A 72,089-nucleotide genomic window follows, 5' to 3' on the forward strand; every position below is an offset into this window, starting at 1 on the left:
ACAGTTCGGCCTCTTGAGCTGACATATAAGATGGCAGTGGTCCAGCAGAAACAACCGTTGGTGGGTACACCACCGCATAGCCGGTGTGGTAAGTTCCATATTCATTTGCGTATCTGGACCCATCAGTATACAGTATCAGATCCACTTCAGGCAGTGGCTGTTCAGCGACAGTAGGTAGGTGAGAGGTTTCTGCCTTCATGACCTCAAGGCAATCATAGTCACTCGAATCAGGGTATTCATGGTCTTCTGAGGTCCCCCCTAAGTCTTCAGAGCAGTCCCCCCTTGTCAAAGGAAGCAGAGTGGAGGGTTTCAAGACAGTACATTGCCGAAGAGCTATATTTTCTGGTAAAAGGAGCTCACATTGGATTCGGACACGACGTTGCATAGATAGATGGTTGTGCTGGGTTTGTGCAAGGATAGCTTTCAAATCATGAGGGGCCAGTATAGTTGTAGGATGGCCAAGTACAACATCTGCTGTTCTGTGGAGGAGTTCTGTAGCTGCCAGCACTGCTTTGAGACATGTTGGAGCTGTCTGCGCCACTGGATCCAATTTACTGGAATAATATCTGATGGGTCTCATGTGGCCTCCATGTTTTTGTGCCAGAACTCCTGAGGCATAGCCACACGCTTCAGAGACAAATAGAAAGAATGGAAATTCATAGTTGGGAATTCCCAGTGCAGGGGCTGAAATGATGAGTTCTTTCAACTGGTCTATTGCATCCTCAGCTTCTTGGTCAAAATGCAGGTCAAGCTCAGAAGAGTGGACCCGATCATATAGAGGTTGCATGAGAACTGATGCATTAGGGATCCACTGCCTGCAGTATGAGACCATTCCCAGGAAAGCTTGGAGTTGTTTGACAGTTCTCGGGTACGGGATGTCACGGATGGCAGTTTTCCGCTCTTTAGTGAGATGCTTGGTACCTTGGGATATGCAATGACCCAAAAACACAACTTTGGTACAACACGATTGTAGCTTTCGCAGAGTAACTTTGCATCCGAAATCGGAGCAAAGAATAGCTGAACCTGTGGCAAGCTTGGTCATCGGGACAACAGAGGAGTAGATCATCGACATATTGTATCAATGTGACTTCAGGGTTCTCACTCTTCCAGGGTTGGAGACAGGTAGTTTAGGCCAGTGTGAAGTGATGAGGGGAGTTCTGAGCTCCTTGAGGCATAACAGTCCAGGTGTACTGTACTTCTCTGTGTGTAAAAGCAAAAAGTACTGACAGTCTGGATGCAGAGGCACACTGAAGAAGGCGTTTGCCAAGTCGATTACTGTAAAATGCGTTGCCTCAGGGGGAATTTCACTGAGTAATGTATGTGGATTTGGCACCACTGGGGTCTCCAGGATTGTAACTGCATTCACAGCTCTCAGATCTTGCACCATTCTAAATTTATCCGGTTTTCCTCTTGCAGTTTTCTTCTTCACTGGAAACAATGGAGTATTAACAGGAGAAACACAGGGAATTAATGCTCCTTTCTTGAGTAATTCTTGGATCTGGGCATCTAATGACACTTCTTAGGCTGCTTTCAGAGGGTACTGTGGGAGTCTGGAAATCCGTGCACCTTCTTTCAGGAAAACTTGGACTGGTGGGACAGGCAGCCGGCTTATATCATCAGGACCTTGAGACCAGAGTTCAGGTGGTATGCAGTCAAGATAATGCTGTGGTATGGCGGTTATTGCAAATTGGATGACACACAATGGGAGGGCATGTACCTTTGTTTTTTCCTCTAATGATAACGGAGTAGAGACATCTAGATGTATTCCATTCTCACCATATGATATCTGAGTATTTAACTTCTTGAGTAGATCTGCTCCCAACAAATTAAGCGGGCAGGTGTCTAAAACGAGCAATCTGGCCAGTAGCTTCTGTTCTTTTCCAATAGGCAATGGAAATGTTAGCAATGATGAGTGTGGTTTTCCATCCACTCCCACAAATGAAAGAAAATCATCAGATATAACGATTCATATGGTAAATCTCTTGACCGTATTACTGATCTGGCTGCACCCGTGTCTACTAGGAAAGGTAAAGCTCTGTCCCCTACATCTATTTTGACAGTAGAAATCAGTCCAGATTTAGTGGGGACGTTTTCAACTGAGGTCAAGGTGAGCACGGGTTTGCCACTGTCCTGCGGGGTAATTCTGGTCTTCCCCCACAAAGCGTCATGGTGGGTCCCTGTTATTTTGGTACATGTGTTGCGGTGGCTGGTCTCTGTAATTCTGCACAGGTTCTCTTGGCATTGTCTCATACTCTCTCTGTGGTGGCTGCCGTGATGGCTGTCTATACTGTTGGCGGGAGTACCTTGGATTCCCTTGGTAGAGTGGAGAATCTCTTCTTTCAAATGTAGGAGAGTGAAAGGATCCCCTCTATTCTCTGGACATCCTCTTCTGAAATGACCTGGTTGGTTACAACGGTGACAGAAACTCAGTCCTCTGTACATTTGTGGAGGACCCATCCATTGTGGGGGTGAACGGTATAGTTGTGGGTATCCTGGGGGATATGGCAACTGTTCTTGTTGATTATCTGCAGGTTGATAGACTGCTAGAGTAGCTGGAGAAGGAGCAGGAACAGGAGTCGGTGTAGGTGCTGGAGTAGGCTCTGGAGCAGGCCTTGGAGCAGGCCTTGGTACAGCATTCAATTGTTTCTCTATAGCTTTAGCAATGAGGAGTACCTTTCGCGGGGACATGTCCACATATTCTGGTCTGGCGTCTGTAAGCTTTGCTGAGATTTCCTCTCTGAGTCCCCTAACAAATGAAGTGACTAGCAGATTCTGTTGGATCCTCTGACATTCATCCAACCCTTGATCCTTGAACAGAGTATGGATTCTGGTGTAAAATTTTTCGACATTCTCCCCTGATTCTTGAGTACAGTCTGATACACAGGTAGATGAGTCTGTGAGCCGCTCCTTGGCCCATTGTTGAAGTTGTTGACAAAAAGCTCCTCCTGATTGGTAAGTCTCCTTGTCTGTCACTTGGCTGTCATTCAGAGCTACTTGAATTATTAGCCTGAAGGCATCTCCCGCTTTAATGCTAGTGATTTCATGAAGATCTTTCCAAGTGGCTGAATAAGTTTGTTGAATTTGTCTGATTCTTCTGCAGAACGCCATAGGGTGTCTGTCTGGGTCAGGTAGTTGACTAATCACTTGAATAACTTGTGAGGGTGTGAATGCCACATATCTATTATGGTGATCTGGCACTGGAGATTCTGACTGAGAAGATGTTGAGGGAGATAAAGGCAACACAGCAACAGGAGGTGGGTTTGTTTGTCTAGGAAATAGTTCATTTGGGTTATCTTCTGAGGTCATCTGGCGGCTGAGTGGGTCTGATCTAGCTGTGGCACTTTCAACAGCTCGGGTGAGAATTTGAGATTTATGATAGTCATTGCTGATTAGTCTTATCTCCTCCAACGTAGTTAGTCCTCTATACTCCCGTATAGCTTGGACTATTGCTTGGGCACAGGCTTGCATAGGAAATCCATACATTCCAGAATTTATAGCAGGAAGAGCAATAGAAGTAAGGTTCCTTGTTCCAGCATAGTTCAGAATATTGTTGAATGTAGCTCTAAGTTGTGTCACACACTGATCATGATGATCTTCATCATACATTGGACTTACTGCATGAATGATAAGCCTGCATGGTAATCTCCCTGGTCTGGTGACTACCAGGTCTGTTGCCTCGACTGGTCCTGAAGAATGTACAATGCTGTTAGTCTTCCTGAATAGCATTACCTCCGGCTTGCACAATAGTCTTAGCCACTCCTCCCCTATGTTGTAATCTAGGGTTTGCTGCATTAACTATAGTATCCACCCGCTGTGTTACCGGATCCCCCAGACCTGTTGTTTGTATCGTTGATGACTTCCAAATCATTCTTTCTGTCCATGGTTTCCACACCTGTGGGTATTCTTCATCTGAAAGGGTGGCGCGGGAATCCTCCCGATCCGAAGAGAATTCTGATAATGGTGTACAAAATGTCAAACGAGCCGGTTTACCTTCTGGATCGCTTATTGGTGTGGACCCTGATGGTGGTGGTGCTGCCGCCTCTTCATCCCACGGCTCAATAGTATTTCTCCTTCAGTTAAGGGCCTGCTGAAACTCCGGACTATTAAATAGAGTTTTGGCACTAGGCAAATGAGGATAGAGAGGGACATAGTCTTTTGGGACATAGTACGCACCATCCGGAGTGACAACCGGACACACTGGTATAGGAGTAAATGTTGCGGTTGATGTTCCGGGTGTAGTGTGTATTGCAGCCTGTATTACGGGTGTGCCAAGATGGCCGCCACCGGAAGGAAGCACACTACAGGAAGGGTGCGTGCCACTGGGAAGGAGCACACCCACTGACATCTGGTCAGAGGACAGAGGTGATGCAATGGGTGTAGTAACATGGCCGCTGCAGGAAGGGTTAGAACTTTGGGTGGACATAGGTATAACGGATGAGGATGGGGCACTAGGAGTGGCTTGGGTAGTAGCGAGGGGTGGGCCTCCTGGACGGGGCGCATGACATGCAACAGAATAATCTGCTGACAATGGATTCTGCTGGCCACAATTACAACACACCCAACAATTCATTGCGCCGCCATTATTGTTATCCCTATCCTCAATTTCTACAAACCCTTTTTTCGATAAACTCAGCGCAACCTTTTCCCACATGTATGTGACGCACCCCCTGGGCCATATTCTTTTAGGGGGAATATCCGGAGCCGGATCAGATGGGGGTTGTAGTCTTCCGAGCGGCTGTGACCCGGTCCGTGCCCAGGGTGTCAAACTCAGTTGTATGTGGCAGTCCTACAGATGTTATTAAGTTCTTAATGTCGACTACGCCACCCGTTGTATTGCGGTCACTATGGCCGCCGCTGCAGCAGGGTCCGCTGAGGCTGATGGTGTAGGTGCAGCTTGTGATGGTATAACCCCCAACGGGTGGGGTATAGCCTCAGGGGGTCAGGTGCAGAGGATGGGGGTTGTGGTGGTGCAGCATAGGTGTTAAATGAAGACAGAGTTGGGTTGTGCAGTTTAGGGTGTTTACTCACTGCTGATGTTCCGGTCACTCCAGCTTCAAGTGACCTCCCGAGCCGTGCTGCATCCACCAGGTCCTGGATCCAGCCAACCCCCAAGCGAGTCCGGAGCGTGACCCTGAGCTCTCCTTCTGTCCTTTCTCTGGCCGTCCCCACTATTGATCCACCCAGGTCCAGCTCCCTCGGGCCTTCTGTTGGGAGACCCTTGGCCTTGGGTTCCCTGACCCTCCACGTGGTATGCCTTCGGGGTGGATGTGGTGGGTGGCCGTGGCAGACGCTGCCCACGGCCTCCGGTCTCTGGCTAGGGTGTGTTTTTGCCCCCACCAGCTTGGGTTCCGGTACCCTAATGCCAACTCTTCACCCGCTGATGGACTTTGGGTTCTCAGAGTTCCTTTTCTGTTTCCCCCTCTGGGTCTTTCTTGCTTTCTCCTCTCTCTCTCTCTGGGGCTGCTCTGCTCCTCTTCCTCTTACTCTGACAGACTGACTGCTCTGCAAAGACTGACTGACCCTGTTCTTTGATGGTGCCCACCTTATATACACCCTCTATGTGTGAGCTCAGGTGACCAGCACCCAATGAGCTCCTATCTTTACCCAGGCTGCTCCCCCTATCTGCCCCTACACTACTTGGGATGTTCCACCCCCCTCCCACTCCAGCCAGGAACAGACTCAATCGTACCTGCACATTTCTAAGTGGGAGTACCGTCGGTCTGCTCCTCGGAAATGGGATGTGTATAGTGCATGCAGCCTACCGAGCTCAGGTCCACACTCCATCCTTACCCGGGAGTGGAATATCACACCTCTGGGTTGAGGTGCAATACCCCTGTAGCAGCTGAATCCTCAGGGTGCTACATTCCCCCCTGGTAAATCACAGCACGTCCTCGGGCTGTAAGACATAAACAACACCAAAACATACAAAATTTTTTTCATATCAACAACATCGTATAAACATATAAAATAACATACATTAGCAGCAAAACATTCTTATAAAACATTCTCGTCGCCTCTGGCTCCTCCTCCGGTCACTGTGCAACGTGTGACCGGGTAAAGTGCGACAGTCTTTGGAACTCGTGGCTTTCCTATAAAGCCAGTAGGGGGCGCTTTAGGACGCGCAACTATTTACAAGGGGTATGGCCGCTCTCAGTCCTCGGCCAGGTATTAGGGAGGAATGACCGCTCTCAGTCCTCGGTCAGTGGGATTTAGGGAAATACGGGTAACAGTTCACACTTGCTGGTCCCAACGGGGACTATATTAGCAACAGTAACAATTTCAGTTCACAGTGCCCCGACGGGCAACTATATACAGCTTCTACTTCGCTGTACTTAACGACGGCGTCCTCCTGCTCTTTCTTTGTGGTTACCTCTAACTCTAGTTTCAGACCCGTCCGGGTCCTCTTGTTCTTCCTCCTCACACCGCAGCTCTTCCTCCGTCAGGCGATGCACATGGAGGGCGTAGGGACCTTTGGCACACTTGTGCCGGGTGAAGGTGACCTCGTCCCCGATGTAAAGGTCACGACCTCTGTGTCCCTCCGGTAGGTGGGACTCAACGTCTCTCCTGGTTACGAAGACGTCGCCTAGGGTGTGGTGGTCTCGGATGAAGCCCCACCCATGCTGCATGTTAAACTTTATCACAGTCCCGGTGGTGCGGGGACTATGCGCTGCACGGGGGTCTCTCCTGGCCCGGCTCTTCTGCTCCGCGCTCCTTACTTGAGCTTGCTGTTCCCGGACCCGCCTCTCTCTCCGCTCCCTCTCGAAGTCCTCGAGCTGTTGGCGGCAGCACTCAGCACGCTCCGCTGCAGCTGCCCGAGTTTCTTGAGTGAACCCCATAAGATCTTCTCCGGTGGGGTCCCACTCAAACTGCGCTTCTGCTAGCGGGGGCGAGATCCTCTTTACGGGCTTTGGAGCCGGGATCAGGGGTTCATCCAGGGGTCTCTCTCTCCGGAGTCGGGGATGGTGAAACTCCGGTGGCCATATAAATGGCTGCCCATCCGGGCACGTATGCTGGGCGTACAGGTCCTCTCCCAGATGCGGCACTCTTGGTCTTATGGGCGCGGTGGTGTTAGCGCCCGGGTTGCCCGGGCCTTGCGGCCAGGCCTGGGGTATCTGGAAGGTGAAGGGCACCGTAAGGACGGCGGCGCCCTGGGCTACTTGGCCCTGCGACCAGGCCGGGGGCTCCGCGGAGGTAGGGGGCGCTGTTGGTATTGCGGCGCCCGGGGGTACTAGGCCTTGCGACCAGGCTGGTGGTACTTCCTGCTTGGTCACGCTCGGGGTCGAGGCGTGTGACGTCACAGGGGTCGCGGCTCCCGTTTGAGGCCTAGTCTGCGGCGGTGACGTTGCAGCGACGGGCACGGCAGGATAGACTTCGGGCTCTGCGACGGGGAGCTGGGGCAGGTACGCGGTTTCCCGGTTTGGGGTATAGACGTCCCCTTTACCTGCCTCCACTCGTTCGGCTCCCTTCTCGGCGCCGTCTCCGGCCTTCAATCCTCCCGCGCCATCCTCAGAGGCGGTCTGTTTCCTCGTCTCGGGTGGCGTGCTCCGCTGACAGGTCTCGGTCTGCTGGGCCATCTCACGGCTCCACTCCGCCAATGTCTCTCGCTGCACCCGGGCCATCCTCCTTGCGAGGCCCTCCAGAGCGGTCTGTGCACACTCCCGGTCTCGGGGGAGCTGTGCTAGGACCTCCACTAGGCCTAGTGGGGTCGTTGTTTCCAGCAGGCTCCTGACCAACGGGTCGGTGCTGCTCTGCTCTCCTACAGTCGTCTCCAGCAGGCTCCTGGCCAGCGGGCCGGTGCTGCTCTGCTCTCCCTCCTCGGTTTCTAGCAGGCTCCTGGCCAACGGGCCGGTGCTGCTCTGCTTTCTCGCCATCTCCGGGTAAGCTCCTCCGATATTCTTCTCCAGGCTTCTTGCCTCCGGGTGCGCTCGCTCTAGACTGCTCCAAGCGGCACCCATCTTTGTTCTCTCCTTTCGTCTCCTCCCACCTCGAGGGCGGTCCCGGGGCCACTTGGTGACTGTCAGCTCCAGGGGCAGTTCTTTCACGCTGACAGACACCTCTAGCATCACAGTCTCTGTTGGTGGGGGCGGTTTCCACTTTTGGCGCCATTTTCGGTCCTGGCCCACGATGGGAGGTGGCCTCCTGCCACCCTCTGGCACGCCCATAATGGCGTCCGCTCTTCCAAGGCGGGAAACCTTTGGAAATGGCGGGAATCGCTTCCCCTTGGCGGGAAACTCTGCAGATGGCGGGAAAACGCTGTTAATGGCGGACAACCGGCTGGAATCGACTGGTGATGGGGTCCGATGGCGGGACCCTCCGGAACCGGCAGGAGACTTCTTTTTGAGGTAAACTCATTCTTTTCTTCAGGCACGCAGTACCCGGGTGTTGCGGGCACGTAATCCTGCCGACTACGCCAAAGTTGACGCACCCCCTGGGCCATATTCTTTTAGGGGGAATATCCGGAGCCGGATCAGATGGGGGTTGTAGTCTTCCGAGCGGCTGCGACCCGGTCCGTGCCCAGGGTGTCAAACTCAGTTGTATGTGGCAGTCCTACAGATGTTATTAAGTTCTTAATGTCGACTACGCCACCCGTTGTATTGCGGTCACTATGGCCGCCGCTGCAGCAGGGTCCGCTGAGGCTGATGGTGTAGGTGCAGCTTGTGATGGTATAACCCCCAACGGGTGGGGTATAGCCTCAGGGGGTCAGGTGCAGAGGATGGGGGTTGTGGTGGTGCAGCATAGGTGTTAAATGAAGACAGAGTCGGGTTGTGCAGTTTAGGGTGTTTACTCACTGCTGATGTTCCGGTCACTCCAGCTTCAAGTGACCTCCCGAGCCGTGCTGCATCCACCAGGTCCTGGATCCAGCCAACCCCCAAGCGAGTCCGGAGCGTGACCCTGAGCTCTCCTTCTGTCCTTTCTCTGGCCGTCCCCACTATTGATCCACCCAGGTCCAGCTCCCTCGGGCCTTCTGTTGGGAGACCCTTGGCCTTGGGTTCCCTGACCCTCCACGTGGTATGCCTTCGGGGTGGATGTGGTGGGTGGCCGTGGCAGACGCTGCCCACGGCCTCCGGTCTCTGGCTAGGGTGTGTTTTTGCCCCCACCAGCTTGGGTTCCGGTACCCTAATGCCAACTCTTCACCCGCTGATGGACTTTGGGTTCTCAGAGTTCCTTTTCTGTTTCCCCCTCTGGGTCTTTCTTGCTTTCTCCTCTCTCTCTCTCTGGGGCTGCTCTGCTCCTCTTCCTCTTACTCTGACAGACTGACTGCTCTGCAAAGACTGACTGACCCTGTTCTTTGATGGTGCCCACCTTATATACACCCTCTATGTGTGAGCTCAGGTGACCAGCACCCAATGAGCTCCTATCTTTACCCAGGCTGCTCCCCCTATCTGCCCCTACACTACTTGGGATGTTCCACCCCCCTCCCACTCCAGCCAGGAACAGACTCGGTCGTACCTGCACATTTCTAAGTGGGAGTACCGTCGGTCTGCTCCTCGGAAATGGGATGTGTGTAGTGCATGCAGCCTACCGAGCTCAGGTCCACACTCCATCCTTACCCGGGAGTGGAATATCACACCTCTGGGTTGAGGTGCAATACCCCTGTAGCAGCCGAATCCTCAGGGTGCTACATATGCACTTCGCAACAACCCATTATCTTCCAGTTTTCCCCTGTTTTCACAAATTGCTGCATTCAACATCTTGTACTGTAATCTACCCCCCGGGTACAACCCACACAATGACATTACTTTTTTGGTTTTCTCTACATATTTTCTTCCTTCTCTTCTAGCAACTATATCTTTGGGGTCCTGTCGCTCCTGATCGAGCGACCCCTGAGACACAAACAATGTCTTTAGTTTTTCCATGATTTTGGCTCTAGGCGTTCCGTCCCCTTAGACTTATGATCAGACCAGGCAGCTGATACACAAGTTGAATTGTAACAAGTCCCTACACTCCCTACCAAGCACTGAATTGATTCTTTTACGACTTAATGAAGCACTGAACACCCGCGTCCTAGTGACGTCTTAATATGCGGCTAAACGATGCAGTTGGCTCCCCGCGTATTCCACGTCTTAATAGAAGATTGGTTGACCCCGCATGCCCGCGCCCTAATGGCGTCTTAATACACGACTTATCAGCAACTTCACTCCCCGCATGTCCCACGACTTAATACACGACTTAATAGAGGATTGGTTGGCCCCGCGTGCCCACGCCCTAATGGCGTCTTAATACACAACTTATCAGCAACGTCACTCCCTGCATGCCCGCGTTATAAACAAAAAATTTTTCCTAAATTCTCAAGTGTATACTTGTACGCCCCTGCGTACAAAGATCGTTCTAATGGGATGGAACAACTCAGAAACCACAGAGCAGCAGTTAGCCAGGAGCGAGTACACACCAGAGTTCTTGCAATCACACAGCGGGGACCCGCCCAGTCGCACGGGGCTGTCCCTAAGGGCCAATCTAGACACCAAAAACTCACCAGAGACCGCTCAAAATACGAATAAGCACTACGGATCCATTAAATCTGCAGACTTACCGTATTCAGTGATGAGAGTTGATCAGGCTCTCGCTTTGACCAGTCCCAGCTCATCCGTAGGTGGTCCGGTAATGGGCACCCCAAGACCTAGCATCCCCTCGAGTGTGATCCGAGTCACGGCACCATTTGTGGAGGTTTCACCAATTTTAGATACACTAAGTAACTGCTCTCCTCCAAATTAAAGATGTTCGAGTGCATGCAAAGAAGCTAATCAACCAAATTTGCTTATCTGGTCGAAAAACTTCACTCAGAGACTGAACCACGCAAAATGGCATACTTTATTACATAGACATGGGGTTATATAGTATTCTACTCCTAGGTGGGATTAGTAAAATTCATTGCTCTTTCTGATAACTTGACACTGCAATTTGCTCATCCATGTATCTCTTGATCTCAGTAACGCCTTAGGAATTCTGACGGGAGGGGTGAAGTCGTCTCTCAGCGCCATCTTTGCCACCTCGACATGAATCTCTCTATTATCAGCCAATCACATGCATACGTCATTCCCAGGAAATCATTTAGTTGTTCATGCCTACAATAAGAACAGAAACTGTTAGTTATATATTCATTAACTATTAACATAATCCATGTGCATATACAGATTTGCATACATACATACACATAGATTATTCCATCATCTCTATATTAATTCACACTGATTAAGTAATCTGTTAAAAGAAACTAATTGATTTTCTATAATATATATATTTTACCTTGACATAACTACTATAATACTGCTCTGTATGTACAAGAATATAACTACTATAATATTGCTCCTATGTACAAGAATATAACTACTATAATACTGCCTCCTATGTACAACAATATAACTACTATAATACTGCCCCCTATGTACAAGAATATAACTACTATAATACTGCTCCTATGTACAAGAATATAACTACTATAATACTGCCTCCTATGTACAAGAATATAACTTCTATAACACTGCCCCTGTGTACAAAAATATAACTACTATAATACTCCTCCTATGTACAAGAATATAACTATTATAATAGTGCCCCCTATGTACAATATAAATACTATAATACTGCCCCTTATGTACAAGAATATAACTACTATGATACTGCCCCCTATGTACAAGAATATAACTACTATAATACTGCTCCTATGTACAAGAATATAACTACTATAATACTGCCCCTATGTACAGGAATATACCTACTATAATACTGCCCCTATGTACAAGAATATAACTACTATAATACTGCCCTATGTACAAGAATATAACTACTATAATACTGCCTCTATGTACAAGATTATAACTACTATAATACTGCTCCCTATATACAAGAATATAACTACTATAATACTGCTCCTATGTACAAGAATATAACTACTATAATACTGCCTCTATGTACAAGAATATAACTACTATAATACTGCTCCCTATATACAAGAATATAACTACTATAATACTGCCTCTATGTACAAGAATATAACTTCTATAACACTGCTCCTGTGTACAAAAATATAACTACTATAATACTGCCTCCTATGTACAAGAATATAACTACTATAATACTGCTCCCTATGTACAAGAATATAACTACTATAATACTGCTATGTACAAGAATATAACTACTATAATACTGCTCCCTATGTACATGAATATAACTACTATAATACTGCTATGTACAAGAATATAACTACTATAATACTGCTCCTATATACTAGAATATAACTACTATAATACTGCTCCCTATGTACAAGAATATAACTACTATAATACTGCTCCTATGTACAAGAATATAACTACTATAATACTGCCCCTATGTACAAGAATATAACTACTATAATACTTCCTCTATGTACAAGAATATAACTACTATAATACTGCCCCTATGTACAAGAATATAACTACTATGATACTGCCCCCTATGTACAAGAATATAACTACTATAATACTGCTCCTATGTACAAGAATATAACTACTATAATACTGCCCCTATGTACAGGAATATACCTACTATAATACTGCCCCTATGTACAAGAATATAACTACTATAATACTGCCCTATGTACAAGAATATAACTACTATAATACTGCCTCTATGTACAAGAATATAACTAGTATAATACTGCTCCCTATATACAAGAATATAACTACTATAATACTGCTCCTATGTACAAGAATATAACTACTATAATACTGCCTCTATGTACAAGAATATAACTACTATAATACTGCTCCCTATATACAAGAATATAACTACTATAATACTGCCTCTATGTACAAGAATATAACTTCTATAACACTGCTCCTGTGTACAAAAATATAACTACTATAATACTGCCTCCTATGTACAAGAATATAACTACTATAATACTGCTCCCTATGTACAAGAATATAACTACTATAATACTGCTATGTACAAGAATATAACTACTATAATACTGCTCCCTATGTACATGAATATAACTACTATAATACTGCTATGTACAAGAATATAACTACTATAATACTGCTCCTATATACTAGAATATAACTACTATAATACTGCTCCCTATGTACAAGAATATAACTACTATAATACTGCTCCTATGTATAAGAATATAACTACTATGATACTGCCCCTATGTACAAGAATATAACTACTATAATACTGCCTCTATGTACAAGAATATAACTACTATAATACTGCCCCTATGTACATGAATATAACTACTATAATACTGCTCCCTATGTACAAGAATATAACTACTATAATACTGCTATGTACAAGAATATAACTACTATAATACTGCTCCTATGTACAAGAATATAACTACTATAATACTGCCCCCTATGTACGAGAATATAACTACTATAATACTGCTCCTATGTACAAGAATATAACTACTATAATACTGCTCCTATGTACAAGAATAATAACTACTATAATACTGCCCCGTCTACAAGAATATAACTACTATAATACTGCCCCCTATGTACAAGAATATAACTACTATAATACTGCTCCCTATATACAAGAATATAACTACTATAATACTGCGCCCTATGTACAAGAATATAACTACTATAACACTGCTCCTATGTACAAGAATATAACTACTATAATACTGCTCTCTATGTACAAGAATATAACTACTATAATACTGCCCCCTATGTACGAGAATATAACTACTATAATACTGCTCCTATGTACAAGAATATAACTACTATAATACTGCTCCTATGTGCAAAAATATAACTACTATAATACTGCTCCTATGTACAAGAATATAACTACTATAATACTGCCCCTATGTACAAGAATATAACTGCTATAATACTACCCCTATGTACAAGAATATAACTACTATAATACTGCTCCTATGTACAAGAATATAACTACTATAATACTGCCCCTATGTACAAGAACATAACTACTATAATACTGCCCCTATGTACAAGAATATAGCTACTATAATACTGCCCGCTATGTACAAGAATATAACTACTATAATACTGCCTCTATGTACAAGAATATAACTTCTATAACACTGCTCCTGTGTACAAAAATATAACTACTATAATACTGCCTCCTATGTACAAGAATATAACTACTATAATACTGCTCCTATGTACAAGAATATAACTACTATAATACTGCCTCTATGTACATGAATATAACTACTATAATACTGCCCCTATGTACATGAATATAACTACTATAATACTGCTCCCTATGTACAAGAATATAACTACTATAATACTGCTATGTACAAGAATATAACTACTATAATACTGCTCCTATGTACAAGAATATAACTACTATAATACTGCCCCCTATGTACGAGAATATAACTACTATAATACTGCTCCTATGTACAAGAATATAACTACTATAATACTGCTCCTATGTACAAGAATAATAACTACTATAATACTGCCCCGTCTACAAGAATATAACTACTATAATACTGCCCCCTATGTACAAGAATATAACTACTATAATACTGCTCCCTATATACAAGAATATAACTACTATAATACTGCGCCCTATGTACAAGAATATAACTACTATAACACTGCTCCTATGTACAAGAATATAACTACTATAATACTGCTCTCTATGTACAAGAATATAACTACTATAATACTGCCCCCTATGTACGAGAATATAACTACTATAATACTGCTCCTATGTACAAGAATATAACTACTATAATACTGCTCCTATGTGCAAAAATATAACTACTATAATACTGCTCCTATGTACAAGAATATAACTACTATAATACTGCCCCTATGTACAAGAATATAACTGCTATAATACTACCCCTATGTACAAGAATATAACTACTATAATACTGCTCCTATGTACAAGAATATAACTACTATAATACTGCCCCTATGTACAAGAACATAACTACTATAATACTGCCCCTATGTACAAGAATATAGCTACTATAATACTGCCCGCTATGTACAAGAATATAACTACTATAATACTGCCTCTATGTACAAGAATATAACTTCTATAACACTGCTCCTGTGTACAAAAATATAACTACTATAATACTGCCTCCTATGTACAAGAATATAACTACTATAATACTGCTCCTATGTACAAGAATATAACTACTATAATACTGCCTCTATGTACAAGAATATAACTACTATAATACTGCTCCCTATATACAAGAATATAACTACTATAATACTGCCTCTATGTACAAGAATATAACTTCTATAACACTGCTCCTGTGTACAAAAATATAACTACTATAATACTGCCTCCTATGTACAAGAATATAACTACTATAATACTGCTCCCTATGTACAAGAATATAACTACTATAATACTGCTATGTACAAGAATATAACTACTATAATACTGCTCCCTATGTACATGAATATAACTACTATAATACTGCTATGTACAAGAATATAACTACTATAATACTGCTCCTATATACTAGAATATAACTACTATAATACTGCTCCCTATGTACAAGAATATAACTACTATAATACTGCTCTTATGTACAAGAATATAACTACTATAATACTGCCCCTATGTACAAGAATATAACTACTATAATACTTCCTCTATGTACAAGAATATAACTACTATAATACTGCCCCTATGTACAAGAATATAACTACTATGATACTGCCCCCTATGTACAAGAATATAACTACTATAATACTGCTCCTATGTACAAGAATATAACTACTATAATACTGCCCCTATGTACAGGAATATACCTACTATAATACTGCCCCTATGTACAAGAATATAACTACTATAATACTGCCCTATGTACAAGAATATAACTACTATAATACTGCCTCTATGTACAAGAATATAACTACTATAATATTGCTCCCTATATACAAGAATATAACTACTATAATACTGCTCCTATGTACAAGAATATAACTACTATAATACTGCCTCTATGTACAAGAATATAACTACTATAATACTGCTCCCTATATACAAGAATATAACTGCTATAATACTGCCTCTATGTACAAGAATATAACTTCTATAACACTGCTCCTGTGTACAAAAATATAACTACTATAATACTGCCTCCTATGTACAAGACTATAACTATAATACTGCTCCCTATGTACAAGAATATAACTACTATAATACTGCTATGTACAAGAATATAACTACTATAATACTGCTCCCTATGTACATGAATATAACTACTATAATACTGCTATGTACAAGAATATAACTACTATAATACTGCTCCTATATACTAGAATATAACTACTATAATACTGCTCCCTATGTACAAGAATATAACTACTATAATACTGCTCCTATGTATAAGAATATAACTACTATAATACTGCCGCTATGTACAAGAATATAACTACTATAATACTGCCTCTATGTACAAGAATATAACTACTATAATACTGCCCCTATGTACATGAATATAACTACTATAATACTGCTCCCTATGTACAAGAATATAACTACTATAATACTGCTATGTACAAGAATATAACTACTATAATACTGCTCCTATGTACAAGAATATAACTACTATAATACTGCCCCCTATGTACGAGAATATAACTACTATAATACTGCTCCTATGTACAAGAATATAACTACTATAATACTGCTCCTATGTACAAGAATAATAACTACTATAATACTGCCCCGTCTACAAGAATATAACTACTATAATACTGCCCCCTATGTACAAGAATATAACTACTATAATACTGCTCCCTATATACAAGAATATAACTACTATAATACTGCGCCCTATGTACAAGAATATAACTACTATAACACTGCTCCTATGTACAAGAATATAACTACTATAATACTGCTCTCTATGTACAAGAATATAACTACTATAATACTGCCCCCTATGTACGAGAATATAACTACTATAATACTGCTCCTATGTGCAAGAATATAACTACTATAATACTGCTCCTATGTACAAGAATATAACTACTATAATACTGCTCCTAAAAAAAAAAGGACACAACTGTGCCACTGCAACTTTTAGTTGATTCAAAGTCACTTTCAGAACCTCGCCCAGTCCCTTACAGAAAAATGACTCCTAGTGCTGCCCATTAGTGTTCTCATTATGGCACCACTTTCATGGCACCCACAGTGCCCTCCACACAGTATAATGCCCACCTGCACAGTATAATGCCCACCTGCACAGTATAATGTCCTCCACACAGTATAATACCCCCTGCACAGTATAATGCCCCCATTCACAGTATAATGTCCTCCGCACAGTATAATGCCCTCCACACAGTATAATGCCCCCCTGCACAGTATAATGCCCCCTGCACAGTATAATGCCCCCTGCACAGTATAATGTCCTCCGCACAGTATAATGCCCTCCACACAGTATAATACCCCCTGCACAGTATAATGCCCCCATGCACAGTATAATGTCCTCCGCACAGTATAATGCCCTCCACACAGTATAATGCCCACCTGCACAGTATAATGCCCCCTGCACAGTATAATGTCCTCCGCACAGTATAATGCCCTCCACACAGTATAATACCCCCTGCACAGTATAATGCCCCCATGCACAGTATAATGTCCTCCGCACAGTATAATGCCCTCCACACAGTATAATGCCCCCCTGCACAGTATAATGCCCCCTGCACAGTATAATGCCCCCATGCACAGTATAATGTCCTCCGCACAGTATAATGCCCTCCACACAGTATAATGCCCCCCTGCACAGTATAATGCCCCCTGCACAGTATAATGCCCCCTGCACAGTATAATGCCCCCCACACAGTATAATGCCCCCCGCACAGTATAATTTCCCCTGCACAGTATAATGCCCCCTGCACAGTATAATGCCCCCTGCACAGTATAATGCCCCCACATTTTCTCTTTTTCGCATATATTTAGCAGTTTTGGATTCATATTGGGCGCGGTCCTATAATAGGAGCCACCGGTATAACAAGTCCATACATGATATGTCTTGGTCCCTAATCTTTCCCTGTGAGTGATATTATTGAGAAGTGGAAGGAACCGCAGCAAATCCGCCATAAGTGGAGACCCCGAAATGTTACAGAGTGGGGGGCTGAGTGCAAAAAAAGTTACCAAAGTTCTGCTGACCCCATACCTGCAGAGTCCAGAATTTCACTGGTATTAATACCACTAGGAGCTTCATGGCCGAGCAGCTGCATACAGCCTTACTTCACCAAGCACAATGCCGAGCATGGGATGGTGAATCTCAGGAGAACGTTACCCGCCTGACTACATTGTGCCTGCTGTTCAGTTTGGTGTAGGAAAGATAACGTTATGGGCTTGTTCCTCAGGGGTGGGCCTCAGCCTCTTAGTGATGGGAAATCTTATTGACATTGTGGACAATTGTAGCTTCCAGCTTTGTGGTAATATTTTGGTGAAGGCCCTTTTGAGTTCCTCAGGGTCCATAAAGACATAGTTGGGGGAGTCTGGAGGAGATGAACATGTTTAGCCGCGCCTCAACCCTGAGCTCATCTGGTTCCAGGTGTCATCATCTCTGCACTTCTGTTTAGAGAAGTCATCGCCAGTCCCGTTACCATTCTTGAGTTTCTGGGAGATTGCCCTGGTCCCAATCCTCATGGTGAAGGTCACCATCTTCATCCTCCGACTCATATCCCAGCACTTCTTTACATACAGAGCTTTACATTCGTGGGATGCAGGAGCCTTGGTGATCAAACGAACAGCGGCCTGCAGGCAAGAAGACTAGGCTTCATCGGCAGGTCCATCTCTTCCACCTCCCGTTGTGAGCAGTGGGTTTGGGGATCTGACGAAAGCACCTTGTTGAAAACTATTAAATATTTGGTTGAAAAGCTAGATAGTCGGACCTCACAGCCTCCAACTCACTTAAAATCTATCTTTTTCAGTGGGGTTAACTCTATAGCTGCACACATTTCGGACGACATGAAACGGAAGGTATGGGCCAATGGGTCTACAGATGATTGGTCCTTAGTGACAATGGTCCAGTCATCAATGGGAAAGGGAGGGTGGATGGACTAATGGACGGGAAGCTGAAAGTGGCAACGTCTATCGGGAATTGGGTGGGCAGTGTCCCTATATAATATGTCTGACCCTATATAAAGTCTTGTCATGTGACTAAGGAAATCAGCCAAACCTCAGTCTCCTCCATCAGAAGATGATACCCATTTGTAGATATCGGCTGAACTGGAAGAATGCAGCCATGTTCTCCTAATACAAGACAACCCCTTTAAGAACCTAGAATGGGATCTTTATGATCTCGTTATATACTGCGGGTTTCCTTGGTGACCAGATGCTTATTTGTGACATGCGTATTGCGGTGGCTGTTACTCAGATATACGTATGTGCCCATTACCTCTGCTCACCTGCTCTGTCCCTGTAGAAGTTGGACACTTCACAGTCTCATAATAAACACTTCAGTTGCCACCGAAAAAAATACCTCTTAAGACATGAGAATCAAAGGAATGTCTGTGAAGTTTCTATCATTTAATATGTAGTTCACGTCTTTTCCAGCAGGTGGCGGCATTACTCCAGATTTGTTTGAGTCTGGGAGACATGACTTAAATAGAAACTGAGTGCAGATAATGTAGTAGATGTCTCCTGCAGTCCTATGTAACACCACAGATAACACAGTGATATCTCTCTGAGTACAGGTAATGTAGTATATGTCACCTGCAGTCCTATGTAACACCACAGATAACACAGTGATAACTCTCTGAGTACAGATAATGTAGTAGATGTCTCCTGCAGTCCTATGTAACACCACAGATAACACAGTGATAACTCTCTGAGTACAGATAATGTAGTATATGTCACCTGCAGTCCTATGTAACACCACAGATAACACAGTGATATCTCTCTGAGTACAGATAATGTAGTAGATGTCACCTGCAGTCCTATGTAACACCACAGATAACACAGTGATAACTCTCTGAGTACAGATAATGTAGCAGATGTCTCCTACAGTCCTATGTAACACCACAGATAACACAGTGATAACTCTCAGTACAGATAATGTAGTAGATGTCACCTGCAGTCCTATGTAACACCACAGATAACACAGTGATATCTCTCAGTACAGATAATGTAGTAGATGTCACCTGCAGTCCTATGTAACACCACAGATAACACAGTGATAACTCTCTGAGTACAGATAATGTAGTAGATGTCACCTGCAGTCCTATGTAACACCACAGATAACACAGTGATATCTCTCTGAGTACAGATAATGTAGTATATGTCACCTGCAGTCCTATGTAACACCACAGATAACACAGTGATATCTCTCTGAGTACAGATAATGTAGTAGATGTCACCTGCAGTCCTATGTAACACCACAGATAACACAGTGATAACTCTCTGAGTACAGATAATGTAGCAGATGTCTCCTGCAGTCCTATGTAACACCACAGATAACACAGTGATAACTCTCTGAGTACAGATAATGTAGTAGATGTCACCTGCAGTCCTATGTAACACCACAGATAACACAGTGATCACTCTCTGAGGACAGATAATGTAGTAGATGTCACCTGCAGTCCTATGTAACACCACAGATAACACAGTGATATCTCTCTGAGTACAGATAATGTAGTAGATGTCTCCTGCAGTCCTATGTAACACCACAGATAACACAGCAATATCTCTGAGTACAGATAATGTAGTAGATGTCTCCTGCAGTCCTATGTAACACCACAGATAACACAGTGATAACTCTCTGAGTACAGATAATGTAGTAGATGTCACCTGCAGTCCTATGTAACACCACAGATAACACAGTGATCACTCTCTGAGTACAGATAATGTAGTAGATGTCACCTGCAGTCCTATGTAACACCACAGATAACACAGTGATAACTCTCTGAGTACAGATAATGTAGTAGACGTCACCTGCAGTCCTATGTAACACCACAGATAACACAGTGATAACTCTCTGAGTACAGATAATGTAGTAGATGTCTCCTGCAGTCCTATGTAACACCACAGATAACACAGTGATCACTCTCTGAGTACAGATAATGTAGTAGATGTCACCTGCAGTCCTATGTAACACCACAGATAACACAGTGATAACTCTCTGAGTACAGATAATGTAGTAGATGTCACCTGCAGTCCTATGTAACACCACAGATAACACAGTGATAACTCTCTGAGTACAGATAATGTAGTAGATGTCACCTGCAGTCCTATGTAACACCACAGATAACACAGTGATAACTCTCTGAGTACAGATAATGTAGTAGATGTCACCTGCAGTCCTATGTAACACCACAGATAACACAGTGATAACTCTCTGAGTACAGATAATGTAGTAGATGTCACCTGCAGTCCTATGTAACACCACAGATAACACAGTGATAACTCTCTGAGTACAGATAATGTAGTAGACGTCACCTGCAGTCCTATGTAACACCACAGATAACACAGTGATAACTCTCTGAGTACAGATAATGTAGTAGATGTCTCCTGCAGTCCTATGTAACACCACAGATAACACAGTGATCACTCTCTGAGTACAGATAATGTAGTAGATGTCACCTGCAGTCCTATGTAACACCACAGATAACACAGTGATATCTCTGAGTACAGATAATGTAGTAGATGTCACCTGCAGTCCTATGTAACACCACAGATAACACAGTGATAACTCTCTGAGTACAGATAATGTAGTAGATGTCACCTGCAGTCCTATGTAACACCACAGATAACACAGTGATAACTCTCTGAGTACAGATAATGTAGTAGACGTCACCTGCAGTCCTATGTAACACCACAGATAACACAGCGATAACTCTCTGAGTACAGATAATGTAGATGTCACCTGCAGTCCTATGTAACACCACAGATAACACAGTGATAACTCTCTGAGTACAGATAATGTAGTAGACGTCACCTGCAGTCCTATGTAACACCACAGATAACACAGTGATAACTCTCTGAGTACAGATAATGTAGTAGATGTCTCCTGCAGTCCTATGTAACACCACAGATAACACAGTGATAACTCTCTGAGTACAGATAATGTAGTAGACGTCACCTGCAGTCCTATGTAACACCACAGATAACACAGTGATAACTCTCTGAGTACAGATAATGTAGTAGATGTCTCCTGCAGTCCTATGTAACACCACAGATAACACAGTGATAACTCTCTGAGTACAGATAATGTAGTAGACGTCACCTGCAGTCCTATGTAACACCACAGATAACACAGTGATAACTCTCTGAGTACAGATAATGTAGTAGATGTCTCCTGCAGTCCTATGTAACACCACAGATAACACAGTGATAACTCTCTGAGTACAGATAATGTAGTAGACGTCACCTGCAGTCCTATGTAACACCACAGATAACACAGTGATAACTCTCTGAGTACAGATAATGTAGTAGATGTCTCCTGCAGTCCTATGTAACACCACAGATAACACAGTGATAACTCTCTGAGTACAGATAATGTAGTAGATGTCACCTGCAGTCCTATGTAACACCACAGATAACACAGTGATAACTCTCTGAGTACAGATAATGTAGTAGATGTCACCTGCAGTCCTATGTAACACCACAGATAACACAGTGATAACTCTCTGAGTACAGATAATGTAGTAGATGTCTCCTGCAGTCCTATGTAACACCACAGATAACACAGTGATAACTCTCTGAGTACAGATAATGTAGTAGACGTCACCTGCAGTCCTATGTAACACCACAAATAACACAGTGATATCTCTGAGTACAGATAATGTAGTAGATGTCTCCTGCAGTCCTATGTAACACCACAGATAACACAGCGATATCTCTGAGTACAGATAATGTAGTAGATGTCTCCTGCAGTCCTATGTAACACCACAGATAACACAGTGATATCTCTGAGTACAGATAATGTAGTAGATGTCTCCTGCAGTCCTATGTAACACCACAGATAACACAGTGATATCTCTGAGTACAGATAATGTAGTAGATGTCTCCTGCAGTCCTATGTAACACCACAGATAACACAGTGATAACTCTCTGAGTACAGATAATGTAGTAGACGTCACCTGCAGTCCTATGTAACACCACAGATAACACAGTGATAACTCTCTGAGTACAGATAATGTAGTAGATGTCACCTGCAGTCCTATGTAACACCACAGATAACACAGTGATAACTCTCTGAGTACAGATAATGTAGTAGATGTCTCCTGCAGTCCTATGTAACACCACAGATAACACAGTGATAACTCTCTGTGTACAGATAATGTAGTAGACGTCACCTGCAGTCCTATGTAACACCACAGATAACACAGTGATAACTCTCTGAGTGCAGATAATGTAGTAGATCTCACCTGCAGTCCTATGTAACACCACAGATAACACAGTGATAACTCTCAGTACAGATAATGTAGTAGATGTCACCTGCAGTCCTATGTAACACCACAGATAACACAGTGATAACTCTCTGAGTACAGATAATGTAGTAGATGTCACCTGCAGTCCTATGTAACACCACAGATAACACAGTGATAACTCTCTGAGTACAGATAATGTAGTAGATGTCTCCTGCAGTCCTATGTAACACCACAGATAACACAGTGATAACTCTCTGAGTACAGATAATGTAGTAGATGTCACCTGCAGTCCTATGTAACACCACAGATAACACAGTGATAACTCTCTGAGTGCAGATAATGTAGTAGATCTCACCTGCAGTCCTATGTAACACCACAGATAACACAGTGATAACTCTCAGTACAGATAATGTAGTAGATGTCACCTGCAGTCCTATGTAACACCACAGATAACACAGTGATAACTCTCTGAGTACAGATAATGTAGTAGACGTCACCTGCAGTCCTATGTAACACCACAGATAACACAGTGATAACTCTCTGAGTGCAGATAATGTAGTAGATCTCACCTGCAGTCCTATGTAACACCACAGATAACACAGTGATAACTCTCAGTACAGATAATGTAGTAGATGTCACCTGCAGTCCTATGTAACACCACAGATAACACAGTGATAACTCTCTGAGTGCAGATAATGTAGATCTCACCTGCAGTCCTATGTAACACCACAGATAACACAGTGATAACTCTCTGAGTACAGATAATGTAGTAGATGTCACCTGCAGTCCTATGTAACACCACAGATAACACAGTGATAACTCTCTGAGTGCAGATAATGTAGTAGATCTCACCTGCAGTCCTATGTAACACCACAGATAACACAGTGATAACTCTCTGAGTACAGATAATGTAGTAGATGTCACCTGCAGTCCTATGTAACACCACAGATAACACAGTGATCACTCTCTGAGTACAGATAATGTAGTAGATGTCACCTGCAGTCCTATGTAACACCACAGATAACACAGTGATAACTCTCTGAGTACAGATAATGTAGTAGATCTCACCTGCAGTCCTATGTAACACCACAGATAACACAGTGATAACTCTCTGAGTGCAGATAATGTAGCAGATCTCACCTGCAGTCCTATGTAACACCACAGATAACACAGTGATAACTCTCTGAGTACAGATAATGTAGTAGATGTCACCTGCAGTCCTATGTAACACCACAGATAACACAGTGATAACTCTCATAACTCTCTGAGTGCAGATAATGTAGTAGATCTCACCTGCAGTCCTATGTAACACCACAGATAACACAGTGATAACTCTCTGAGTACAGATAATGTAGTAGATGTCACCTGCAGTCCTATGTAACACCACAGATAACACAGTGATCACTCTCTGAGTACAGATAATGTAGTAGATGTCACCTGCAGTCCTATGTAACACCACAGATAACACAGTGATAACTCTCTGAGTACAGATAATGTAGTAGATCTCACCTGCAGTCCTATGTAACACCACAGATAACACAGTGATAACTCTCTGAGTACAGATAATGTAGTAGATGTCTCCTGCAGTCCTATGTAACACCACAGATAACACAGTGATAACTCTCTGAGTGCAGATAATGTAGCAGATCTCACCTGCAGTCCTATGTAACACCACAGATAACACAGTGATCACTCTCTGAGTACAGATAATGTAGTAGATGTCACCTGCAGTCCTATGTAACACCACAGATAACACAGTGATAACTAATAGCTCCCCCTTTGTGCCTCTACATGCTATCCTCTCTCTGTAGTGTCTCCTTTATCCCTGCACATGGTGATGATGTTGCCTCCGCACAGTAGTAGTGCCCCATTTATGCTGCCTGGTGTTAATAGTGCCCCCCGTGTCACCAAGTGTTAATAGTGCCCCCCCTATGCACACGCGTGATAATAGTCCTCTCTCTGCAGCTCTACACAATAGTAGTGGCTTCTCTCTGCCTCCACACTGTAATAGTGCCCCCTGTGATTCCTCATGGTAAGTGTCCACAGTAATAGTTCTCCATCTGTGCCGCCAATTGTTAATAGTGCCCCCCTGTGTCACCATATGGTAATAGTGCCCCCCTGTGTCACCATATGGTAATAGTGCCCCCCTGTGTCACCATATGGTAATAGTGCCCCGTGTCACCATATGGTAATAGTGCCCCCCTGTGTCACCATATGGTAATAGTGCCCCCCTGTGTCACCATATGGTAATAGTGCCCCCGTTTCACCATATGGTAATAGTGCCCCGTGTCACCATGTGGTAATAGTGCCCCCCTGTGTCACCATATGGTAATAGTGCCCCCCTGTGTCACCATATGGTAATGTTGTCTCCTTGTGTCACCACATGGTAATAGTGCCCACCTGTGCCACCATATGGTAATAGTGCCCCCCCTGTGTCACCACATGGTAATAGTGCCCCCTGTGATTCTTCATGGCAAGTGTCCACAGTAATAGCTCCCCATCTGTGCCGCCAATTGTTAATAGTGCCCCCCTGTGTCACCATATGGTAATAGTGCCCCCATGTCACCACATGGTAATAGTGCCCCCCTGTGTCACCATATGGTAATAGTGCCCCCCTGTGTCACCATATGGTAATAGTGCCCCCGTGTCACCATATGGTAATAGTGCCCCCCTGTGTCACCATATGGTAATAGTGCCCCCCTGTGTCACCATATGGTAATAGTGCCCCCCTGTGTCACCATATGGTAATAGTGCCCCCGTGTCACCATATGGTAATAGTGCCCCCCTGTGTCACCATATGGTAATAGTGCCCCTCTGTGTCACCATATGGTAATGTTGTCTCCTCTTTGCCCCACATGGTAATAGTGCCCCCTTGTGTCACCACATGGTAATAGTGCCCACCTGTGTCACCATATGGTAATAGTGCCCCCCTGTTTCACCACATGGTAATAGTGCCCCCTTGTGTCACCATATGGTAATAGTGCCCCCCTGTGTCACCACATGGTAATAGTGCCCCCCTGTGTTACCACATGGTAATGTTGTCTCCTCTTTGCCCCACATGGTAATAGTGCCCCCCTGTGTCACCATATGGTAATAGTGCCCCCGTTTCACCATATGGTAATAGTGCCCCGTGTCACCATGTGGTAATAGTGCCCCCCTGTGTCACCATATGGTAATAGTGCCCCCCTGTGTCACCATATGGTAATGTTGTCTCCTTGTGTCACCACATGGTAATAGTGCCCACCTGTGTCACCATATGGTAATAGTGCCCCCCCTGTGTCACCACATGGTAATAGTGCCCCCTGTGATTCTTCATGGCAAGTGTCCACAGTAATAGCTCCCCATCTGTGCCGCCAATTGTTAATAGTGCCCCCCTGTGTCACCATATGGTAATAGTGCCCCCATGTCACCACATGGTAATAGTGCCCCCCTGTGTCACCATATGGTAATAGTGCCCCCCTGTGTCACCATATGGTAATAGTGCCCCCGTGTCACCATATGGTAATAGTGCCCCCCTGTGTCACCATATGGTAATAGTGCCCCCCTGTGTCACCATATGGTAATAGTGCCCCCCTGTGTCACCATATGGTAATAGTGCCCCCGTGTCACCATATGGTAATAGTGCCCCCCTGTGTCACCATATGGTAATAGTGCCCCCCTGTTTCACCACATGGTAATAGTGCCCCCTTGTGTCACCATATGGTAATAGTGCCCCCCTGTGTCACCACATGGTAATAGTGCCCCCCTGTGTTACCACATGGTAATGTTGTCTCCTCTTTGCCCCACATGGTAATAGTGCCCCCCTGTGTCACCATATGGTAATAGTGCCCCCGTTTCACCATATGGTAATAGTGCCCCGTGTCACCATGTGGTAATAGTGCCCCCCTGTGTCACCATATGGTAATAGTGCCCCCCTGTGTCACCATATGGTAATGTTGTCTCCTTGTGTCACCACATGGTAATAGTGCCCACCTGTGTCACCATATGGTAATAGTGCCCCCCCTGTGTCACCACATGGTAATAGTGCCCCCTGTGATTCTTCATGGAAAGTGTCCACAGTAATAGCTCCCCATCTGTGCCGCCAATTGTTAATAGTGCCCCCCTGTGTCACCATATGGTAATAGTGCCCCCATGTCACCACATGGTAATAGTGCCCCCCTGTGTCACCATATGGTAATAGTGCCCCCCTGTGTCACCATATGGTAATAGTGCCCCCGTGTCACCATATGGTAATAGTGCCCCCCTGTGTCACCATATGGTAATAGTGCCCCCCTGTGTCACCATATGGTAATAGTGCCCCCGTGTCACCATATGGTAATAGTGCCCCCCTGTGTCACCATATGGTAATAGTGCCCCCGTGTCACCATATGGTAATAGTGCCCCCCTGTGTCACCATATGGTAATAGTGCCCCTCTGTGTCACCATATGGTAATGTTGTCTCCTCTTTGCCCCACATGGTAATAGTGCCCCCTTGTGTCACCACATGGTAATAGTGCCCACCTGTGTCACCATATGGTAATAGTGCCCCCCTGTTTCACCACATGGTAATAGTGCCCCCTTGTGTCACCATATGGTAATAGTGCCCCCCTGTGTCACCACATGGTAATAGTGCCCCCCTGTGTTACCACATGGTAATGTTGTCTCCTCTTTGCCCCACATGGTAATAGTGCCCCCCTGTGTCACCACATGGTAATAGTGCCCCCTCTGTGTACCACCTTGTGCTTCCACATGGTAGTAGGGCTCCTCCTCTTCCCCTCCCCCATGCCTCCACACAGTAATAGTGCCCCCTGTGATTCCTCATGGTAGCAGTGTCCACCTATGTGCCCCCACGAGGATGCAGAGCCCCTCTGTGCTTCCAAACAGTAATACGGCCATCACTGTGATTCTCCACCAGAGAGTGGAGAGGCCAGGGGCCGATGGCTCTCTGCTCCCCCATAGTTTCCACCTGCATCCGTAGCTTTAGGATGTGGATACAGTTGAAGACCCTCCATGTACAGAAGCTTTGCCAGTCCTTACAGGAGTCGGGGGGGTGTTTGCCTTATTTTGACATTACAGGATAGCTGTCGAGTATGATTGAAATGTCGCTGTTCATTGACGGCCATCAGAGATCCTCAAACGGGGTAGAATCACAATACACAGTCAATTAGAAGTTGTAGTAGTACTATTCTGGAGAACCCCTTTAAGGACTATTTTTGGCCCCAAAACAGTTAAAAGGTTGTTTTTTTTTTTACTGGTGACACATGAAGGAAACTAGCGTTGCCTCTGACAGAGCCACTGGCCATAGGGGCGAAAGGCGTTTAGTCGGGCCGGTCAGCTGCCGCCGGGGTGACCTCATCCTGTGGTCTGGTCCGGGGTGCGGTGTGAGGTCATCATGGAGCTGATATATGGATTGTGTCTGGGAGGAAGTCTCAGCTCCATGTCATTACATCTCTCAATTGATTCTGCAGCCCTGCGCTAATCCTATCCACTTACACAGAGCCGCCTCCTCCCCCGCACTCACAAGATACGCCGCCATATCCCTTAAAGGAGAATTCCACTTCCCTATGAAGCTCGCACTGTGCCACCTTCACCAGCCAGCAGGTCCAGACTCTGCGGCCTTCAGGCTTATCCAAGCTGTCCAGGAGAAGCTGTGTCTTTGTTGTCCATATCAACCAATCAGAGCTCAGCTTTCATTCCCTTAGTAGCTCTAGTAAAAATGAAAGCTTTACTGTAATTGGAGTGTTCTAAAAGGGGTGTGGTTTAAAGGTGGCAATCATTACACATCTACCTATAATACACCAGAGGGGCCTTCTCCGCCACCCTGCCAGACAATGATTTCAGCGGTACTGTGCATGTGTGACCGCAGCCCCATTCATATGGGGGACACAGGGCCCCCATTTTCTTGAGTGTTGGGAATCCGGGCAGTGGGACCCTTCAGCAATCGTACATCTATCACCCACAAATACTGATAATGATACATTTCAGTTATGGTCTCTAACCCCTTTAAGGGGAACTTAAATGGCAACGGCTGCTCATCAACTCATAACAATTCCCCAAATTATTTCTGAGGGCGTCAGATCCCCCACATCTGATTAACTCTTCTATGTTTAACCCCTACTTTGCCACAATACATTAACACAACGCCCCGATCACTGAATGAATGTGCCACTGGCTCCGATTCCAACACTTCCGACCACTGACAACCATTATTATCAGGCTCTGACAACTCCCAATGGAATTCCCGTTCAGTCGAGCCGGCAGCCGAGTCGCCAGCCATGCAGGCAGCCTCGCCTCATCACAATCTACTGAATGAAGTCAGCAGAGAGGAATCTTCTCTGCTCCAGACAGAGAACTATTCACTTCCCGGCTTGGGTGGATGCGGATTATTATGGCCAGCAGGGGGCAGATTTTTTTCATCATTATTATAAATTTCACAATTTTACTTTTTGATAGCCACTGTATAGAACTTTTTCCATTTTACTACATGTAACAAAAAAAAAAAATGGAGATCTAATTTTCCTTCATTGACTACAGCGAAGCCTCCGACTGTGTTGATCACCAGAAGCTTTGGAACACCATGAAGGATATTGGTGTGCCGAACCATCTGATCATCCTCATGAGGAACCTTTACATCGACCAAGAAGCAACAGTCCGAACGGGACACGGCCTGCATCAGAGTAGATCAGGCGTCAGACAAGGCGGCATCCTGCCACCATTTCTCTTCAGTTTATAAGCGGAAGTTATTTTCAATAACGCTTGACTTGCCGAAAAAGAAGAAGGAATCAGAATTGCTGGACGAATAATCAACAATCTTAAATACGAAGACGATACAACATTGATGGTAACAAGCGTAGATGGAACGAAGGACTTATTACGGAGTGTCAAGATGGAAAGCTGGAACATGGGACTTCTACTCAACACAAAGAAGACAAAGATATTGACTACTGCCAGGTACCACCGGAACACATTTGAGATAGACCGACGAGCTGGAAGTTGTAAAGGACTTCAACCTACTCGGATCAATGATCACTCAAGATGCAGCAACATCGCCGGAAGTCAATAGAAGAATAGATATGGGCAAATCAACAATGAAATCACTGGACAAGGTCTTCAACAGTGATCTTCAGCAATGATCTTTAACAATGAAGTCACTGGACAAGGTCTTCAACAAGGATCTTCAACAGTGACCTTCAACAAGGTGTTCAACAATGAAGTCACTGGACAAGGTCCTCAACAATGGTCTACAACAATGATCTTTAACAATGAAGTCACTGGACAAGGTCTTCAACAATGATCTTTAACAATGAAGTCACTGGACAAGGTCTTCAACAAGGATCTTCAACAGTGATCTTCAACAAGGTGTTCAACAATGAAGTCACTGGACAAGGTCCTCAACAATGGTCTACAACAATGATCTTCAACAAGGTCTTCAACAATGAAGTCACTGGACAAGGTCCTCAACAATGGTCTACAACAATGATCTTCAACAAGGTCTTCAACAATGAAGTCACTGGACAAGGTCTTCAAATCGACGAACATTTCACTGCTGATGAAGACACGGCTCACACATAGTTTGGTCTTTTCTGTGGTAACATACGGATGTGAAACCTGGACAATAAAGAAACAAGACAGAAGAAGAATCAACGCCTCCGAAATGTGATGCTGGAGAAGGATGTTATCAATACCATGGATGGCAAGAAGAACAAACGAATCAATTTTGGAAAAAATCAAACCAGCCATGTCCTGGAAGCAAGGATCACCAAGCTACGACTTGGCAACTTTGGACACATCAGAAGAGAGCAGTCAGTGGAGAAGGACATCATGGTCGGATGAATAGAAGGAATAAGGCGAAGAGTAAGACCAGCAACCCGATGGCTTGATACAATCAAGATAATGGCGGAGAAGACCCCGGTGGACCCATCTGAGCTTACACAAGATTCATCTTCCTACAGAGCGTTCATCCACCAAGTCACCATGGGTCGAGATAGAGCTGAAGGCCGTTATTACTATTATTATTATTATTATTATTATTATTATTATTATTATTATTATTAATAATAATAAAAAAATGTAAAAAAAACTTTCAACATTTGCTTTAGGTGGCCATTTTCTGAGACCCGCAACTTTCCTGGCAATGTGAGGGCTTGTTTTTTGCAGGACAAGCTGTAGTTTTTCTTGGTGACATTTTGAGGCACATACGACTTTTTGATTGTTTTTTTCACTATTTTGTTCTGGAGAGGAGACGTAACCAAAATATTTTGGTGTTTTTATTTCTTTTGCCCGCTCTGAAGCTCACAGTGTTTATTATTATTATTATTAGTTATCGTTTTGTTATTTAAGAGGTCAATAAATTAAAAAAAAAAATCAAATCTTCCCTTTTTTAGTTTTTCTTTTATATTTTTATTTCCACTAGTGAGTTTAATATTTCCCTATTTTGGAGTAAAGGAAAACAGCGGAGGGATGATGGGAGTGCTGGTAGTTCTGGCAGGATGATGACCACACACAGGAAGTCCACACGTCCCGGGGTCACCGACACTTCTGCTGTTACTCCACATATTTGTGTCTGGTGACATAAGAACATACAGAATCTGAGAGAGTGTATCGCATATTAGATACATGGCTCAGCAGGCAGTATTACACATGGCAGGCTTAGATACACTGACTAAGCAGACCCTTTTCCATCACACCTGCAGAACAAAGGAGGCTGCGAGATGAATGGGGTCCAGGCGGTGCATCCGGTGACTCCGCCGCTGCCGCTCCTGTGCCCGACATCAGTCTCTGCGGCTACAGAAGCGTCAGCTCTCGCCGGAAGTCACATTGTTCCCATTCACTGACAGCAAGCAGAAGCCAGGAAGTCTCATTACTGAGTGCTGCAGCGTTATTACACCGAGGACCACCACGGCACAGAGCGACCGGAGGCAGCGACCGTCCGCAGGAGGCAGGGGGCGTCATCCGCCCGGAACACAGCACAGTGCCCCCAACATCTGCAGGGCCTGGGACACCAGACACAGCATGGAGACGAGGATTAGATACACGGCTCAGCAGACAGTATCACACAGGATAGGATTAGATACACGGCTCAGCAGACAGTATCACACAGGATAGGATGAGATACACAGCTCAGCAGACAGTATCACACATGATAGGATTAGATACACGGCTCAGCAGACAGTATCACACAGGATAGGATTAGATACATGGCTCAGCAGACTGTATCACACAGGATAGGATTAGATACACGGCTCAGCAGACAGTATCACACAGGAGAGGATTAGATACACGGCTCAGCAGACAGTATCACACAGGAGAGGATTAGATACACGGCTCAGCAGACAGTATCACACAGGAGAGGATTAGATACACGGCTCAGCAGACAGTATCACACAGGAGAGGATTAGATACACGGCTCAGCAGACAGTATCACACAGGAGAGGATTAGATACACGGCTCAGCAGACAGTATCACACAGGAGAGGATTAGATACACGGCTCAGCAGACAGTATCACACAGGACAGGATTAGATACACAGCTCAGCAGATAGTATCACACAGGAGAGGATTAGATACACGGCTCAGCAGACAGTATCACACAGGAGAGGATTAGATACACGGCTCAGCAGACAGTATCACACAGGAGAGGATTAGATACACGGCTCAGCAGAGAGTATCACACAGGATAGGATTAGATACACGGCTCAGCAGACAGTATCACACAGGATGGGATTAGATACACGACTCAGCAGACAGTATCACACAGGAGAGGATTAGATACACAGCTCAGCAGACAGTATCACACAGGAGAGGATTAGATACACAGCTCAGCAGACAGTATCACACAGGATAGGATTAGATACACGGCTCAGCAGACAGTATCACACAGGACAGGATTAGATACACAGCTCAGCAGATAGTATCACACAGGAGAGGATTAGATACGCAGCTCAGCAGACAGTATCACACAGGAGAGGATTAGATACACAGCTCAGCAGACAGTATCACACAGGATAGGATTAGATACACGGCTCAGCAGACAGTATCACACAGGACAGGATTAGATACACGGCTCAGCAGACAGTATCACACAGGATAGGATTAGATACACGGCTCAGCAGACAGTATCACACAGGACAGGATTAGATACACAGCTCAGCAGATAGTATCACACAGGATAGGATTAGATACACGGCTCAGCAGACAGTATCACACAGGAGAGGATTAGATACACAGCTCAGCAGACAGTATCACACAGGAGAGGATTAGATACACGGCTCAGCAGACAGTATCACACAGGATAGGATTAGATACACGGCTCAGCAGACAGTATCACACAGGATAGGATTAGATACACGGCTCAGCAGACAGTATCACACAGGATAGGATTAGATACACGACTCAGCAGACAATATCACACAGGACAGGATTAGATACACAGCTCAGCAGACAGTATCACACAGGATAGGATTAGATACACGGCTCAGCAGACAGTATCACACAGGATAGGATTAGATACACGGCTCAGCAGACAGTATCACACAGGATAGGATTAGATACACGGCTCAGCAGACAGTATCACACAGGAGAGGATTAGATACACGGCTCAGCAGACAGTATCACACAGGAGAGGATTAGATACACGGCTCAGCAGACAGTATCACACAGGATAGGATTAGATACACGGCTCAGCAGACAGTATCACACAGGATAGGATTAGATACACGGCTCAGCAGACATTATCACACAGGATAGGATTAGATACACGACTCAGCAGACAATATCACACAGGACAGGATTAGATACACAGCTCAGCAGATGGTATCACACAATATAGGGTTAGATACACTGCTCAGCAGACAGTATCACACAGGATAGGATTAGATACACAGCTCAGCAGACAGTATCACACAGGATAGGATTAGATACACAGCTCAGCAGACGGTATCACACAATATAGGGTTATATACACTGTTCCTGGTTATTACTCTCTCCATCTATTGCCTAGCATTACATGATGGGGAGAGTAGTGCTTTGCGCAGTGGAGACCCCCTTAGACCCCGGTGTATCTCAGCCTCCCTTGGTCTGTGATGCGGATGCCTCGGCTCGTCCTGACAACAGCTGACCCCGGTAACAGCTGCTGGACCCCCGTCTCTGATCCCCCCATCCAGAAATCCTGTGAATATGACTCAATGGGGGGAATGTTAATAAGGGTCTGTCAGGCGGCTCATGTATCCGCTCCTGGACATATGGCGCAGGGCGCTGTCACCGCCGCCGCAGACTATTGATTTTCTTTACGCAGATCAATATGGTCCAGGCCTGATGTCTGCTCAGCTGTCCTGTCTCCTCATAGATTGTCTTCTACCCTAGTCACATCCAGAGCTGCACCTAGGAGTCTGGCTGGTTAAAGGGGTTATTCTCCTTTGGACTTTGTCGGATAGAGCTTGCAGACACAAACAATTTTGTAATTTATTGCTTATTAAATTTCAGTCGTGCCTGAGATATTAACACTTTTGCTTAGAGCTCGTTGTCATGGAAACCGACCACCGCTGCTAGATAACAGAACATGTGCAGCGCTTACAAGCTCTTTTCTAATGAGCTATAAGCTTTGTCTTGTAACCGGCCAGGATCGTTGGAGAGCGCTGTTACCTCATAATCCAGCGCAGTACTTACAGGCTACACAGCAGCGGTGGTCGGTCTCCAAGGTAACAATCTGTAAGCAAAAGAAAAGTGTTAATGCCTCGAGAGCAGCTGCAAATCTTAACAAGCAGCAAATTGCAAAAGTGCTTGTATTTCCAGGCTCTATCCGGCCATTGTCCACCTATGAAGAGGGAATAACCCTTTACCTGTCACTAGAAAGCGGTGCATTGTGGGAGCCCTGTGTGCTCCTGCAGGTTATGCAGCTGCTTGGGATGTGACTAGAGTAGAACACATAGTATTGCTCAGCGGTTCCCAGCACAGGACACAATGGCCTCCCGGTATTTTTAGCTCTTTGGCTTTTTCTATTGTTTCCTTAGAAGGATTTGCAGTTTGCAGTGAGGTCATCTCCTCGGTGTGGGGGGCTGCGGCTGAGATACAATCCCCCCTGTATCTACTCCCTGCTGCTGCTGCCCAAAGGAAACAAAGCTCCTCATTGTCTGGACGCCCCCCAAACCCTGCAGATAGCAGGACTGTGCAGAGCATCGGCGAGATAGTCTGCAGCCCGGCAGGATCATCTGCAAGTGCTGGGATACAGAGCCAGACACTACTACAACCCTCACCATGTACAGAAAGAACCAAGAAATAACCCCCACCAATAGTGTTCTGCCAAACCGGTGTATCTAAGCCTATCCTGTGTGATACCGTCTGCCAAACTGGTGTATCTAATCCTATCCTGTGTGATACTGTCTGCTGAGCCGTGTATCTAATCCTATCCTGTGTGATATTGTCTGCTGAGCCATGTATCTAATCCTATCCTGTGTGATACTGTCTGCTGAGCCGTGTATCTAATCCTATCCTGTGTGATACCGTCTGCCAAACTGGTGTATCTAATCCTATCCTGTGTGATACTGTCTGCCAAACCGATGTATCTAAGCCTATCCTGTGTGATACGGTCTGCTGAGCCGTGTATCTAAGCCTATCCTGTGTGATACTGTCTGCTGAGCCGTGTATCTAATCCTATCCTGTGTGATACTGTCTGCTGAGCCGTGTATCTAATCCTATCCTGTGTGATACTGTCTGCTGAGCCGTGTATCTAATCCTCTCCTGTGTGATACTGTCTGCTGAGCCGTGTATCTAAGCCTATCCTGTGTGATACTGTCTGCTGAGCCGTGTATCTAATCCTATCCTGTGTGATACTGTCTGCTGAGAAGTGTATCTAATCCTATCCTGTGTGATACTGTCTGCTGAGCCGTGTATCTAATCCTATCCTGTGTGATACTGTCTGCTGAGAAGTGTATCTAATCCTATCCTGTGTGATACTGTCTGCTGAGCCGTGTATCTAATCCTATCCTGTGTGATACTGTCTCCTGAGCCATGTATCTAATCCTATCCTGTGTGATACTGTCTGCTGAGCCGTGTATCTAATCCTATCCTGGGTAATACTGTCTGCTTAGCCGTGTATCTAATCCTATCCTGTATTATACTGTCTGCTGAGCCGTGTATCTAATCCTATCCTGTGTGATACTGTCTGCTGAGCTGTGTATCTAACCCTATCCTGTGTGATACTGTCTGCTGAGCTGTGTATCTAACCCTATCCTGTGTGATACTGTCTGCTGAGAAGTGTATCTAATCCTATCCTGTGTGATACTGTCTGCTGAGCAGTGTATCTAAGCCTATCCTGTGTGATACTGTCTGCTGAGCCGTGTATCTAATCCTATCCTGTGTGATACTGTCTGCTGAGAAGTGTATCTAATCCTATCCTGTGTGATACTGTCTGCTGAGCCGTGTATCTAATCCTATCCTGTGTGATACTGTCTCCTGAGCCATGTATCTAATCCTATCCTGTGTGATACTGTCTCCTGAGCCATGTATCTAATCCTATCCTGGGTAATACTGTCTGCTTAGCCGTGTATCTAATCATATCCTGTATTATACTGTCTGCTGAGCCGTGTATCTAATCCTATCCTGTGTGATACTGTCTGCTGAGCTGTGTATCTAACCCTATCCTGTGTGATACTGTCTGCTGAGCCGTGTATCTAATCCTATCCTGTGTGATACAGTCTGTTGAGCTGTGTATCTAATCCTATCCTGTGTGATACTGACTGCTGAGCCGTGTATCTAATCCTATCCTGTGTGATACTGTCTTCTGAGCCGTATATCTAATCCTATCCTGTGTGATACTGACTGCTGAGCCGTGTATCTAATCCTATCCTGTGTGATACTGTCTTCTGAGCCGTATATCTAATCCTATCCTGTGTGATACTGTCTGCTGAGCCGTGTATCTAATCCTATCCTGTGTGATACCGTCTGCTGAGCTGTGTATCTAATCCTCTCCTGTGTGATACCGTTTGCTGAGCTGTGTATCTAATCCTATCCTGTGTGATACTGTCTGCTGAGCTGTGTATCTAATCCTCTCCTGTGTGATACCGTCTGCTGAGCTGTGTATCTAATCCTCTCCTGTGTGATACTGTCTGCTGAGCTGTGTATCTAATCCTCTCCTGTGTGATACCGTCTGCTGAGCTGTGTATCTAATCCTCTCCTGTGTGATACCGTCTGCTGAGCTGTGTATCTAATCCTATCCTGTGTGATACTGTCTGCTGAGCCGTATATCTAATCCTATCCTGTGTGATACTGTCTGCTGAGCCGTGTATCTAATCCTATCCTGTGTGATACTGTCTGCTGAGCTGTGTATCTAATCCTCTCCTGTGTGATACTGTCTGCTGAGCTGTGTATCTAATCCTCTCCTGTGTGATACTGTCTGCTGAGCTGTGTATCTCATCCTATCCTGTGTGATACTGACTGCTGAGCCGTGTATCTAATCCTATCCTGTGTGATACTGTCTGCTGAGCCGTGTATCTAATCCTATCCTGTGTGATACTGTGTGCTGAGCTGTGTATCTAATCCTATCCTGTGTGATACTGTCTGCTGAGCCGTGTATCTAATCCCATCCTGTGTGATACTGTCTGCTGAGCTGTGTATCTAATCCTATCCTGTGTGATACTGTCTGCTGAGCCGTGTATCTAATCCTATCCTGTGTGATACTGTCTGCTGAGCCGTGTATCTAATCCTATCCTGTGTGATACTGTCTGCTGAGCTGTGTATCTAATCCTCTCCTGTGTGATACTGTCTGCTGAGCCGTGTATCTAATCCTATCCTGTGTGATACTGTCTGCTGAGCCGTGTATCTAATCCTATCCTGTGTGATACCGTCTGCTGAGCCGTGTATCTAATCCTCTCCTGTGTGATACCGTCTGCTGAGCCGTGTATCTAATCCTGTCCTGTGTGATATTGTCTGCTGAGCCGTGTATCTAATCCTCTCCTGTGTGATACTGTCTGCTGAGCCGTGTACCTAACCCTATCCTGTGTGATACTGTCTGCTGAGCTGTGTATCTAATCCTATCCTGCGTGACACCGTCTGCTGAGCCGTGTATCTAACCCTATCTTATGTGATACTGTCTGCTGAGCCGTGTATCTAATCCTGTCCTGTGTGATACTGTCTGCTGAGCCGTGTACCTAATCCTATCCTGTGTGATACTGTCTGCTGAGCCGTGTATCTAATCCTATCCTGTGTGATACTGTCTGCTGAGCCGTGTATCTAATCCTGTCCTGTGTGATACTGTCTGCTGAGCTGTGTATCTAATCCGATCCTGTGTGATACTGTCTGCTGAGCCGTGTATCTAATCCGATCCTGTGTGATACTGTCTGCTGAGCCTGTATCTAATCCTATCCTGTGTGATACTGTCTGCTGAGCCGTGTATCTAATCCTATCCTGTGTGATACTGTCTGCTGAGCTGTGTATCTAATCCTCTCCTGTGTTATACTGTCTGCTGAGCTGTGTATCTAATCCTCTCCTGTGTGATACCGTCTGCTGAGCCGTGTATCTAATCCTATCCTGTGTGATACTGTCTGCTGAGCCGTGTATCTAATCCTATCCTGTGTGATACCGTCTGCTGAGCCGTGTATCTAATCCTCTCCTGTGTGATACCGTCTGCTGAGCCGTGTATCTAATCCTGTCCTGTGTGATATTGTCTGCTGAGCCGTGTATCTAATCCTCTCCTGTGTGATACTGTCTGCTGAGCCGTGTACCTAACCCTATCCTGTGTGATACTGTCTGCTGAGCTGTGTATCTAATCCTATCCTGCGTGACACCGTCTGCTGAGCCGTGTATCTAACCCTATCTTATGTGATACTGTCTGCTGAGCCGTGTATCTAATCCTGTCCTGTGTGATACTGTCTGCTGAGCCGTGTACCTAATCCTATCCTGTGTGATACTGTCTGCTGAGCCGTGTATCTAATCCTATCCTGTGTGATACTGTCTGCTGAGCCGTGTATCTAATCCTGTCCTGTGTGATACTGTCTGCTGAGCTGTGTATCTAATCCGATCCTGTGTGATACTGTCTGCTGAGCCGTGTATCTAATCCGATCCTGTGTGATACTGTCTGCTGAGCCTGTATCTAATCCTATCCTGTGTGATACTGTCTGCTGAGCCGTGTATCTAATCCTATCCTGTGTGATACTGTCTGCTGAGCTGTGTATCTAATCCTCTCCTGTGTTATACTGTCTGCTGAGCTGTGTATCTAATCCTCTCCTGTGTGATACCGTCTGCTGAGCCGTGTATCTAATCCTCTCCTGTGTGATATTGTCTGCTGAGCCGTGTATCTAATCCTCTCCTGTGTGATACTGTCTGCTGAGCCGTGTATCTAATCCTCTCCTGTGTGATACCGTCTGCTGAGCCGTGTATCTCATCCTATCCTGTGTGATACTGTCTGCTGAGCCGTGTATCTAATCCTCTCCTGTGTGATACCGTCTGCTGAGCATTCAGTGATGCATCCTATCGGCTTGCTGTGGATTTTATCCTGCGGACACAAGCTGTCTCCTTGCGTTGTGGATGAAGATGGCGTCACACAATCCATAATGGAGGAGCAGACGGGGTTAATGCCGCCCGCTCTGATAGGGGTCTGGAGACAAGAGCTCATTCTGACTTTATTCCTCAGTATAAGGGAATGGGCTCCTTATAGCAGCGGTGACATCATGGCCGCAGCCTCCGTGCTTCAGTCGGTTTTTCTACTGAATATCTATAGGCCGCCACTGATGGGAGAGAGGGGTGTAGAATATAGCAGCAATGCATTCAGCCCTATTTAATAGGAAAGGGTTAAATATATTCCGGCAGTGGCTAGAACCCATAAACACTCATTGGCCCTTCTCCAGGATTAGACCTATAAATCCCTCTGTTAGTAATAGTTATGTCATACTAAAAAGTACCGAACATGAAATGAAAGACACAGCTAGTTACATTAAAAATGTGAAAACGGCTTTGTAATATCTCACTTCGTGGCCCAGATATTATAATTTGAAATTCAACGCTCAAAGCCTGAGGCTGCACTACTGAAAGATACTCTGATCTGTGCCGTGTCGTCATGGAGACCTTGTGTAGATTCAAATCAACTTCTGTGTGAATAACTGCCTCCAACTGACATTATAGGGAGGGACTTTACTATAGAAGGAAATTCAAATCTGTGACAACATTGTTCCAGAATCTCTCAGTAGTGCAGCCTCAAGCTTTAGGCCTGTAACTTCAATTAAGGATATCCCAGCATTGCATTGAGATATTGAAAAACGGATTTCAGATTTGTAATGTCCTCTAAAGGCCCCTTTCATTTTGTAGGTCTCCTTTAAGACAATTACTTGCATAACATAGAAATCCTGGAGGGGGTTATTGTTTTTCTACCTCCGACCTGTGAATCTTCCATTACAACTTGTTTTCCTTGCAAACCACTGACCGTATATACAGGAACAATGTCCCCATTCTGTTTGCTGTTGGCCATTATGATCCCCGCCTGGCATTGTGTGCCAGTTTCTCGCTCTTGTCTAGGTGTGGAATGATCCAGGTGTTTAATGCCAGGACACCGAGTTCCACGAGGCTCCGTACAGATGAGGTGCTGGACACTGGATGGCAATATTGGAAACATTCATTACTGCTTGTTATTAAATTTCCAGAGTCACAAATACATAGACATTGCTGACGGCCGAGTGCGAAAATCTGCAGATTCAATTATACTAATTGTTACTGACGGTAAATAGCTCAGGGTTTCCATGAAATGTAATCACAAACAAGAAACGGCTATAAACCTCTAAATCAAGAAACACAAGCCATGGAGGAGGACAAACACATACACTGTACATCTACATACATATCATAAATGCATACATGCATCTATATACACACATACTGTCCATACACACATCTATACACGCACGTACTCTACATACACACAGCTATACACGCACATACTCTACATACACACAGCTATACACGCACGTACTGTACATACACACATATATCTATACACACATACTGTACATACACACATATATCTATACACATACTGTACATACACACATATATCTATACACACACATACTGTACATACACACATATATCTATACACGCACGTACTGTACATACACACATATATCTATACACACACATACTGTACACACACACATCTATACACGCACGTACTCTACATACACACAGCTATACACGCACGTACTGTACATACACACATATATCTATACACACATACTGTACATACACACATATATCTATACACATACTGTACATACACACATATCTATACACACACATACTGTACATACACACATATCTATACACACACATACTGTACATACACACATCTATACACGCACGTACTGTACATACACACATATATCTATACACGCACGTACTGTACATACACACATATATCTATACACACACATACTGTACATATGTAGCACCCCGAGGGCTCGGCTGCTACAGGGGTATTGTACCTCAAACCAGAGGTGTGATATTCCACTCCCGGGTAAGGATGGAGTGTAGACCAGGACTCGGTAGGCTGCATGCACCACACACACCCCATTTCCGAGGGACAGCTCAACGGTGCTCCCACTAGACAGAAGTGCAGGCACGACAGCATCTGTCCCTGGCTGGAGTGGGGAGGGGAAAGTACACCCAGTGGTGTAGGAGCAGATAGGGGTGGGTCTCTGGGCATAGGTAGGAGCCCATTGGTTGCTAGTCACCTGGGCTCGGGTGTTAGAAGGAGGTATATAAGGTGGGCACCATCTTAGGACAAAGTTCAGTTCAGTCAGGAGTCAGTTCAGAGAGGAGTGATGACAGGGAGCAGAGCTGCTGCATGGGCTCTGCTCCACGGGCAGGCCTTGTCAGGAGGCCGGGGCCCAAGAGAGAGAGAGAGGAGAAGGAACAGAAAGGAAAGTAAGAAAGGAACTGGAACAGAAGAGAAAGGAGGCAAGGAACGAAACTTAAGGCCCAGAGACACGAGTAAAGAAGGAACCCCATATGCCCAGGAGATACAGGGTGAAGGGTTGGCAGAGCAGGGTACCAGAACCCGAATTGGTGGAGGCAACAGATTCCTCAGCCAAAGACCAGAGGTTGTGACCACATCTTGGTGCGACCCCTCACTACATCCACCAGGAAAGCACACCGCATAGGGTCAGGGAAACCGGAGATAGGTTTCGCCAACAGAAGGCCCGAGGAAGCTGGACAAAGGTGGGTCACTGGTGGGGACGGCCAGAGAAAGGTTGAGAAGGGAGCCCTGAGCCACGCTCTGGAATTGCCTGGGAGTTGACCGAGTCCCTCACCTGGTGGACGCAGCACGGCTTGGGCCGTCATCGCCTGCAGGATTGACCGAATAACAACTGTGAGTAAAGCATTGGAAACTGCAATTACAAGTCTCTGTATTTCATCGCCGCACCAGCACCATTAGTACTGGGACACTCACACCCTCACTCCCATCATCCACATTAGCTGCCCTGAGGCAATACTTCTCCCGTGGGAAGTTATCCCATACTTGGCTGCGCATACAACATCAGCCTCAGCGGTCTGCAGCGCAACCATGGCTGGCGTGTCCGGCCATTTGCAATTACATTAAGACTGCCACTGGTTTGACCGCCCTGGGCACGGACCAGGTCAACGCCACGGAGACTACAACCCCCAGCGATCCGGCTCCGGGTATCCCCTGCACAACACAGGCCCAGGGGGCGCGTCAACTTTGGCGTAGTCGGCAGGATCGTGACCAACCCGCCACAAACGGGTATTGCGTGCCTGAAGAAGATTGTACATGTACCTTGAAAAGAAGTCTCCCGCCATCCGGAGCAGATTCCCGCCATCAGACGCCATCTTGGACCGTTTCCCGCCATCTTCATCCGTTTTTCCCGCCCTGGCAGAGCGGACGCCATTATGTGCGCACCAAAAGACAGCAGGAAACCGCCTCCCATCGTGGTCCAGGTCCCAGAGTGGCGCCAAAGAAGGAGCCCGTCCCCGGCAACTATGAATGCAGCAGTGGAGATGTCCATCAACGTGGGGGGGCTGCCCCTAAAGGTGACTGTCAGCAGATGCCCCCAAGACCACCCCCCATGGGGGCAGATAGGAAAGAAAACTGAGGGGCTGGGTGCGGCCTGGATCAGTCTGGAGCTGCTGCACCCGGAGATGGAGGGAGCAGCGAACCCCACCAGCACCCTGGCCCGCAGCCTGCTGCAAGCGGAGCCACCTTGCAGCCTGACAGAGTTGCTGGCCCAGCTGCCGAGAGACCCGGACTGCGCACGAGCTGCGCTAGAGGACCTAAACCAGAGGATGGTCCGGGCGCAGAGGGATGTGTTTGCCGGATGGAAGGAGGAGTTGGCCCGGCAGCACGAAAACAGCCAGCGGAGGACCCCGCAAGGACCGAGCAGCGCTCCTGCCGCTGAGCGCAGTGAAGAAGGACCGGCGGTGGCAGACGAAGCCACGGAGGCCGAGGCAGGTAACGGGGACGTCATCGCCCCAAGCCCTGAGATCACCAACCTGCCCCCACCCTCCGTTGCGGGACCCAAAGCCCCGGGGACCGTACCCGACACCACGCCTCCACCGCCACCAGCTAGGCCTCAGGCTGCAAGTGTCGCTGACACCCCCCGCCCCGCGCTGTGCCCTCTGAACTCGGGCGCCGTAAAGCAGGAGACGTCACAGGCCGGGACGCAGGGCCTAGTACACCCGGGCGCCGCTGCCTCACCAGCGCCCCCTACCGTGACTGTGCCCTCCCCGGGTGCGACCATCAGACGACCACCGGCCTGGTCGCAAGGCCGAGTGCCCCCGGGCGCTGCTCTCCAAAGGGGGTCCCATGCCATACCACCCCTGGGCGCGGATCTCTTCGCCCAGCATACGGGCCCAGATGGAATGCCCCTGGTGTGGCCGGCTTAACTGACCAGCGGTCAGCCCTGGAGAGTTCCACCCCCGCGTGAGCCTCTGATACCGGCTCCGGAGCCCGCGGAAGTCGCCCAGCCCGCACTACAAGAAACACAGGCAGACGCAGATCGTCACCTGGATTGCTGCCGTCAACAGTTGGCCACCTATGAAAGGGAGCGGCGGCAGAGGCGCATCAGGGAGGAGCGACTCCAAGCCCAGAGCGCAGAGCAGAAGAATAGAGCCCGTCAGGACTCCCAAGCCATCCGCGGTCCCCGAGCCACCGGGACCGTAGTAAAGTTCCAGCTGGAGCACGGCTGGGGCTTCATCAGAGACCCGGAGGCTGACACCGACCTCTTCGTCACTAGAAGGGACGTTGAAAGCCACTTGCCAGAGGGACATCGCGGCTGTGACCTGTACCCCGGCGACGTGGTCACCTACACCCGGCACAAGGGCGCAAAGGGACTGTATACCCTCCATGTCCACCGCCTAACAGAGGAGGAGCTGCGGTATCGCCCAGACATGGACTATCCTGAGGGCCCGGACGGGTCTGAAGAGTACAAGGAGGAAGCATCAGGAGGACACCGTTACCAGTAAACGGTAAAATGGAACTGTATATAGTTACCCGTAAGGGTATAGAAACTGTTGCTGAGTGGAGTGTGATCCCCGTTGGGACTGTCATGGAACTGTTGTGGAACTGTTTGAAAGTTACCCCTTGTCCCTAACCAGGCTGAGGACTGTGAGCAGCCATTCCCCTTCCCCACTGGCCGAGGACTGAGAGCGGCCACCCCTGTAAATAGTTGCGCTTTCTAAAGCGCCCCCTACTGGTTTTATACAAAAACTGCAACGTTTACCTCGGAATTAAATGGACTGTTGCACCTTTACCTGGTCGCAAGTTGCACAGCGGCCAGAACTCAAGAATATGTTTGAAAATGTTTTACTTGAAAATGCCTTAATGTGAAAAGTTTAATATGCTGCTAAAATAGTAATGCCAAAGTTTTATATAGTGTTTTTGCAAAAAGAGTTCCGGTGGCATTAGTAAAATGTTTTATACCTGTAACGTTTAAAAGGAAAAGAGTACCTCCCATAAAGGGATGAGTTTTGAGTTAATGTCTTATATGCAAGTGCGCTTTAAAAATTTTGTATGTTTTAAATTGTTTTACTCTTTTCCAGCCCGAGGGCGTGCTGTGATTTACCAAGGGGGAATGTAGCACCCCGAGGGCTTGGCTGCTACAGGGGTATTGCACCTCAAACCAGAGGTGTGATATTCCACTCCCGGGTAAGGATGGAGTGTGGACCAGGACTCGGTAGGCTGCATGCACCACACACACCCCATTTCCGAGGGACAGGTCAACGGTGCTCCCACGAGACAGGAGTGCAGGCACGACAGCATCTGTCCCTGGCTGGAGTGGGGAGGGGAAAGTACACCCAGTGGTGTAGGAGCAGATAGGGGTGGGTCTCTGGGCATAGGTAGGAGCCCATTGGTTGCTAGTCACCTGGGCTCGGGTGTTAGAAGGAGGTATATAAGGTGGGCACCATCTTAGGACAGAGTTCAGTTCAGTCAGGAGTCAGTTCAGATAGGAGTGGTGACAGGGAGCAGAGCTGCTGCATGGGCTCTGCTCCACGGGCAGGCCTTGTCAGGAGGCCGGGGCCCAAGAGAGAGAGAGAGGAGAAGGAACAGAAAGGAAAGTAAGAAAGGAACTGGAACAGAGGAGAAAGGAAGCAAGGAACACAGAGAAAGACCCAGAGACACGAGTAAAGAAGGAACCCCATATGCCCAGGAGATACAGGGTGAAGGGTTGGCAGAGCAGGGTACCGGAACCCAAATTGGTGGAGGCAACAGATTCCTCAGCCAAAGACCGGAGGTCGTTACCACATCTTGGTGCGACCCCTCACTACATCCACCAGGAAAGCACACCGCATAGGGTCAGGGAAACCGGAGATAGGTTTCGCCAACAGAAGGCCCGAGGAAGCTGGACAAAGGTGGGTCACTGGTGGGGACGACCAGAGAAAGGTAGAGAAGGGAGCCCTGAGCCACGCTCTGGAATTGCCTGGGAGTTGACCGAGTCCCTCAGCTGGTGGACGCAGCATGGCTTGGGCCATCACAGGCCCAGGGGGCGCGTCACATACACACATATATCTATACACACACATACTGTACATACACACATCTATACACGCACGTACTCTACATACACACAGCTATACACGCACGTACTGTACATACACACATATATCTATACAGACATACTGTACATACACACATATATCTATACACACATACTGTACATACACACATATCTATATTATTATTATTATTTATTATTATAGTGCCATTTATTCCATGGCGCTTTACATGTGATCTATATACACACATACTGTACATACACACATATCTATATACACACATACTGTATATATACAGTACAGACCAAAAGTTTGGACACACCTCATTTAAAGATTTTTCTGTATTTTCTTGACTATGAAAATTGTACATTCACACTGAAGGCATCAAAACTATGAATTAACACATGTGGAATTATATACTTAACAAAAAAGTGTGAAACAACTGAAAATATGTCTTATAGTCTAGGTTCTTCAAAGTAGCCACCTTTTGCTTTGATGACTGCTTTGCACACTCTTGGCATTCTCTTGATGAGCTTCAAGAGGTAGTCACCGGAAATGGTTTTCACTTCACAGGTGTGCCCTGTCAGGTTTAATAAGTGGGATTTCTTGCCTTATAAATGGGGTCGGGACCATCAGTTGTGTTGTGCAGAAGTCTGGTGGATACACAGCTGATAGTCCTACTGGATAGACTGTTAGAATTTGTATTATGGCAAGAAAAAAGCAGCTAAGTAAAGAAAAACAAGTGGCCATCATTACTTTAAGAAATGAAGGTCAGTCAGTCCGAAAAATTAGGAAAACTTTGAAAGTGTCCTCAAGTGCAGTTGCAAAAACCATCAAGCGCTACAAAGAAACTGGCTCACATGAGGACCACCCCAGGAAAGGACGACCAAGAGTCACCTCTGCTTCTGAGGATAAGTTTATCCGAGTCACCAGCCTCAGAAATCGCAGGTTAACAGCAGCTCAGATTAGAGACCAGGTCAATGCCACACAGAGTTCTAGCAGCAGACACATCTCTTCAACAACTGTTAAGAGGAGACTTTGTGCAGCAGGCCTTCATGGTAAAATAGCTGCTAGGAAACTACTATTAAGGACAGGCAACAAGCAGAAGAGACTTGTTTGGGCTAAAGAACACAAGGAATGGACAATAGACCAGTGGAAATCTGTGCTTTGGTCTGATGAGTCCAAATTTGAAATCTTTGGTTCCAACCACCGTGTCTTTGTGCGACTCAGAAAAGGAGAATGGATGGACTCTACATGCCTGGTTCCCACCGTGAAGCATGGAGGAGGAGGTGTGATGGTGTGGGGGTGCTTTGCTGGTGACACTGTTGAGGATTTATTCAAAATTGAAGGCATACTGAACCAGCATGGCTACCACAGCATCTTGCAGCGGCATGCTATTCCATCCGGTTTGCGTTTAGTTGGACCATCATTTATTTTTCAACAGGACAATGACCCCAAACACACCTCCAGGCTGTGTAAGGGCTATTTGACCAAGAGGGAGAGTGATGGGGGGCTACGCCAGATGACCTGGCCTCCACAGTCACCAGACCTGAACCCAATCGAGATGGTTTGGGGTGAGCTGGACCGCAGAGTGAAGGCAAAAGGGCCAACAAGTGCTAAGCATCTCTGGGAACTCCTTCAAGATTGTTGGAAGACCATTTCCGGTGACTACCTCTTGAAGAGAATGCCAAGAGTGTGCAAAGCAGTCATCAAAGCTAAAGGTGGCTACTGTGAAGAACCTAGAATATAAGACATATTTTCAGTTGTTTCACACTTTTTTGTTAAGTATATAATTCCACATGTGGTAATTCATAGTTTTGATGCCTTCAGTGTGAATGTACAATTTTCAGTCATGAAAATACAGAAAAATCTTTAAATAAGCTGTGTTCAAACTTCTGGTCTGTACTGTATATATACACATACTGTACATACACACATATATCTATACACATACTGTACATACAGATATATATCTATATACACACATACTATACATACACACATCTATTCACACATACTATACATACACACATCTATATATACACATACTGTACATACACACATCTATATATACACATACTGTACATACACACTGTGCATACGCACACATACTGTACATACACACATATATATACACATACTGTACATACACACATCTATACACACATACTGTACATACAGATATATATCTATACACACATACTGTACATACACACATACTGTGCATACACACACATACTGTATATACACATACATCTGTATACACACATATTGTACTTATACACTGGCATCAATATACACACATACATTTACAAATACAGATACGCACATACTCTATGCACATACTGCAGATACACATACATCAATATATACAGATACTTTGCATACACCACTGACATGGACCCGTGTAATATTTTTTAATTGATTTCAATAAAGAAGGAATTTTATTATATATGAGGTGATGGAGCAGCTTTTTCTTCACATATCAATGCACACACAACTATATACACAAACATATACCTATATACACACACATACTCTAGTCTAAACGCATACATCTATATATCCATAGTGTAACGGGACGGGTAGTGGAACCACTGTGCCGTGGTGCAAGGAGAGCCCGGAGGGGCATGACTAGGGACCTCACCAAATCCGACCTCGGATGTACAGCGGCTTGACGGCTCCATGATCCGAGGAGGGACGAGAAAGGTGGACCAGATGCTACTCCTGGATTGACCTCGGGTGAATGGCAGCTGATGCCCAAGGGACAGGAGGAAGGCGCAGGCTGATAGACAAGCACGTGGGCACAGCTGGTAGACTGGCAGGTGGGCACGGCTTTGACAGGCAGGTGGGTACGGCTGATAGACAGGCAGGTGGGCACGGCTGATAGGCAAGTAAATGGAGATGCATGCACTGGGACCTGAGAACTAACAAGAGTGTTAGGAAACAAACTTACAACGTTGCTCAGGCACCTCCATGTTGGAGGAGGTGCCTTAAATAGTCAGTGTCCTTCGGCTATTGGCCGGGGGCACTTTAGGACAGCGCGCATGGCCCCTTTAGGATGTGGGAAGCGCTTGCGCATCCTAAGCACAGGGCCCGGGGATCTGCGGGCTGTGTGCATACCCCAGTCAGCATCAGCGTGAGAGGAAGACGGAGGAGCGGGACACTCTGGCCGGGGGCCACACCGGTGAGGGGGTCTGCGTCTCTGCGCTACACATATACATACAGTGGGGAAAATAAGTATTTCACACTCTGCCGATTTTGCAAGATTTCCCACCTACAAAAAATGGAGAGGTCTGTAATTTTTATCGCAGGTACACTTCACCTGTGAGAGACAGAATCTAAAAAAACAATCCAGAAAATCACATTGTATAATTTTTACATAATTAAATTGCATTTTATTGCATGAAATAAGTATTTGATACAATAGAAAACAGCACTTAATACTTGGTTACTTTGTCCAAGCGTTGTGCTTTTTAATTGTTTTTAACTGTGGTATGTTTGTCTAGATAAGTGTATAATAAAATGATTCAGTAATTTTACATGTTGGTGATCCCTGTCTATACATACTTCTTTCTTTCTGTATTTTTGATCATGTGCTGCTGTATGTGACGGGTTGAACACCACTTAAGTGGTGCCCTCCGCTTTTCTTAATATCCTTCCTTCAATACGGTGCAGTCGTCTTGTCCCCTTTGTAGAAAAGCACCCCCAAAGTATGATGTTTCCCCCATCATGCATCACGGTTGGGGTGGTGTTCTTGGGATTGTACTCATCCTTCTTCTTTCTCCAAACACAGCGAGTGGAGTTGATACCAAAAAATTATATTTTGGTCTCATCTGACCACATGATGATCATCCAGATGGTCATTGGTGAACTACAAATGGGCCTGGACATGTGCTGGCGTGAGCAGGGGGACCTTGCGTGCCCTGCAGGAGTTTAATCCATGACGGCGTAGTATGTTACTAACAGTAATGTTTGAGACTGTGGTCTCTTGCTGGTTGGTAGGTGATGAAATACTTATTTCATGCAATAAAATGCAATTTAAGTATGTAAAAATCATACAATCTGATTTTCTGGTTTTTATTTCTAGATTCTGTCTCTCACAGTTGAAGTGTATCTACGATAAAAATGACAGACCTCTCTATTTTTTGTAGGTGGTGTAGGGTTTTGTATTCACTCAGCCACATTAGAGGTAGGCACAGGACACTGTCTCTTTAAAATGTCCAAAGCCGGTTTATTCCGGCCTCATAAACGCACTTTCAAAGGAAACAAAACACAGCCTTCTCCGGCACAAAGTAACAAAACAGGAAAATAAACAGTTCATATAGTACTGCGGGTTCGCCTTCTCACAGTTAGTGTCTTTTAGCACAGACACGCTGGAGGTCTCCACACTTCCAGCCACACACTCTGAATGAGACACTGGGTCTCCATTTTATACCCACGCCCTGGGGTGGGGATATGTGAGCAGCCAGTCCCACCCGTCTCTTATGACTGCTCGAAAAACCGGCCCTGATACGCCCTATTAACCCTCTCAGCACTATGTGTGCTGGAGCATGCTTTCCCGGTTTTACATCACTGAAGTTGCCAACCTCAGCAACCACATATTTACCCTCAAGGACACGTCTGATGCCCTCTGGCGAACTTGACAAGGGGTCCTACTCGATCCATGGCTATGCGATCAAATGGCACCTCAATGATTGGCAATGGCACTAAGGGGCTACGGAAGTGGGTCACTGGGGAGGTCAGCTGGCAGGTGGGACATGACCTACAAAAATATACAATTTCTCGGTGACAACCGGGCCAATAGAACCTCTGGAGGATCCTTTCCTGGGTTTTCTCTACCCCCAGATGACCACCCAACACATGTGTATGGGCCATATCTAACACTGTGCGCCTGTATGGCCATGGCACCAGTAACTGCTCAATTACCTCCCCTCTCAGCTTGGTGACCTGATATAGTAACTCCCCATTTACAGCAAAGTACGGCTATTGGGTGTCAGCTCCCGGCTCTTGAGCAACACCATTCAGAACAGTGACATTGTCAAACGCCCCTTTTTAAGTCAAGTCTCTGAGCTGGGCAGTTCCAAAGTTTCCTCCAGACCCCTCCAGCTCAGGGATGTTGGCCACCAGAGATGCAGCCTCCTCCTCATCCCCAACCAGCACCCAAAAAGGGAACCTGTCGGCGGAGGCCTGTGATGAGGTTTCTTCAGGAGACAACCTGGACAACCTGGCTTCCTCCCTTTCTCCCACAAGTCCCAAAACAAAGCAAAGTCCCGCCCTATTATCACAGGGTGCAACAAGTCCTTGACTACGCCGACCTCATGGGACTCGACGCCACAGTTTGTATCTATGACCACTCGGGCCACAGGGTAGTCCTTAGCGTCCCCATGGATACAAGGGACACCGACCTTTTTCCCCGGAACCAGCCGATGAGGAACTGTGGCCCACACTAGGGTTCCCAAACTCCCCGAGTCTAACAGAGCAGTCACTTGCATACCATTCACCGACACGAGGCATGCCTGCGGTCCCTTGCCTGGTTGAGGAACAGCACTGCAGGCAGGATATGCAAAGTACGAACAGCACCGTCCTGCGCTGCAGTCCATTGGCTCTTTGGTCATGGGGCAACGGGTGGTTATGTGACCTGGGGTGTGACACCTCCAACATACTATGCTATGGGGTAGGACCTTTGGCAGCAACTCAGACCCCTCCTGAGCTCTAGGACGCCCCCAAGGTGTGGCTCTAGCTCTCCTCTTTTGGGTGTCCACCCCCTTTTAAGATCCCCAGTACGGAGAGGCTATGACCCCTTGTTTCCACAAGGAACTCTCAACCGCCTGGTACCTTTCCACCAACCCCACCGAGTCATCGGCATTACAAGGATCTCCCTGGGCAACCCAGGATTGCACCGAACTCAGAAGGGAGTGTATGAACCTGTCTATGACGACCCTCGCCACCATCTGTGCTGCGGAGGAAGATTCAGGTTGCAACCATTTTTGGACCAGGTGTAGGAGGTCGAACATTTGGGACCGGAGATTGTTTGTCACCGCAATAGGCCCAGTGGTGTACACGTTGCGCCCTGACAGTCAGAGTCATTCCCAAACGCGCCAAGATCTCCTTTTTAAATTTGACGTACTCTTTTGCGTCCTTTAAGGCAAAGTCATAATAGGCTTTCTTGCGGCTGCAATGTTAAATATGGTGCCAAAACCTTCGCTCACTGCTCCGGAGGCAATTTCTCCCACTCTGCCACCCACTCAAACACCGTCAGGAACACCTCGACGTCATCACCCGGGGTCATCTTTTGTAAAGCTCTTCTTAACATTTTCCTCACATGAGAATCATCACCAGGAGTTGGGAGTGGGGCGGTTGTCCTGCCACGGATCTGCTCTACTAGGAGTTCCATCTGTCTTTGCTGCTGTTGGATTTGCTGCATCAGAAGTCTTTGTCTCCTGCTGCTGCTCCCGTTGCTGCTGCTGTATGTTCTGCTGGCTCTGCAACTGCTCCCGATGCTGCTGTTGCATGTTCTGCTGGCTCTGCAGGTGCTGCGTTTGCTGTTCCTGCAACAAATGCTTAAGCAGGTCCTCCATTTTGTCCGGCTTCACTTGCTGGCTTACGGCCGACTTCACCCAGGACATAAACTGTTTCCTGTAGCAGTCACACTGCCCCTTGGGATTCGTGCCCATGCTTCAAGCACTAATTGTAAGGTTTTCTACTCACTCAGTCACGTTAGAGGTAGGTACAGGACACTGTCTCTTTAAAATGTCTAATGCAGCACTTTAGAAGCTGGGATCTTTCCTTTTTTTTCTTGCAATTAGCCGGCGAGTGGTTCCTCGTCTATTCAGTGCTTCAGGACACCTGAGTCAGGGTGATCTGGTGTTTGCTTTTTTCTTTTTACATCTATATGCACGTATACTGTACATGCACACACATATTCCTATGCACACACATATTCCTATATACTCACATACTGTACATATACACACATACTGCACATGCACACATATATCTGCGTCCATCGCCTTAAGTGTCCATTGCTTAAGTGTGAGAAATAAGAATAAGGCTATGTGCACACGATGCAGAAATGCTCAGGATTTTTTCCTGAGCGTTTCTGCATCTCTCTGGCAGGAAAAAACGCATGTGGATTGTACATGCGGTTTCCTGCCAGGGACATGCGGAAATGAAGCGGTCTTCACTTTCATTTCCGCATGCGGGTTGACAAGCGCTTCCCAAGCGATTTTAGCATCACTTGGAAAGTGCTTGTCAACTTCACACTATATAAATCCATGCAACCGGCATGGATTTATATAGTGTGTGAATGTCAAAAAATAAAAAATAAATATATACTTAAGGCTGAGTTCACACGATGCGTATTTCATGCGTTTCCGCGGCGTTTTTGCAGTTGCGTAAACGCCGCGGAAACGCATGAAAAACGCATGGTAGAAGGGCAGCAATGTTCCCCAATGGAAATCCGCATGTGCTGTGCCCATGATGCGGATTTTTCCGCAGCGTTTATGCTGCGGTCAAAAATCTGCAGCATGTCAATTAATTTTGCGGAAACGCGGCGATTTTGCCGCCATTGACTTGCATTAGAACGCGCCAATTCCGCAAGACAGCATTTGTACTTGCGCTATTGGCGCGTTCTAATATGCGGATGGTACCCGAGTGTGGAGGAGAGGAGAGTCTCATCCACACCCAGGTACCATTAAAAAAGCTGTAAAAAAAAGAATAAAATAAAAAATAAATGTATTCTTACCATCTGTCGGCCCGCGCAGCGCTCCCGCTTGGTTCCCGGCACTTGCAGTGAGTTGTAGGACCAACGGTCACGTCAGAGTCATGTGACGGGTCACGTGACGCTGACGTCGGCAGGTCTTTCAATTCAAAGTTGCCGGCAGCCGGGAACTTTGTAAAGCAGGACAGCGCGGGCCATCGGAGGTAAGTATATACACTCTCTCGGGTCACACTATATAAATCCATGCCGGTTGCATGGATTTATATAGTGTGACCTAGTTGTCAAGCACTTTCCAGGTGATGCTAAAATCGCCTGGAAAGCGCTTGTCAATCTGCATGCGGAAACGCATGTGAATCTGCATGTGGATCCGCATGTATTCTGCAGGAAAAACGCATGCACAATCTGCATGTACAATCCGCATGCGTTTTTTCTGCCAGGGAGATGCAGAAATGATGCAGAAATTTTCAGCTTCATTTCTGCATCGTGTGCACATACCCTCACCCTCTGATGGCCCCCGGTGTCCTGCTTCATCGGTCCCGGCTGCCGGCAGTGAAGACTTTAGGACCTTCCGACGTCAGCGTCACGTGACCCGTCACATGACTCTGACGTCAGCGAAGGTCCTTCTTCATTCAACCACGAAGTGCGCGGGAAGCCGGCAGGACGCAGCGCGGGCCGTCAGAAGGTGAGAATATATGTATTTTTTGTTTTATTCTTTTTTTTTTAATGGTACCTGGGTCTGGATGCGAGTCCTCTCATCCACACCCGGGTACCATCCGCACATTAGACCGCATGAAAAGCGCATCAACATATACAGTGATGCGGATTCCATGCGGTCTAATGCAAGTCAATGGCGGCAAAAGAGCAGCGTTTCCGCAAAATTAATTGACACGCTGCGGATTTTTGACCGCAGCGTTTACGCTGCGGAAAAATCCGCATCATGGGCACAGCACATGCGGATTTCAATTGGGGAACATTGCTGCCCTTCTACCATGCGTTTTTCATGCGTTTCCGCGGCGTTTACGCAACTGCAAAAACGCCGCGGAAACGCATGAAAAACGCATCGTGTGAACTCAGCCTTATACCAGAATTTAATATGATGCATACAGACTATACCTTGTCATCTGCCATCATCGCACTCTAATCAGCATCTCTGTTTGTCCATTCCTCATACAGGTATTTCACCCAGCTTTTCCTGTGCTGTGATCTCCCCCACATCTGCCTCTCGCATTCACTTGATGTATTCTTCAACTACCCACTGCTCCACCCCCACTTTCCCACTTTTATTTATGACCTCCTTGTTTATTCTGCCCTGAATTTCCAGCATCTGCCTCTGCCTTAATTAGCCGATCAAGATGAGCACAGCCACTCCCCTCTGGTTCACACCTGAACGCATTCTGTAGCAAATATATTGTGAGCTACTTATCTGCATAAACTGTGTCCATCGCCTTAAGTGTCCATTACTTAAGTGTGAGAAATAAGAATTATGCCAGAATTGAAACAGAAGGGAACTGAAGGTAACTGGATACTTGGACACTGTAAACAATGTTTGTATTTGTTTTCACTCTCACCCCCTTATTCCTTCACTTTTTACAACCACCCCTAATCCCTACACCTTTTAAAGAACTGGTCATCTCTCCCTCCATCCTTCCCATTCATCTCACCACCTCCTCAAAACTATTCCTCATCATTCAATCCTGTGTCTCTAAGCACAGACAGCTACCTCATGTCCTCTCCTGCTCCCACCTACTAACACTTTCTCTGCTCCTCCTCACTGCTGGCGATACCTCTCCAAATCCTGGCCCTCCTCACCACATCCCCACAGTCACTTCCACCTCCTATCCATGATCTATCACAAACTCTCGCAAACCTTCTAACCTTATACACATCCGCCCAGCCCCCGCTTCCCCAGTCCCTCTAACAGGAGCTCTATGAAACGCTCGCTCCGTCTGCAACAAACTTTCCTACAGCCACGATCTTTTCATTACTAACAAACTTTCCTTCCTTGGCATCACCGAAACCTGGCCCACCCCCTCTGACACGGCCTCTTCAGCTGCATTTTCATTCAGTGAATTCCATCTTTCTCACACACCCCGCCCCATTGGCAAGCATGGTTGAGGAGTAGGTTTTCTCCTGTCAAATAACTGCTCCTTCACCCAAATCCCACTCTCCCCTCTTTTGAGGTGTACTGTGTGCGCATCTACTCCCCCTCCAACCTCCAACTGGCTGTCATTTACTGCTCCCCAGGACCAGCCACCACCTTCTTTGACCACTTCACCACCTGGCTACTTCACTTCCTTTCCGCTGACATCCCCACTATCATCATGGGCGACTTCAACATCCCCATTGACACTTCCCTCTCAGCTGTCGCTAAGCTTCTATCCCTCACTTCCTCCTTCGGCCTTACTCAGTGGTCTTCCTCAGCTACTCACAAAGATGGCCACACTCTGGACCTCATCTTCACCCACCTCTGTTCCCTATCTAACCTCTAACTCACCTCTCCCTCTTTCTGACCACAACCTACTTACATTCTCTACCCTCTCCTCTCCAGGGCCACAATCCCCACTCCATAAACTTGCACACCCTCGCAGAAATCTTAAACACCTTGACCTACACTCACTCTCTGAATTCCTTCTGCCTCTTACAGACACTAGTTCTTTACATGATGCAGATGTTGCTGCTGCTTTATACAACACCACAACAGCTTCAGCTCTCACACATACCAAAGCTCGCACAATCAACAAGCAACCCTGGCACACCAGCCTAGCTAGAGAACTGTGACGGGCCTCCCAGGGTTGCTGAGCGTAGATGGAAAAGGTCCTACTCCAATAAGCACTTCTTCGCATTCAAACAGTCCCTCTCCACCTTCAAGTCCACACTCACTGCAGCAAAACAAACATACTTCTCATCTCTCATATCCTCCCTGTCTCACAACCTTAAACAGCTATTCAAACCTTCAATTCTCTCCTCCGTCCCTTCAGCACCTCCTCCCTCACCTCTCATCTTATCTGTAGACTTTGCCTCGTTCTTCAAGCAGAAGATTGACTCCATCAGACAAAGCTTTTGCCTAAAGTCCCCACAGCCCCTCCTCATATCTTCTCAATCCTCCTCCTCCAAAATCAGCTTCTCAACCATTATGGAAGATCAACTTTCCTCTTTACTCTCTGAGTCACACCTCACCACCTGTGAACTTGACCCAATCCCGTCCCACCTCTTCCCCAACCTTACCACAGTCTTCATCCCAACCCTAACCCACCTTTTCAACCTGTCACTAACAACTGGTGTCTTCCCATCATGCTTCAAACATGCCTCGATCACACCCATCCTAAAAATTCTCTCCCTTGACCCATCCTGTCTGACTAGCTATCATCCCATATCACTTTTCCCCTATGCCTCAAAACTACTGGAACAACATGTCCATTTTGAACTGTTCTCCAAACTCCTCTTGCTCCCTCTTTGACCTCTTACAATCTGGCTTCCAACCGCAGCATTCTACTGAAACTGCCGGGGCTAAAGTCACCAATGACCTACTAACCGCGAAATCAAAGTGGCACTACTCTGTCCTCCTCCTCCTGGACCTGTCATCTGCCCTTGACACAGTGGACCATTCCCTATTTCTAGAGGCTCTATCATCTTTCAGCATCACAGACTTGGCCCTATCTTGGATCTTCTCATACCTAATAGACAGGACATTCAGTGTCTCCCAATCACGCACCACCTCCTCATCTCGCTCCCTATCTGTCAGTGTCCCCCAAGGTTCAGTTCTAGGGTCCCTGCTCTTCTCATTTTACACATTCAGCCTGGGACAGCTCATAGAGTCTCACGACTTTCAGTATCACTTCTATGCTGAAGACACACAGATCTACCTCTCTGGACCCAATATCTCCTCCCTACTCACCAGAATCCCACAATGTCTGTCCGCTATTTCATCCTTCTTCTCTGCTAGATTTCTAAAACTTAACATGGATGAAACAAAATTCATCATTTTCCACCCTCTCATTCAACTCTCCATCTGACCTATCTACCAACGTCAATGGCTGTACACTCTCCCCAGTCCAGCAAGCTCGCTGCCTCGGGGGAACACTGGACTCTGACCTCTCCTTCAAACCACATATCCAAGCCCTTTCCACTTCCTGCCGACTTCAACTCAAAGATATCTCCCAGATCCGCACATTCCTCAACCATGATCTGCAAAAACACTAGTGCACACCCTCATCATCTCCCGCCTCGACTATAGCAACCTCCTGCTCTGTGGCCTCCATTCTAACACTCTCTCACCCCTCCAATCTATCCTAAACTCTGCTGCCCAACCAATCCACCTGTCCCCCGCTATACCCCTGCCTCTCCTCTCTGTCAATCCCTTCACTGGCTTCCCATTGCCCAGAGACTCGAGTTCAAAACCCTAACCTTGGCGCACAAAGCCATCTACAACCTGTCTCCTCCATACATCTGTGACCTAGTCTCCCGGTACTTACCTGCACGCAACCTCCGATCCTCACAAGATCTCCTGCTCTACTCCCCTCTTATCTCCTCTTCCCACAATTGCATACAAGATTTCTCCCGTGCTTCCCCCCTACTCTGGAACTCTCTACCCCAACACATCAGACTCTCGCCTACCATGGAAGCCTTCAAAAGAAACCTGAAGACCTACCTCTTCCTATAAGCCTACAAGCTACAGTAACCACCGCTCCACCATACCGCTGCACGACCAGTTCTACCCTCACCTACTGTATCCTCTCCCATCCCTTGTAGACTGTGAGCCCTCGCGAGCAGGGTCCTTTCCTCTCCTGTACCAGTCGCCATTACGTTTTGTTCAAGATTATTATAATTGTTTTTGCTATGTATACCCCTTTTTCACATGTAAAGCACCATGGAATAAATGGTGCTATAATAATGATATCTATATATAGCCATACGCTTCTGTGACTGGCAGGGTCATAAGGATTAATGTGTTTCACAGTGTTATGGGGACTTTTGTGGCTGTTAGTGTTATAGGGACTTTTGTTATAGCATGCAACAACTGTAGGCTTAAGGCCCCGTCATACTTAGCGACGCTGCAACGATCCCGACAATGATATGACCTGTCAGGGATCGTTGCTGCGTCGCTATGTGGTCGCTGGTGAGCTGTCAAACAGGCAGGCTCACCAACGATCAGGGGAGCAGCGACATCATGGAAAGAATCTTTCCATGATGTCCTGCTCCTGGTTAGCAGCCTGATGCTGAAGCAGGAGCAGGCTGGTAACCATGGTAAGCATCGGGTTACTAGGGGCACACGCGCTCCTAGTAACCCGATCTGTTTTGCTGATGGAAGCAGAATAAATGCAGAAGGTACTAGATATGGCATCCTCATGTGCCCCAGTAAAAATAAACAATTTAGTCATACTAGTAAAAGACGTGTTGTATGTTCCCAGTCTGGAAGGAGGACTGTTAATCATAAAGCATATGACAGCTAAAGGACTCATTGTAAAATTCCAAGGTGACAAATGTGTTATCCTGGATGGAAAAAATGTGATATCTGAGTCCAAAGCGGATAAGCATTAATATCTTCTCAATACTGTCAAGACCCTGCACACAGGCGAGACCCTGCACACAAGGACACAATAGCTGTATCCACACATGGCATAGATGTCTGGGTAGTACATATTCAGAGAGCATTAAGGACCGGCAAAAAGAGACCCTGACAAAGAGTCCTATAGTGTTTACTTGTCCAAATGATGTGAAAGCTACATCAAATCCAAGGTTATAATGAAACCACTCCCTTCTGCCCTGTTCCGTGCTCCACATTGGGTTTTGCAAGTGGCATGTCGTGCTGCCATGACATCACCTGCCATTCCTATTTAAGGCCCACTAAGACACACACCTCTTAGTATTAAAACTCTTAGTCCTGTTTGGTGTGCTTCTCCATCAGTTCCTGCTCTTCCTCTGCCTTGTGACCTCACATAGCTGCTGCCTTCATTGCTTTGGGCTTTCCTGTGTCCTCTCTGCACGTGTCCCCCTATGGTCTCCAGTGTTCCAAGTCCTCGCTCCACACACACCTTCCTGCCTGTTACACCTTTGCTGGGTGTCCATGTGCCCACAAAGACCTGGGGCTTAGTGGATCCGCCTCACTAGGTGAGCCTAACACAGTTGTTAAAGGACTTCAGTCAACCATAAACTAGACCTTTAAATATCTTTGATGACAACCGAGGACATCTGGCACTTTCACAGATTGGAAGAGTTAACCCCAGAATTAAGCATATTGATCGGGAGTTCTATTTTCTTAGATCTAAATTAGGACGGCAGAACTGAGGACATTATTGTAGATGTTTTGCAAAGTCATTGACCAATAGGCTCTGTTGAGAAGAAGTTCTAAAGTGGCTGCCGGACACATAGTGAATGGGAAATGTGTATCACAGAGGTGGTTGTCCTTTGTGATCTAAAGCTGGGGTAATGCTTTAGTACACATAGTACTAAGAGGGGTTAATTGGCCATGACAGGTTTATTATGAGCAGCTGAAAAGTTGGGAGAGATGGCTGCTCACCATATCTCCACCCCTGGGTGTGGTTCACATTGTAAAATGAGGCCTGTTTGTCTCACACATGTGAGTGTGTGGAGGTGTGCAGATCTCCAGGATTGTGTGACTTTGCTAAAGGACTAAGAAGCTGGACTCGTAACTCAAGCGGGCAAACCCGCACTATTGTACGGACTTTTTATTTTATGTTTCACTTTGTGCCGGACAAGGGCTGTATTTGACTTTTCCTGTGATGCGGTGTATGAGGACTGAAATAAACCAGCCATACTTTTAAGTAGAAACGGTTCCTGTGATACCTCATCTCGCTCTCATGTGAGTAGCATTGCTACATTTGGTGTTAGAAGTGCGTGCAGCGTTCCCAGGGAACACGTGTGACTGCTACAGAGGTACTGCATGTCTTGGTTGAAGGCAACTATTAGCCAGGGAGCAATGTCAGACAGCATGGAGGACCTGAGTAAACACCTGGTGCAGACCCAGTAGGAAATAAACTGTTTATGCAAAAGATCCAGCAGCAGCAACAGATCAGACAACAGCAGCAGATTTGACTACTCCTCGCAGAGGCGATTCATTGCATGGCGGCAGCTCCAACTCCAAGGTCAGCTGATGATTTCTCTGTCCAGAAGGCGAAGAGAGCCTTGCAGAAAATGACCTCGGGTGATGATATAGAGGCCTTTTTAACCATTTTTGAAAGAGTCGCCAATGGGTAAAAACTCCCGGCAAAGCAGTGGGAGGAAGCCCTGGCGCCATACTTAACGGGGGAGCCACAAAAGGTCTACTATGATTTAACCTTACAGGATGCCAAAAAATATGCAAAATTGAAAATGGAAATTTTGGCGAGCTTCGGGGTTACAATGGCTGTCAGGGCACAACGGGTCCACCGCTTGGCATATAACCGGGACAAACCCCCTCACTGCCAAATGTTTGATCTACTACACCTCATCCAGAAATGGTTGCAGCTGGAGTCCTCTACTCCAGCGCAGATCATAGAGCGAGTTGTAATGTACCGGGTTACTAAGGTTAGAGAGGAAATAGTGGAGCAATTATTGATACTAGGACCCTATAGACAGAGGGTGTTGGACATGGCCCATTCCCATGTCCTGGGTGGCCTTCTCGGTGTGGACAAAACCCAAGAATGGGTACCTCGGATGTTCTGTTGGCCCTGGTGTCACCGGGAGATTCTAAGGTATTGCAAGTCCTGTCCCACCTGCAAGTTAAACGCTTCCACCTCTCATTTTCAAAATCCCCTCATGTCACTGTCCATCATATAGGTGCCGTTTGAGTGCATTGCCATGGACCTGGTCAGGCCCCTGGTTAAGTCTGCTCGGGGGCATCAATATATATTGGTTGTCCTCGATGTTACACATCCGGATGGTGGAACCACTGTGCCATGGTACAAGGAGGGACCAGAAGGGCATGACTAAGAGGCTACCCGGACCGACCCTGGCTACACGGCAGCTTAGTAGACTCCGTGAGCCAAGGAGGGCCGGGAATGTAGACCAGGTGCCACTCTGGGACCGACCTTGAGAGAGCAGGCGACCCCCACGGGATTGGCAGCCGAAACGGACAGGCATGGCAGATGGTCTGGCAGATGAGCACGGCTGGTAGGCAGTCAGGTAGTGCAGGAAGACGGACAGGCTCGGCTGATAGGCAGGCACGGCTGATAGGCTGGCGGGCACGGCTGATAGACAGGCTGACGGGCACGGCTGATAGACAGGCTGGCGGGTACTAGTAAATTTACTGGTGCCATACAAAGGGTTAATTAGGGAAAACTCCTATTGAGACCTTGCAAATACTGACATAGAAAGCTGGAGCTAAACATCCCACAGTATAAAGAAACATTGTCAGAGTGAGTCAATTAAAAAATATCCATTTTATTAGTACATAACATTAAAAATCTTCATCAAAAATAGAAAAAATGTGTATATATATAGTACATCTTAACTGTGAAACCTTTCCTAGATGTACTATATATATATACACATTTTTTCTATTTTTGATGAAGATTTTTAATGTTATGTACTAATAAAATGGATATTTTTTAATTGACTCACTCTGACAATGTTTCTTTATACTGTGGGATGTTTAGCTCCAGCTTTCTATGTCAGTATTTGCAAGGCTGGTGGGTACGGCTGATAGACAGGCTGACGGGCAAGCACTGGGACCTGAGGGCTGGAGAGAGTGTTTAGAAAACAAACTACAACATTGCACAGGCACCTCCATTTTGGAGGAGGTGTCTTATATAGCAGATGTCCTCTCCTCTGGCCCTTGACCGGGGACATTTTAGAACGGCACGCGCCGCCCCTTTAAGAAACAGGGATCGCGTGCGTGCCCTAAGAACAGTGCCCGGGGATCTGCATGCGGTGCACGCACCTTGGGCCGACATGGAGTGGGAGCTGGAGGAAAGAGCAGAAGATGCCGGACCAGGGCCGCGGCGGTAAGGGGAGCGGCGTCTCTGCCGGGCAGGCGGCAGAGACGCCAATGCTACAGTACCCCCCTTCCTTTACGCCCCCTCTTCTTCAAGCCTGCAAGAAATTTTTTCAGAAGACAGGGAGCATGAATGTTCTCCCTGGGCTCCCAAGATCTCTCCTCAGGACCAAACCCCCTCCAATCCACAAGAAAGAAAGTCTTTCCTCTTACCCTCTTGGTAGCCAGAATGTTCTCTGGCGCAGAGGCTAGACCAGGTAGAGACATGAAGTGAGCCATCTTGGAGAAGTGGTCAGCAACCACCCAAATGACAGTACAACTGGCTGATACAGGAAGATCCGTGATGAAATCCATCACGATATGCTGCCACGGAAAGCAGTCGACCCATCGGAAGTTGCCTAGGAGTCTTGTTTCGGGTGCAGGAAGAGCAGGCAGAGAGAAATCTGCAACATCCTTGTGTAGGGCCGGCCACCAATAATGTCGGAAAATAAGCAGGGACGTTTTCCTCTGTCCGGCGTGGCCTGCCAGTTTAGACGAATGACCCCAGAATAGGACCTTCTTCCTATCCGGAGCTGCCACAAAAGTTTTACCAGGGGGAAGATGAGACAGATCAAACGGAGCAACAGTAATTATTTTGGAGAACTCATTGATGTGTTGAGGCTCCTCCTCTTGGTCAGTCAACAGAAACGATCTGGAGAGCGCGTCTGCCTTGATATTTTTATCTCCCGGCTGAAACTGGAGAATGAAATTAAAGTGGACAAAAAACAGGGACCATCTGGCCTGACAAGGATTGAGTCGTGGAGTGGACTGCAAGTATGCGAGATTCTTGTGGTCCATATAGATGACCACTGGATGCAGGGCCCCTCCATTAGGAACCGCCACTCTACCAGCGCCAGTTTGATGGCTAGCAGTTCCCGATCTCCAATGGAATAGTTGCATTCCGAGGGCGAGAAGAGCTTGGAAAAGAAGCCGCAGGTCACCATTCATCCAGACGAGGATTTCTGGGTGAGAACGTCCCCGGCCCCAGAGGAAGAGACAACAACCTCCAGGAAGAACTGCTTGTTACAGTCAGGACGATGAAGCACCGGAGCAGCAGAAAAGGCTTGTTTCAAGAACGCGAAGGCTTCTTCCGCCTCTGGAGTCCAATCCTTGGGATTGACCCCTTTGCGGGACAGAGCGGAGATGGGAGCACTCTGGGAGGAAAAATGAGGAATGAACTGGCGATAATAATTAGCGAATCCCAGAAACCGCTGTATAGCCTTCAACCCCTCAGGTCGGGGCCACTTTAGGACAGCAGACACCTTCTCGGGATCCATCATGAGCCCGGTCTCGGAGATTATGTACCCCAGGAAGGGAAGGCATGTCTGTTCGAAAACACATTTCTCAAATTTGGCATACAGACGATTCCTCCTGAGCCTCTGCAATACCTGTCGAACGTCTCTTCGATGTGAGGGCAGATCCGAAGAGAACACCAGGATATCGTCCAGGTACACTACCACGAGTGAATATAGAAGATCTCATGAGATGTCATTCACCAGTTCCTGGAAGACTGCTGGTGCTTTGCAGAGTCCAAAGAGCATCACACGGTACTCGTAGTGGCCATCCCGAGTGTTGAATGCCGTCTTCCACTCGTCACCTTGGCGAATCCAGATCAGATTGTATGCGTCACGGAGATCGAGCTTAGTAAAGACCTTGGTGCTCTTGAGGTGATCAAACAACTCGGAGATGAGAGGAAGAGGATACTTGTTTTTGATGGTAATCTGATTTAGACCCCTATAGTCAATACAAGGGCGAATAGAGCCACCCTTCTTCTTGACGAAAAAGAATCCTGCTCCAGCTGGAGAGGTGGATTTCTGAATAAATCCCCTAGCAAGATTCTCATCGATGTATTCGGACATGGCATGGGTCTCGGCCAACGACAGGGGGTAAATTCGACCTCGGGGTGGCGAGGCACCAGGAATGAGATCGATAGGACAGTCACACGGCCTATGAGGAGGAATGTCTCAGCCTCCTTCTTGTCGAAGATGTCAGCGTATGACCAGTAGAGCGCTGGCAAGCCGGGCAAATTAGCTGGAGTGGACGGAGGTCGAGCAGGATGGACAGGAACCAAGCAGGTCTTGTGGCACTCCTGGCCCCAGCGGAGCACCTGTCCCGAACTCCAATTCAAAACTGGCTCATGTCTCTGAAGCCAAGGCAGTCCAAGCAGCGAAGGATGAGAGAGGCTGGACAACACATAGAGGGAGATCTTCTCCGTGTGTAGCATACCAATCTGGAGAACTACGGGCTCGGTGACAAACATGATGGACTCGAAAAGTGGCCCCCCATCCACTGAAGAAACCGCCAATGGATCTGAAAGACATTGAATGGGAATCTGATACTGCTCCACAATGGCCTGTTGAATAAGATTCCCAGCGGCACTGGAATCCAGATAGGCAGTCTCGAAAAAATGTATCTTACCACAAGTTATCGATACAGACAGAGTCAGGGATGGAGAGGAAGGATTTTATCCCAGGACGACCTCCCCAAGCGATCCTAGGCACTGGAGTTTCCCGGTCTTTCTGGCCATGAGCAGATTACATGCTCTGAACTGCCGCAGTAAAAGCATCTTCCCTCGACACGGCGGGCCTCCTGGTGAGACTTGACCATCTTTATCTGGTCTACATGCATAGAGATGAGGGATGGATGCTGAGGCAGGGGCTTGTGGAGAGACTGGCCTTTGGAAGGTTGGCGCAAGGTGTGGAGACTTCCTCTCACGGATGACCTCTTTAGAACGTTCCTGGAACCTGATGTCGATCCGTGTGGCCAAAGACACCAGGTTGTCCAGAGAGGTGGGCATGTCACAGCCGGTTAGTTCATCCTTAGTTCGCCCTGAAAGACCTTCCCAAAAGGTAGACACCAGAGCCTCATTGTTCCAGGCAAGTTCAGATGCGAGGGTGCGGAAACGCACAGCGTACTGGCCCACCGTAAGGTTCCCTTGGCATAGACGAAGAAGAGAGCAGGCAGTCGAGGACATGCGGCCGGGCTCATAGAAAACCCTCCGGAAGGCCACAAGGAAAGCCTGGAGGTCGGACACCAGGGGATCCCCATAGGGGATTGAGCCACGCCAACGCCTCTCCGGTACTCTCCTTTAGCCCAGTCGGAGGTGAACTGATGAGCCAGGAGCTCAAAGTGCAGCGTGCACTGGTTGATTAAGCCCTGACATAGAGCGGGATCCCCGCCAAAGCGTGGAGGGGCAAATAGTCGGGGTCCAAATCTGGATGCCATTCCGCCACTGGGTAGAGGTGCCGCTGGAGCAGATGCCGCTTGGTTAGAGGCAGACACAGCTGGGACGGACAGTGCATCCACGCGGGAGTTTACAGTCCACAGATAGGACAGGATTGTATCCTGTTGAGATCTCTGGCGGGAGACCTCTTGGTACAGGTCAGAGAGCGAGGAAGCCTGGGAGCCACCGGATTCCGTGGCCTGTGCAAACTGTTACGGATCCGGATGGTGGAACCACTGTGCCGTGGTACAAGGAGGGACCAGAGGGGCATGACTAAGAGCCTACCCGGACCGACCCTGGCTACACGGCGGCTTAGTCGTCTCCGTGAGCCAAGGAGGGACCGGGAAGGTGGACCATGTGCCACTCTGGGACCAACCTTGAGAGAGCAGGCGACCCCCACGGGATTGGCAGCCGAAGCGGACAGGCATGGCAGATGGTCTGGCAGATGAGCACGGCTGGTAGGCAGGCAGGCAGGCACGGCTGATAGACAGGCAGGCGGGCACGGCTCATAGACAGGCTGGCGGGCATGGCTCATAGACAGGCTGGCGGGCACGGCTGATAGACAGGCTGGTGAGCAAGCACTGAGACCTGAGGGCTGGAGAGAGTGTTTAGAAAACAAACTACAGCATTGCACAGGCACCTCCATTTTGGAGGAGGTGCCTTATATAGCAGTTGTCCTCCGGCCATTGGCCGGGGACATTTTAGGATGGCGCGCACGGCCCCTTTAAGAAGCAGGGATCGCACGCACTCGTGCCCTAAGAACAGTGCCCGGGCACCCCGGGCAGACACGGCATGGGTACAGGAGGAAAGAGCAGAAGATGCCGGACCAGGGCCACGGCAGTAAGGGGAGCGGCGTCTCTGCCGGGTAGGAGGCAGAGACGCCGACGCCACACTCGACTATGCTACGCAGTACCCAGAAGCGGTTCCCCTGAGAAATTTCTCCACGAAAAGTATAGCTTTCGAGTTGGACCACATCTTTGCCTAGACAGGACTACTAAGGGAGATCCTGACCAACCAAGGAACACCCTTTATGAGTAAAGTGATAAGGGAACTGTGTAAGGTCTTGCAAATTACACAACTGAAGATGTCCGTTTACCATCCACAGATGGACGGCTTTGTGGAAAAGTTTAATAAAATCTTAAAGAGTATGTTTAATAAGGTCATAGAAAAGGACAGTCGAGACTGAGACTGTTTCCTCCCATATCTGTTATTCTCTATCCAGGAGGTTCCACAAGCTTCTACTGGATTCTCTCCATTTGAACTCCTGTATTGCTGACATCCGCGAGGTCTCCTTGATATAGCAAAGGAAACCTAGGAAGCCGAAGTAACACCCCAATGGAGCGTCATCAAGTAACCCAGATGCAGGAGAGGGTTGCGAAGGCAATGCCTATCGTAAAAGGAACATCTCCTCCAGGCACAAGAGGCTCAATCCCAGGTCTACGACTGGTCAGCCAGGATGAGGCAGTTCAGCCTCAAACTTATTCCTAAAGTAGAGAGTAAGTTTTCGGCGAAATGGCAAGGCCCTTATGAGGTGGTTGAGAAGCTGGGTGAACTGAACTACAAGGTCCATCAACCGGGAAGAGAAAAGCCTTACCAGGTCTACCACGTTAATCTTATCAAGTGATGGCACAAAAGAGACCCCGTTGAAACTCCATGTTTGCTTGTTAAGCCAGAAGCTGTCACAGTAGGTGAGATACTGACAAAGGCCCAAAAACAGCAGTGTCAGGAATTGCTGCAGCAGAACCGGGACCTGTTCTCAGATTTGCTGGAGTGTACAGATGTCATAGAACACGAGGTTCTGACGAAACCCCATGTGCGGGTGAACTTGAAGCCATAGGCCCGAGGCCCGGCAAGAACTGATCTCAAAGGAAGTGAAGAGTATGCTGAATCTGGAAGTCATTGAGGAATCTAAGAGCGAGCGATCTAGCCCGATTGTCCTTGTTCCAAAACTCGATGGCGAATGGAGATTCTGTAATGATTATCGGAAGCTGAACTAAGTATCCAAGTTCGACGCATATCCAATGCTGCATTTTGATGAGCTGATCTAGAGACTTGGGCCAGCAAGGTACATAACCAACTTGGATCTAACGAAGGGATATTGGCAAATCCCCATGTCACAAGAAGCCAAGGAGAAGACGGCTTTCTGCACGCCCGATGGGTGCTTCCAATGCGTCCAGATGCCGTTCGGCTGCAGGGAGCTCTGGCCACCTTCCAGAGGGCCATGGACCGTATCCTCACACCCCATAAGAATTACGCTGCGACATACCTGGACAATATCGTTATCTTCAGCCCGGATTGGGGAAGTCATCTGGAAAAGGTCCAAGTGGTGTCTGATGCTCTCAGGAAGGCGGGGTTTTCTATAAATCCAAAAAAATGTGCCATGGAGAAAGAAGAGGCCAAATACCTTGGATATGTAGTAGGTAGAGGCGAAAGCAAACCTCAGATCAGTAAAGTGGACGCAATCCAGAACTGACTGAGACCACTTTCAAAGAAGCAAGTTAGGGCCTTTTTGGGAATAGTAGGGTACTACAAGAGGTTCCTCCCAAACTTGGCCATGATGGCCACACCCCTGACCAACCTCCTTAAGGGGACAAAATCATTTATGGCCAAATGGACCTCGGAGGCAGAGACGGCCTTTCAAGAACTGAAAGTAGCTTGGTGTAAACAGCCGGTCCTGGTAGCCCCCGACTTTAAGAAGGAATTTGTACTCCAAATGGATGTCTCAGAAGTCAGATTAGGAGCAGTCCTTTCTAAGGAGATACACAGAGAAGAAAACCCTGTTCTCTACCTGAGCAGGAAGCTGTCGGCATGTGAGAAAAATTATTCCATCATAGAAAAGAAATGCTTGGTCATAAAGTGCGCAGTGGACACATCGCGATACTATCTTTTAAAGAGAAAATTGAAATTAGTGTCAGACCATGCCCCACTCAGCTGGATGAGGGAGAAATAGTGGAAAAACTCCTGTAATACCTGCTGGTTTCTAGCCCTGCAGGATTTCTGCTTCCATGTGGAACATAGAGCCGGGAAGTTACATGATAATGCCGATGCCCTCTCAAGAATCCCGTGTCTAGTGGTAGAAGATGCAAAGCTCCTTGGCTTTAGGCAGAGGGGGGAGGTATGTAAGGTAGCTGCAGGACACATAGTGGATGGGAGGTATGTATCACAGAGATGGTTGTCCTCTGTGATATAAAGCTGGAGTAATGCTTTAGTACACATAGTACTAAAAGGGGTTAATCGGCCATGACAGGTTGATTATGAGCAGCTGAAGGGTTGTGAGAGATGGCTGCTCACCATATCTCCACCCGTGAGTGTGGTTCACATTGTAAAATGTGAACCACATTGTGTCTGTCTCACCCATGCGAGTGTGTGGAGTTGTACTGATCTCCAGGATTGTGTGGCTTTGCTAAAGGACTAAGAAGCTGGACTCTAACTCAAGCGTGCGAACTATTGTATGAACTTTTTACTTTATGTTTCATTTTGTGCCGGACAAGGGCTGTATTTGAGTTTTCCTGTGATGCGGTTTATGAGGACTGCAATAAACCAGCCGGACATTTAAATAGAAATGGTTCCTGTGATACCTCATCTCACTCCCAAGTGAGTAGCATTGCTAAAAAGTGTTGGAGTGTACAACTGCTGCAGGCTTATGCTGAGGAATACCTTAAGCAGATAACTGATGGTGCTGAGTTAACTGTTGCAGTTTGTTGATATGTATGTTCCTCTCTAGACTGCACTGTATGACCTCGCTGGTTTTGTGTGTTTCAGCTCTTCTTTATATCTTCCATGTTGTGATGATGAAGGTAACGGTTGCGGTATGTCACAAGTGAAATAGTTCATTCTCCCACAATGTCTGAGCGCTGATGGTTCTGTTGAAAGCTGAAATCCATAACAGAAATCCCCGTAACATGGCACTCACTGAAGGCTGTATAACATTACCAGCATCAGAAATCCCTAATCACTGCCATCCCATGATGTCCCTGTAAGACAGCAAGTCCAAGTGCTCAATAACGCTGCCACTCACAGATGTCCCAGAACGATGGTCGCCCTATAATACACAATAACACTTCTAGACATGGAATTCCCCATAACGAATATAGGCAGCTACAGAAGTCCCCATAACTAAACTATCTGCTTCGGATGTGGATTAATCACTCTAAATCGATTGGTACTGGGGGGCAATGTTGTATCAAAGAGGTATATCAGGCAATAACGTGGGGATTGACCTAGAGAATAGTGGTGCATCCATTTTCAGGTTCCTTATTTTATCTGTAGAGTCAGTCTGTCCTTTCACCAAGTGTCCTTGAAAACGTACAGATTGTCAGCTCTGGGGCCTGGCAGGGGTATATTACAGGCTGTCAGTGGCGGGCGCATGTGAGCTCTGCACATAATGCCACGTTTCTTAATATAGACACCTTCAAGGAAGCTGTATGTCATATCAGTCAGGTACGGGAGTCATGTGTCTGCCACCCAAGGGGATCCATGATCCGTAGGAATGTGATATCCCGCAAGGACAAACCCGCGTAGTGCCCAGTAACACAGCGCAACACCAAGGCACTTGTCTATAGCGTCTGTATATAATTATATATGTTCAGCTGGTATAACCTGGGCATCTCCTGTATATAGTTATATACAGTTAGGTCCATATATATTTGGACAGAGACATTTTTCTAATTTTGGTTCTAGACATTACCACAATGAATTTTAAACAAAACAATTCAGATGCAGTTGAAGTTCAGACTTTCAGCTTTCATTTGAGGGTATCCACATTAAAATTGGATGAAGGGTTTAGGAGTTTCAGCTCCTTAACATGTGCCGTACTGTTTTTAAAGGGACCAAAAGTAATTAACTTGTTAAAGACTAAACTTCAGACAGAAAGGCCCACAAACAAACAGCAACTGAAAACCACCGCAGTGAAGGCCTGGCAGAGCATCAAAAAGGAGGAAACACAGCGTCTGGTGATGTCCATGAGTTCAAGACTTCAGGCAGTCATTAACAACAAAGGGTTTTCAACCAAGTGAACATTTTATTTACAATTATTTAATCTGTCCAATTACTTTTGGTCCCTTTAAAAACAGGGTGGCACATGTTAAGGAGCTGAAACTCATAAACCCTTCATCCAATTTTAATGTGGATACCCTCAAATGAAAGCTGAAAGTCTGAACTTCAACTGCATCAGAATTGTTTTGTTTAAAATTCATTGTGGTAATGTCTAGAACCAAAATTAGAAAACGGTTGTCTCTGTCCAAATATATATGGACCTAACTGTATATGTTCAGCTGGTATAACCTGGGCATCTCCTGTATATAGTTATATATGTACAGCTGGTATAACCTGGGCATCTCCTGTATATAGTTATATATGTACAGCTGGTATAACCTGGGAATCTTCTGTATATAATTATATATGTACAGCTGGTACAACCTGGGCATCTCCTGTATATAATTTTATATATAAAGCTGGTATAACTTGGGCATGTTGTGTATATAACTATATATGTACAGCTGGTATAACCTGGGCATGTTCTGTATATAACTACACTTGTACTGCTGGTATAACTTGGGCATGTTCTGTATATAACTTTACATGCACAGCTGGTATAACCTGGGCATGTTGTGTATATAATATACATGTAAAGCTGGTATAACCTGGGCATGTTGTGTGGATAACTATACATGTACAGCTGGTATAACCTGGGCATGTTGTGTATACAACTATACATGTACAGCTGGTATAACCTAGGCATGTTCTGTATATAACTTTACATGTACAGCTGGTATAACCTGGGCATGTTGTGTATATAATATACATGTACAGCTGGTATAACCTGGACATGTTGTGTATATAACTATACATGTACTGCTGGTATAACCTGGAC

At 46.5% G+C, this 72,089-nt stretch overlaps 1 long non-coding RNA gene across 1 annotated transcript; it reads right to left on the reverse strand.

Moving 5' to 3' along the window:
• Positions 1-10,808: 10,808 nt before the first annotated feature.
• Positions 10,809-35,308, reverse strand: LOC141152997 (uncharacterized). The gene is made up of 3 exons (XR_012247211.1): positions 35,146-35,308; positions 34,973-35,012; positions 10,809-11,063 (listed from the first exon to the last, which is right to left on the reverse strand). It is a non-coding gene; the product is annotated as an uncharacterized lncRNA (long non-coding RNA).
• Between the last annotated feature and the right edge of the window lie 36,781 nt (positions 35,309-72,089).

The sequence above is a fragment of the Phyllobates terribilis genome, unplaced genomic scaffold (genome assembly GCF_046119375.1).
Source record: "Phyllobates terribilis strain yellow unplaced genomic scaffold, ASM4611937v1 Scaffold_7__3_contigs__length_470593459, whole genome shotgun sequence".
Taxonomy (NCBI): Eukaryota; Metazoa; Chordata; class Amphibia; order Anura; family Dendrobatidae; genus Phyllobates; species Phyllobates terribilis.